General features: G+C 49.8%; 2 protein-coding genes across 4 annotated transcripts; both read left to right on the top strand.

The window, feature by feature from the left end:
• The first annotated feature begins 487 nt into the window (after positions 1-487).
• On the top strand, positions 488-23,163 carry PXT1 (peroxisomal testis enriched protein 1). 2 transcript variants are annotated; one of them, XM_081139521.1, is made up of 3 exons: positions 488-662; positions 15,448-15,578; positions 22,471-23,163. In XM_081139521.1, exons 1-3 carry the CDS (start codon positions 491-493, stop codon positions 22,573-22,575), a joined length of 408 nt encoding a protein of 135 aa, XP_080995647.1. In that variant the 5' UTR covers positions 488-490; the 3' UTR covers positions 22,576-23,163. The 2 variants fall into 2 exon arrangements, 1 of the variants encoding a protein (XP_080995647.1); XR_013998967.1 differs by lacking the exons at positions 488-662; positions 15,448-15,578 and adding an exon at positions 17,403-17,483 and having other exon boundaries at positions 22,471-22,529.
• Positions 23,164-24,605: 1,442 nt separating this feature from the next.
• ETV7 (ETS variant transcription factor 7) lies at positions 24,606-43,978 on the top strand. 2 transcript variants are annotated; one of them, XM_081140840.1, is made up of 8 exons: positions 24,636-24,846; positions 26,593-26,728; positions 37,272-37,436; positions 37,809-37,934; positions 39,617-39,844; positions 41,100-41,242; positions 43,164-43,264; positions 43,375-43,978. In XM_081140840.1, the coding sequence occupies exons 1-8, from the start codon at positions 24,841-24,843 to the stop codon at positions 43,490-43,492; spliced, it is 1,023 nt and encodes a 340-aa protein (XP_080996966.1). In that variant the 5' UTR covers positions 24,636-24,840; the 3' UTR covers positions 43,493-43,978. The 2 variants fall into 2 exon arrangements, with proteins under 2 accessions (XP_080996965.1, XP_080996966.1); XM_081140839.1 differs by lacking the exon at positions 39,617-39,844 and having other exon boundaries at positions 24,606-24,846.
• The last annotated feature ends 16,970 nt before the right edge of the window (positions 43,979-60,948 follow it).

Genomic DNA, 60,948 nt, shown 5'->3' with positions numbered 1-60,948 from the left:
ACCTCTCTTATCCATTCCTTTTCTTTCCAGTAACTGCTTAGATTTAGAAGGTAAAATAGAAAGTCAAACTCTGTGGGGAACCTTTAAGTCAAGAGAATTAAGGGCCCTGGCCAGGTAGCTCAGTTAGTACGAGCATCGTCGGGATACACTAAGATTTTGGGTTCTCTTTTTCTGTGTTTATTAATTTAAACGGTTCTGCTAAGGGCATGTGGCTATTGAAAAGATGAAGAAAAACTGCCGGGAGATGAGAATGTGGGGTGGGGTGGCGTAGCAGATCTAAAGACCAAGTAACACAGAGAGATGTTTATCTAAGCTGAAAAAGACCTCAGAGATCACCCTGTTCCATCTTCCACCCAAATCCATAGCCCTTTTACATATGGAATAATGGCTGCTTGTATTGTTAGAACATCAATACTCATCTAACACATCCAATATATACTGAGAAATGGGGGGAATCCTCTGAAAATATGTTTTTCAACAGGGAAAAAACATGAAGAAGAAAAAAATTAATACCATTGTTTGTGAATCTAAAGAACTCCTGAATCCCTCTCCCAAAGTAACAAATTGTTGCAAATCACTGTGGGTGAAATACAGTTTTCAGAAGGCATACATGACCAGACTTGCCAGCAACCAGCTAGTTTCAGCCATGTCAAGGAACCCAGGTAAGATATTTATATTAAACTAAGAGAAATATTCTACTTAGCATGTATTTTTCTTGGTATTAAGGACACAAATTTGGGCATTAAATAGATCACTTGAACATTAACTGGAAGAAGACAGTGGTAAATCTATTAATCCAAGTGCTATGTGCTAAAAATCTAGAACTACTTTGCTTTTTTCTTCATGGTATTAACTGTCGTCGTTTCTATTAGCCCTGACTCACTGATGTGACAATTAATACATTGTTTGCGGGTAGTTTTTATCGCGCGCTCTACTACCAGTCAACGTAAAACGTATAAATACGTTTCCCGCATACAATGATGGATCCCAAAACAACTTAAATTTATCTTTTTAAGAAAAACTTGTCTTTAAACTTAACCCGATAATGTCTGCATTCGTACGGTAAGAAAGATTCCGTTTAGAACCCTCCTTGATTTTGCCAGTACAGGAAAGAATTGAAGGAAAGATAAACTCGAAATTGCGTTTTGCAAAAATGTATGATTCCTAAATGTCCCAGGCTGGTGGGAAATGAACGTCTCAGGTTTTGAAGGGGATTCAAGAGTGTTGGGGTCAAATTTATGGGTTTTTAGACTTTTAGATGAAAACATGCTAGACACATGAAAGTATGTTATTAGAGCTCATTTCAGCCTGGGCCGGCTTTGCTCAGGGGTTAGAGCGGCGGCCGGCGGACGGAGGGTCCCGGGTTCGATTCCCGCCCGGGGCCCGCACCTCGGTTGCGGGCTCGATCTCCAGCCCCGGTGCGGGTGCCTGCTGGAGGCAACCAGTCGATGGGATGGGTCTTATTACATCGACGTTTCTGGGTTTTTTTTCTCTCTCTCTCCCCCTTCCACTCTCTCTGAAAATCCTCAGGTGAGGATTAAAAAAAAAAAGAAAGAAAAAGAAAACTAATTTCGAACTATCCTCCAGTTTTGAAAGAATCACACGCCCCGAGAAAGTGGGCATTTCGAGCATGGTGACGGTCCCTGGCGCCCGTGTCGAGTACCGTATCCATTTTCCAGAAAGAACGCAATTGACTTAAATACTGAATTTTCAGCTGCGCGGGTGCCAACAGTTCTCAAGGCCTGACACTGTCACCTGCGAATGACAAGTGTCTTTTCAACTGAGCTGTAATTCATACACTGTGAAGCCCAGCCTTCTAAAGCGCAGAATTCAGTAGTTTTCAGGATGTTCAAAGTGGGGCGGTCATTCCGACGCCAGGCCTTGTGTTTCACTGTGAAGCTTTTCCAGGGAGTTCCCACGCTCACTGCGCCGCTCGGCCCGCGGGTTCCCCGTGAAGCCCACGGGTGCCTCCCGAGGGCGGCTGCCACGCTTCCCCCAAATGCTCCCCTAATGAGCGTCGCCTCGAAAGGGAACGGGGTGAAGTAATCACGCCACTACCTTCGGCTGCGCAGCGCCAGCCTGCACCTCAGCCACGCTCTGACCCCGTGCGCCCAGCCTTAGTGGGACCCGCACCCTAGTCCCGCGCGCGCCGCGTCAGAGGTGGGACCCGCGCCGGCCTCCCCTTCCCACGGCCCCGGCCCCGGCCCCGGCGGCAGCGGCTCGCTGAGGAAACGGGGGCTGTGCCGACGGAGAGAGGCGGCGGGAGAGGGACCAGGAGCGCTCATTTCGGCGTAGAGGACACACGGCGGCGGGAAGCCGAGGAGCCCGCGGCGCATTCCGGGCACCGGTCTCCCCGCCCCCCGCTCCCCCTCGGGGTCCCGCAGGGTCTCCCCGACCCCCGCTCCCCTCGGCGTCCCGGGGGGTCTCCCCGCCCCCCGCCCCCCTCGGCGTCCCGCGGGGTCTCCCCGCCCCCCTCGGCGTCCCGGGGGGTCTCCCCGCCCCCCCCCGCTCCCCTCGGCGTCCCGGGGGGTCTCCCCGCCCCCCGCCCCCCTCGGCGTCCCGCGGGGTCTCCCCGCCCCCCGCTCCCTGGAGCCGCCCGCGCGGGAGACCGCCTGCGGCCGTGCGCGCTCCCCATTGGCCACAGCGCGCCCACGTGACCGCCCCGCCCCGAGCGCGGGCTGAGCGCGCGCTTTCCGCACCCGGAGCCGCTCCTGCCGCACTGCGGGGCTGTGGGGCCGCGGGGGCCCAGGGGCAGCTGTCCTGCCGCAGCCTTATGTTAAAAAAGCCGCAACACTGCCCCAAGTAAAGCCCTCGGGGAGGAAGCGGAGCGTCGGGAAGGCCCCCTCTCCGCCCGCGGCTTTGGCGCCGGGCTGCGGTGCGGACGGAAAATGGGAACGAAGCCGGCGTCGGCTGGAAGGGGGCTCGCCGAAGCCGGAGCGCGCCTGTTCCTGTGGGACAGTCCACACGTACGCGCGACTCTTTGTGGGAAAAGGAGACAATTTTCGTATGGGGAACTCAAAGTCACTTTTTCTTAGAAGAGTTGAGGGGGTGGGTAGGACCTTGGGAAGTCCAGAGAAACCATTTAAGGGAAATTAGAAACTCCTGGGAAACCAGAAATGAGTAAAAAAGCAAAGAGAGATCTTGCTCACCGGTAAAAATGTAATAATTATTGGTAGGAAAGGGGAGAATTTCAGAAAATATACCTTTGCATATTTATGTATGTGTATGTATACAGTATAAATGGGAAACGTGATTGTAGAAGTCACTAGAGTCCAGCTTTCTTCCTTCGAGGGCGCTCGGATGCCCATCTTGCCTCTTTTTTTCCTTCTGAGGCTTCCCAACTCTCCCCCTCCTCCAGGAAACATTTCCTTTTTATATTCGTTCAAAAAGGTGCTAGAGCCCGCGCTGTGCCAGGCACTGTGCCAGGCTCTGGGTGACAGCCCCTCCCCCCTGAGCTGCTCTGGAAAGGAGGCGGGCGCCGCTACCCACACCACCAGAGTTGAATATACTGTGAATTCTAGGAAGACGGCCAGAGGCTTTGCCCCAGCAGGGAGGTTAGATAGGGCTCCCCGCAAGACCTAACCCTGGGCCCAGGCCTGCGGGGGTCCGAGGGGGCAGGACTGCAGGCAGAGGGAAGGGCTTGTGCGGAGGAGTGCTGGTAGCCTCTCCCTTTCCAAAGGCCACACTGTACATGCGTTAATCCTGCCTCTTAGCCTCAGGAGACACTCATTCTTCTTTCCTTTCCCAGTTCTTAGGAAGTAACTTGTAACCTGTAATTATCGTTCTAGATAACGTTTATCCAATAGGTGGTATACTCATATACACATCTAATATGCGTCATCATTTAGGTTGTTTTACGTAATAAAGACATGCAACGATTATAGCAAAATGTAGAATACGATTTATCTCAATAGAAGTAAAAGTACTCTAGATATTCAAAGTGCTGAGAGGTCACATTATTTTGGAAGACTCAAAAATAAGCATCTAAGAGACAGGAATTATAATAAAGGAGTTACTAATTCTAAATGGCTTGCAACAGTGGCTGACACATTGTAAGTACTGACTAAGTGTTTGCTTAAAACTACATGTTCCTGCCCTGGCCAGTGTTGCTCAGTCGTTAGAGTGTCTGCCCACGCACGTGGGTTCAATTCCGGTCAAGGGCACAGATCTGGGCTGCAGGTTTCATCTGGCCTGGTCAGGACTCATGCAGGAGTCAACCAATCGATGTATCTCTTTCATATCCATGTTTTTCTCTCTTTCTCCCCCCCCTCTTCTACTCTCTCTAAAAAAATCAACGGAAAAAATATCCTCAGGTAAGGATTAACAACAACAACAAAAATACATTTTCATGGTTGGAAAACTAAAGATTGCGAAAAAGCACATAGTGAAAAGTCTCTCCTGCGTTTTTGTCTCCCATCTGCAGAGTTCCCACTCTCATCACTCCCTACCATAGGCAACCATTGTTCTTAGATCCTTGTGTATCCTTCTAGAGGATTTTTATGCAATTTTGAACAATTGTGAATATAGATTTTTATACTCCCTCTTTTTAGACAAAAGGTAGCATATTAAGTAGACTATTCTTGCTTGCTTTCTCACTTAACAGTATGATTTGGAGATCTTTCTGCATTAATTCTTGTAGAGTTTCCTTGTTCTTTATTTAAAAAATGTTTTTATTGATTTTTAGAGAGAAAGGGAAAGAGAGAGAAAGAGAAACATCAGTGGTTGCCTCCCTTATGTGCCCAGACCCAGGCTCAAACCCAAAACCTAAGTATGTGCCCTGACCAGGAATCGAACCCTAAACCTTCTTGTGTTCGGGACGACACTCCAACCAATCGAGCCACTGTGCCAGGGTTCATTCTTATGTACAGTGGCATGATAATTCATTGTGTGGATACACCATCATTTATTTAAATAGTTTCCTATTGATGTATATTTGGGTTGTTTCCAGTCAACTAATATTGAAACCAATGCTACAACAAATAAGCTTGAATATATTTGCATTTGTAAAATGGGTAAATCAATGCATTGCCCTCTAGAAAGGTTGTACCAATTTACACTCACCACCAATTGTGAGAGAATCTCCAGGCTTTTGATAAGGTTCTATACCAAGAGTGCAGAATATGTAAATGCGCATTACTGTTGCCATTTTACAACTTTCAGTGAAAGCAGAGCTGTCTTCAAAACAAGCTAAAAGCTGGAGCTGTCCTTAGGTAAATTTACAGAGTAGCCAACATTTTCATCTAACTCTTACTTTCTTTTCTATTTCAGTCTCTCCACCCCCTTATGCAACTGCATGTTTACAATCACAATCAACAATATCTGTTGAGCACCTTCTGTGTGTAGGGCACTGAGCTAGTTCCCAGAGTTCTGAAATAGATACATGTCCTCAAGGGTTTCATCATTTAGCTTGTCAGACGTGCACAGACTATAAATAGTTATTATGTTGAGTTCCAGAATGCAAAACACACCAATTGCTTTCTGCACACTCAATCCTTTGTTGCATCCTACCTCCAGGTACTTCCTTCCCTGCCGGCCTTGCAATCCATCTCCCTAATGCAGATAATTGTACTAGGTTTTGTAATTCCCAGGTGACAGTTAATCAGTTAAATAGTTGGCAATCATTATGCGTTTGATTGGCACAGGCAGCTCCGGCCCTAAACTCTTTTGAAGTAGGTGACACTTGTTTGGAGGGTCTCCACACTCGGTTCCCTTTTCTTCTCTCTGGCACCTTCTCTCCTGGGCGAGCTCTCAGCTCTCACTGTTGCCCACATTTTTTCTCAGATAATTGTGAAATAATCCTTGCTGGAGTGTTAACTAATCATTAACATGTCCAGTCAAAATGGCTTGAGGTGAGGTAGTATGTGTCTGTTTCAAGATTCTCTTGAAAACAAGAATAGAAACGAAAATGATAGGCGGTAAGTGAGGTTGCAATTTTGATGAAAGGGCCATATATTTCACCTACTAGTTAAGCCTCCTATTTAGGGGCTTACCCTTGGCTGATATGAATTAATGCATTGAGACTGCCCCTTCCTGCCCCATCCTACCCTCTCCCTCCTACTCTTTACCCTGTTGTAGGGTCCTGGAGCGCTGGCGACCGTTGCCCTCAGAGCTCTCAACTTTCAAGCTCAGCTGGCAGCCCTGGCTCAGCGGCTTTGGTGGTAGGAGAGGGGCTGCTGTGGAGCGGATTGCCCTTACTTGCCCTTTTCTTTGCCTCCTCCCAGTCAGCTGGCAACCTGCCCTGTCCCGCCCCACCTCCCAAGGGAAAGGGGTTTTTTTCCAACTGTATCGCCCTGCATGAGCGGCTGCCCTTTCCACTCAGGTTGCAGTGGTTCTTGCTAGTTGCCCGATGTATTTAAAAGTGTGGATTCAGGTAATGATGATGCTTTTTTGTTGCATTAAAATTTTTTAATCAAAGCAACTTACATGTTCACAGAAACAAATCTAGTTCTGGAGAGCTTATGGGGAAAACGGCCTAAAGCAGTGCTGGACACATAGAAGGCCTTCTATGAATATTTGTTGAGTGAGCGATTGAATAAATACGAAGTCAGTGTTCAGCTTCTCTCTCACCTCTGTCCCCTCCCACTGTCCCATTCCGAGGAGGCAACTCTTTAATTGCCTATGTTTTCCAGTTTTCTAGGCCAGTGGTTCTCAACCCTGGCTGTATGTTAGAAGCACCTGGGGAGCTTTAAAAAAAAAACAAAAAAAAAACACAACAGAATTGTCTTTGTTTTTGTTTTTGTTTTTTAGGTCTCTAAGCTGATAGCCATGTACAGGCCGAGTTGGGAATAACTGTTTAATTCCTCTGTCTCTCTGTTTATTGGTGCCATCCACTGATTCCTTGACATGACAGATGAGGTTTAGCTTATACTACACCCTCTTTTTTCACGTTTGACAGTTAAATTATTGTTTTAATACTTCTGTTTTTTGTCTTTGTAAACTTAAATAATTTAAACTCCTATTTTTTATTTCATGTATTTTCAGCAATATCACATGACTCAGCATTTTATAAGACTAAGATACTAACCTCCCTGCTGTCTTCTCACTCAGCCGTCCAAGGCCTGCTATTTCTCCTGTACCTCTTTTTATTTTCCTGCTATTCCTCCTGTACGTCTTTTTATTTTCTGTGGCTGGAGTTGTTACTATTTACATTCTGACCTCCAGTCACAACCAACTCTTCCATATTTTGTTCAACAGTTGATTCTAAAGCTAAAAACCAATAACCCTGGTTTACATTTTTGTATCTATGTAAGTATTGTCTAAAGCCAAGTCCAGTGGTAGGAGCTAAGACGTATAATGTAGGGCTTTTTGTATAACCAGGCACTTTATGAACACCATTGTTTAAGAGTCATAATAATATTAAATTCCCTTTTAACAAATAGGGAAACCGAGGCACAAAGAAGCTAAGTAACTTGCCTAAAACAGGAAATTAGAAAGTAACTGAGCCAAGACGTGACCCTTCCCCGTGGGAGGATAAGATACAGTTTTGTTTTCTTCAGGTACAAGTTTAGGACCCTTGCCAGAGGGAAAGACAATGCACATCAAGGTGAAACCCATTTTCTCCCCTCTGTTTTGAGGGGTGGATGGTTGTCTTCAGCTCCTGTTGTGTACAACTCCGATTCGATTTCTTTTTTGCATTTCTGTTAATGATTAATTTCAGCCACTCCAGCATCCCCCTCTGCTCCAGGCACAGAATTGATGTCATCATGGGCGAACAGCCGAGTCTCCTTCCCTTTTGCTCCAGACGTCCGTATGTGGGCATCACACCTCGTCTCCTTCTATCCTACCTCAAAGGAGGGTGGTGTCCCCCCCCATCAAGCTCATCCTTCCACTTGTTTTCATTCTTTTCTTTTCTTTTTAAAAATTCTCACCCAAGGATATGTTGATTTGTTGAGAGAGAGGAAGGGAGAGATGTTTGATAGGTAGATAGAGGATAGATATAGATGATAGATAGATGATAGATAGATAGATAGATAGATAGATAGATAGATAGATAGATAGATAGATAGATAGATATAGATAGATGATAGATAGGTAGATAGATAGATGATAGATAATAGGTAGGTAGATAGATATAGATAGATAGATGATAGGTAGATAGATGATAGATAGACAGATGATAGATAGATAGATAGATAGATAGATAGATAGATAGATAGATAGATAGATAGATAGATAGATATAGATAGATGATAGATAGGTAGATAGATAGATAGATAGATAGATAGATAGATAGATAGATAGATAGATAGATAGATAGATAGATAGATAGATATAGATAGACAGACAGACAGACAGACAGATGATAGATAGGTAGATAGAATCATGGATGTAGGAGAGAAACACTGATCTGTTGCCTCCCATACACGCCCCTGCCGGGGATCGAACTGCTATCAGTGATCAGTGGAAGTGGGGTTCTTGGAGTACAGCTGGAATAAGAATTTCTGGGGGTCCCCACAGGAGGAGGAGGTATTGTAGAAAGCTTTATTTCTGTGGAGTTACACCCTGAGTCTCCAAGGTCCCATTTCCCATCGTCCCACCAAGGAAAAAGCCCCATTTTGCCTTGAGCAGGGCTAAGATCAAAGCCAGTGCCCAGAGCGTCCGCTCCATGCCAGGGCGCAGTCCAGTCCCGCATCGGGCTGGCTCGGTTTGTGTCCCCCCCCGCAGCCCATCACCCCATTGCCTGTGGGGTCCGCAGGGCCACATGGCTACGGAGGGAACGCGGGCAGGAGCAAAGCCCAAGGAACCAGAGGGCCAAGAGCGAGAGCGAGCGAGCCGCAGCGCAGGCTCGGGCCCTGACGGGGAATGGAGCCGTGACCTCCTGGTTGGTGGGTCGGCGCTCAGCCCCCGAGCCCTGCCAGCCCGGCGGGCCACATTCGCTTTGCTTCACCTCTGGACCATAAACTTCCTGTATGGCCTCTTACTGTTTTCTGGACTTTCTCATCGCCTTTCCTCCCCTCCCCGACATGCTTTGTGGTTCCCCCAAAATGTCAACCATACGGTCTCTTCTATCAAATTCCCCCGTCCCCTGGGGGCTTCCCATCTGCAGCTGTTCCCCGTTCCAGGCTAGTTACTCTCTCAGCCTGTCGCACCGGTACCGTCCCGGGGCTTCCCTCCCCATGAGTTGGATCCACCTTTTGCTAAACCTCCTGTCTTTTTGCTTGGTTTAGTCATACTCTGTTTACTCTCTTTTACTGGAAGGCTTCCTCAAGAGGCTGCCTACGAAACTGTGTGGGAGAGAAACTTTCAGAGTCCTGGCATATCTGCAAATGCCTTTATTTACGTCTCACATGTTATTGAGAGTTTAGCTAGGCATAGAATTCTAGTTTGAAAATACTTTTTTAGAGGATGTTAATTTACTATCTTCTAGTATCCATTGTTGATGGGAAGTCAGCCGCCCAACTAATCTGTGTTTCTCTTTGGAGATTTTTAGCATCTTCTTATGCTTGGTGTTTCGAAATTTCAGTATGTTCTAGAAATGACGTTTGTTTTTATTTCCCTGTTTGTTGTCCTGAGAATTTGGTGGGGCTTTTTTTTTTTTTTTTTTTGGTGGGACTTTCTGATTTGAAGTTTGGTGTCCTTCAGCTCTGGGAAGCTGTCTTAGACTGTTAGTTCTGATAATTTTCTTTCTTTCTGGACACATTAATCAGATGCTGGTCTTTCCATATTGGCACTCTACATCACTTGTCTTTTCTCTCATGTTTTTCAACTTCTGATGCTTCTTCTGAGTGATTTCTTTGACCTCATTTTTTCAGACCATCAATTGTATTTTTAATTTTGGCAATTATATTTTTAGAATCTGTTTTAGGATTATTCTTTTTCTCGGAGCATCCTCTTTTGTTTCATGGATATGTTTTCTTAAATCTCTCTAAACATATGCATTAGAATTTGCACATGTTCTGTTTCCCAGAATTTTGCTTGTTTATCTGATATCTCTTATTCTGTGGTTCTTCACAATTGCCTGGTGATACTTTGTTGTTTTAAAGAAACATGGGCTGGGTAGCTGTTGTGTGAGTAGGACTGTTTCCCGGGTGGCAGTAGCTAACATTTATATACTGTTTATCCATGTTCCAGGCACTGTCCTGTACAGGCTAAAGATATTAACTCAATCATCCCAACAACCCCTCTATGAGGTAGTTACTATGATATTTCATTAAGTTTAATATCTCATCAATCATAAGGTGTGCCATTATTTGGTTTACTACTAAAAAGTTAAACAATGCTGTTGAAATATGATATACCACAGATTATAAATCACATTTTGATTTGTGAGGCATTAAAAAATCTTAGAATTGATGACATAATACATTACTATTTACATTTTACAGTTGAAATTGAGGCATAGGGAGATTAAATAACTTGCTCCAGGTTACCTAGTTTTGTTTGTAGTGGATTTTACTTATAAACCCAAGTGACCTGGCTTCAGAATTTTACCACCGTGCCTAACTGCCTCTCCAGGCTCCCAGGGGAGCGGGGACTGGAGCACGGGGGGCTCTGAGTTGGGGGAGGGGAGGCTTTGGGGAGGTGAGTTAGGGAGCAAGCTTTCTGGCCCCAGGGTCCTCACGTACCAGAACACAGAGGCATACAACCCGAAGTGCCAGCGTTCATAAAGGAGCTTTAGCCTCTTCTGTAAGATGTGTTCTCTTCCATTGGGGAAGAGTGGTCTGGGTTCGATTGATTGATTGATTGCCTGATATCTGTGCTGGGCGTAGTGGACTGGGATGGCAAGGGCACCAAGTGGTGCAGCTGATCCCCGTCAGACCGCCGGTCAGTGGCGTGTCTCCCTCTCCCAGCCTCGGGGTCTTCGTGGGTAGATGGGCCTCCTGGTGCTTCCTCTGCTTGGATCATTTGTCTCATCTCCCTCTGCCTTTCACAGACATGTACAGGCCTCTCATCTGCTGTTGACCTTGCCTTCCATCCTCTTCATTGCCGTGGTTTTGTTATTTTTTTACTATTTGGTGCGGTTTTGGAGGGGTGTGGAGAAATGGAGAGGCCAATGCTTGTGTTCAGACTTGAACCAGAAGTCCCTGGACCTCTCTTTTTAGTGAGCACAATCGAGAGTATCGAAGGATGCCCATCATATGAGAAATAAAATATTCACTTTATAGCTCTTAAAAAACCTTAAGAGCACCCTGGCTGGTTTGGCTCAGGGTTTAGAGCGTTAGCCCGCAGACCGAAGGGTCCTGGGTTCATTATAGCCAGAAGCACTCTCGATCCCCGGAGGGCAACCAATTGATGTGTCTCTCTCACATCGATGTTTCTCTCTCCTTCTCTCTCCCTTCCACTCTCCCTGAGAAGCAATGGAAAAAATGTCCTCAGTGAGGATTAAACAAACAAACAAGCAAACAAACAAAAAAACACCTTAAGAGCATGTTTGATGAAAGGTTTCTCTAGATGCAAAGGAAGGGACAGCCAGTCAAAGTTAGGATTCTCAATGTACAACAATATTTTTGAAAGTTCCAATGCATTGAGGCTTAATTTACTTTATGAAAGAATTATTCTTACAAAAAGATTAATCATGAGGTTTTTCCAAATTCTCCAGTAGGCCATTTGAACTATGGTTTTATTTTCAGAGCTCTGTATGGATATATACATATTCACACAACTTTTTAGCATAAAACAAGATACTTTTTCCCTCTGGATATTAAAAATTCAATACTTGGAAAATAATACAGAGTTTTGCTTTTTTCATTCATTTTAATGATTTTGTCACAAGACTTCTCACTTCAATATATGATCCCTTTAGAGCTTTGATTTAATGATTTACTTTCCATTATTTTATAATATTTCTTATAAAATGGTGGTATGGCTATTTGATCATATAAATGTCTGTAGGACATACACCAACTCCCTTTAGCCAGCCATCACTGCCATGTATAGGATGAGCACAACTGAGCTCAATCCACTTTGCATTCAGCTTGTATTAGAAATGGATTAATGATCAGAACCAAAAATACAAGACACCACTATCAAGAACTTAATTTTTAAATTTCACTTTCAGAGTTTATCCTGAAGTCGATTTATAGCCAATACAATCTCCTACACAATTTTATGGACATTGGACAGCTCTGGACAATGATAATTAATATAGTATTTATGATTACTTGTCCGGTTGCAGGGAAGAGAAACTTACTCTAGTCATCTCCAGAAAGCTGTGGTTTCTGGTGAGGATTCTTATGAAAAAGAACTGAACTTGGAGGGCTCGGGTTCAGAGGCAGCCGTGGGGGTTAGTCGTTTTTCTGTTTTTGAGTCTTGCTTGGTTTCTTTCTGAGTGTCTGCTCAGTTCTTCTCTTTTGGCCAGTTTCCCCTGCCTCTCTTTTAAATGTTTCCTTCCCCTTCATAATTTTCACTTTCAAACGACTGACTTATTCTGGGCCCAACACAACCCTGCGGCGTTCCTAGTCCCGCTGCCAACTCTTCTCTTACTCTCCCGAGTCGACATTGAACGAGAGGAAGCTGACACTGAACAGAGCGAAGGGACCCCGTTCCCTGTTGGGATACCATCCCCCCTGGGGTGTCCTCCCTCCCGCCGTGCAGACCCTGTTCTTGCTATCGCATGTTGAATTGTAGTGTGTGTTTCTCTCCCACTAGGCTCTTTGAAGACAGGGCTTATTTTCTCCGTACAAACCCTGAGAAATCAAAGTCCTCACATTTTATTAGAACAAAATAAGTTCAATGCAAAGCTTGCTGTGCTTAAGAAGCCGTACTTGTGTCTACTTTAGCCCCAATTTACTTCCTTCCTTGTAGTCCTAAAGAACTTGGGAATTGTTTCATCCCTAACTGGTGTGTTGTGAGAACTTAAGGACAGAAACCTTGTCATTTCATTTTTTATAAGTTCCCCAAAGCACCCAGCACAGTAGTTTACTCATAGTGTTGTTTAAAAACACTCATTGGTTGCTGGGAGCAAATAGAGTTTGGAAGAACTCATTCAAGGATCGTAGGTAAAAAAAAAGGAAAAATCTACTTTAGAAAATTGTGAAGATCCAGACTGATCCCATATGATGACTACTATTCACATTTGGGATTTGAGCACTTGAAATGTAGCCAGTGCAATTAAAGAGCTAAATTTTAAGTTTTATTTAATATTAATTAATTTTAAAAACTAATACTTGACTTAATTGTTGGAAAACTTTCAAGTATGTTTGGAACAACTTGGATTTATGAATCTACTTTTTAAAATGTGAAGTTCATGAAACCTAAATACAGATCTAAGGTTTCCAATGAAAAGTTACCTTCTGCCATACTACCTAAAGCAAGCTATAGATTTAGCACAATCCCTCTCAAAATACCAACAGCATATTTCACAGAACTAGAACAAATACTTCAAAAATTTATATGGAACCAAAAAAGACCCCGAATAGCCACGGCAATCTTGAGAAAGAAGAACAAAGTTGCAGGGATCACAATACCAGCTATCAAGTTATACTACAAAGCCACTGTAATCAAAACAGCCTGGTACTGGCACAAGAACAGACACATAGATCAGTGGAACAGAACAGAGAACCCAGAAATCGACCCACGCCATTATGGTCAATTAATATTTGACAAAGGAGGCAATGGAGTAAAGACAGTCTCTTCAAAAAATGGTGTTGGGAAAATTGGACAGATACATGTGAAAAAATGAAACTAGACCCCTAGCTTACACCATACACAAAAATAAACTCAAAATGGATAAAAGACTTAAATGTAAGACGTGAAACCATAAAAATCCTAGAAGAAAATGTAGGCAGCAAAATCTCAGACTTCTCTCGTAGCAATATGTTTGCTGATACATCTCCTAGGGCAAGAGAAACAAAGGAGGAAATAAACAAATGGGACTGCATCAAACTAAAAAGCTTCTGCCCAGCAAAGGAAACCATCAACAAAATGAAAAGGGAGCTCACTGTATGGGAGAACATATTTGCCAGTGACACATCTGATAAAATATATGAGGAACTCATACAACTTAACAAAAGGGGGACAAGCAATCCAATTAAAAAATGGGCAAAGGACCTGAATAGATACTTCTCCAAAGAAGACATACAGATGGCCAAGAGACATGAAAAAATGCTCAAAGTCACTAGTCATCAGAGATGCAAATTAAAACAACATTGAGCCCAGCCAGCATGGCTCAGCAGCTTATGATCCAGGAGATCTTGGTTCGATTCTTGGTCAGAGCACATGCCCGGGTTGCGGGCTTGATCCCCAGTCGGGGGCGTGCAGGAGGCAGCTGATCGATGACTCTCATCATTGATGTTTCTCTCTCTCTCTCTCTCTTCCTTTCTCTGCAATCAATAAAGACATATTTTTAAAAAATAAAAATAAAATGACATTGAGATATCACCCCACACCCATCAGAATGGCTGCCGTCAACAAATCAACAAACAGCAAGTGCTGGCGAGGTTGAGGAGAAAGGGGACCCCAGTACACTGCTGGTGGGAATGCAGACTGGGGCAGCCACTGTGGAAAACAGTATGGAGGTTCCTCGAAAAATTAAACATAGAACTGCCACTTGACCCAGTGATCCCACTTCTAGGAATATATCCTAAGAAACCTGAAACACCAATCAGAAAGAACTTATGCACCCTTATGTTCATAGCAGCGCAGTTTACAATAGCTAAGGTCTGGAAGCAGCCCCAGTGCCCATCAGGAGATGAGTGGGTAAAAGCCATGGGACATTCCCACCATGAAAGTACCATGCAGCTATGAAAAAGAAGGCTCCCTTACCCTTTGGGACAGCATGGTGGGACCTGGAGAGTATTATGCTAAGCGAAATAAGCCAGTCAGAGAAAGACAAGTGTCACATAATCTCACTCATATGTGGAATCTGAAGAACAGAATAAACTAATGAACAAAATAGACCCAGAGACAGAAGCATGGAACAGACTGAGGGATCTCAGTGGGAAGGCGGGCGCGGGGGGAATGGGGGGGGAGATTAATCAAAGAACTTATATGTTTATATGGACACAGACAATAGTGTGGGGAAGGCCTGGGGGTGGGGCAGATGCAGGGTGGCGGGGATAAAAGAGCGGGGAAAAGGGACATCTGTAATCTTTAGACAATAAAGATTAATTAAAAAAAAAAAGTTAGCTCCTGAATTCAGATGTACTGTGAGAATAAATTAACACTAAATTTCAAAGACTTAGGTATAATAAAAAGAATGCAAAACATATTTATAATTTTATGTTGATTATATGTTGTAGTGATAATACTTTGGATATATTGGCTTAAGTAAAATATATTACTTACTAATTTTATCTGATTTTACTACTAGAAAATTAAAAATTAATACATAGCTTGAATTATATTTCTGGTGAACAGAACTGATCTATTCCAATGCAAGGCTTTGTTTTTTGATAATCAATATGATGATGGGTTTTCATCCCTCTAGTCGTCTAAGATGGATTTTAGTAACTAGTGGTGAGTAATTTCACAGGTAGTTAATGGAGTGTCTCTTTTCTCTTAATGCAGATCACAATTCGCCTTCTCAGCCCAAGGAAAACAGCATTGGCCAGAACCATCACCAGGAGGAAATAATCCGCAAGTTGGCCGTGCAGCTGAAAAACATTGGAGACAGCATTGATCATAGGCTGGTTCAAGAGGTGAGACCTCTGTTTCTCCAGCAAGGGCCCGTGAGCTAGAAGAAGGAGCAGACAGAACAACGGCTGCTAAGTGGCTGGGATGCCCAGGAATTAGCAGAATACATGGGTCAATAATGTCTGAATTACCAGGCATTAGATCTCCAAATTGTAGACTTGACTCAGGGTCAGTATTTGACCTCACACTTGCTGCTCAAACTGTGGTCCATGGACTAGGAGCCTCAGCATCACTTAGCAGCCGGTCAGATGTGCAAAATCCCAGCCCGCACTCTGGAATCACCATCTACCTCTTTACACAGACCCCATGGATTTGTGTGCATGTTAAAGTGTGAGACTTTGCTCCACACCCTTAAACTAGGATGCCTATTGGAATTTCCTGTGGAATTTTAAGAATTTACAGATGCCTGGGCCCCACCTTGAGAGATTCTGATTTAATGGGCCCGAGGTGTGGCCTGGGCATCAGGCATTTTAAAAGCTCCCCAAGTGAGGACAACCTCTGCCTGAGATTGTAGCAATCCTCTTGAACCAACCCAGAGGTACGATCTGAGCCCCACTCCTGCCGATCTCTTAGTTTCTCCTGATTATTATAAGAGATAATAAGGGGAAAAATAGGGAAGAATAATGATTGCTATTTTAAATCTTATTTAAAATAAAATTTGGTGATGAAATCCACAGCCAACTTAGTTTTCCTCAGAACCACCTGTAGTTGGCAGCGGAAAGAGAATGACCACGTGGGCTCCGTGGTGGGAGGGTGGCTGCCCCTCAGGGCCCCACTCCTTGCCCTTCGATTCCCCCCTCCTGTGATGATTCTTGTTCATCACTGCTGCTGCCTCAGGGAGCGCCGTGTCTTCTTTCATGTTCTGGTCCAAATGTGGGCAGTGTGCAGTCTTTCCCTCAATAAAACATTCCCCGAGACAAAACATGAACGGTGGGTTCCAACAACAACGCTGCTAAAAAGCAAGAAGGAAACAAAGGTGAACATTTGATAGACCAATTTCCTTCAAACGAATATTTGTTGAACACCTACTATATGCCAGGCTCGGTTCCAGGCGTCGGCAGCTGGGGCGGAGAGCAGGGCAGAAGGTGAGCTTGCTCTCGTAGATCTCACATCTAGGAGGGGGACAGACAAGGCGGGCGGGCCAGACAGGATGCCACTCGAAGCGGCATTAGAGGACAGTGATGGCGGCTGATTTTGGATGGGCAATCAGGGAAGGCGATGTCCCTGGGGAGGTGATATTTCAGCAGAGACTGGAAGTGAGGGAGTGAGTCAGGGAACACATGGGGGCAAAGTGTCCCAGGCGGAGGGAACAGCGAGGGCAAAGCCCGTGTTACAGGAACAGGCTCGAGGAACAGCAACGCGGCCAGAATGGCTGGAATGGAGTGAGGGCTGGGAGCTGGCCTTGGTCTTGGAGGCGGTGGCAGGTGTTTGGGTTTTATGCTAAATATAAGGGAAGCTCCTGGAAAGGAAGAGCAGGAGAGTGTCCTGAGCTGACTTACATTTAGAATGGAGACTGGCTGAGGTGCAGAGAGTACGCTGTATGCAGGGGCTAGAGAGGCAGAGACCCCCAAGGGCTGGGCCAGCGTGTAGCGATGGAGGTGGTAAGAAATGATCAGATTCAGGGTGAATTTAAACGTAGAGGCAGGAAGGCACTCCCACCTCCGACGAACTGGACGTGCAGGGGGAGAGGAAATGATCACATACTTCAGTGGCTTGGGCCTGAGCCTCCGAATGGGTGGGAGTGCCATTTACTGAGATGGAGGAAGCCGGAGAACAGGTTTTGGGGGAAATACCGAGTTCTGTGGGACATGCGAGTCTGACGTTCCTACTAGACACAGATTGAGACGTTGTGAAGTTGCTCAGGAGTTGTAAGAACCAGCCTGCAGTTAGAGGAGACACTGATGCTCCAGGTAAGAATTTGGATTATAAAGTGCTGCTTTCTCCCTGGGCTCACAGGATCAATAAGCCTTGCTCCCAGCCCAACTCTATTTGGAATATAAACTAAAGTTGTGTAATAATCACTAGTGCTTATTGAGGGCTTGCTGTTTGCCAGGGGCCATGTTAAGGGTTTCCTTGCATTGTTTTATTAAAAAAAATAATAATAATGTTTTTATTGATTTTAGAGAGAGAGGAAGAGAGAGAGAGAAACATTGATTGGCTGCCTCCTGCAGGGCGCATGCCCTCAACCTGGGTGTGTGCCCTGACCTGGAATCAAAGCGGCGGCCTTTCAGTGCATGGGACAGTGCTCAACCAACTGAGCCACACTGGCCAGGGCTGCATTGTTCTGTTTAATTCTTACAACCACCAGTGAAGCTGGGACTATTACTATTCTCACATTTCAAATAAGGAAATTAATGATTTGAGAAGTCCAGTGACTTCTAGATTACATAGCTGGTAAGTTGAGGAATTAGACCCTGAGCCCATGTCCGCTGGCTCTAAAAGATGTGCACCACCTCAATACTATCTCTACCATTTGACCCCCTTTTCTCCCAGGAGTCGCCTGTTTAACACCTGGGCCCGAGAGCCTGGGGCGCAGAGAGAGGTGGGAGCACCTTCCTACCTCTGTAAACTTTCTGTATGGGACCCCTGTCAGAGACGACCTCACCTGACAGCTTACTCTCTGGCCTCAGTGGACAACCGTGTCCCAATACTACACCAGAAACGTAACATTCACGGAAAAGATACTTACACATGGACTCGCTGCTCACTGAATCCTCACCTATGGGGTTAAATGTGCTGCTTTTAGGGCTCCTGCCAGTACTGGATCCAAAGTCTGGCTCACTACTGTTCACTGTGTGACATTGGGCAAGTTACTTAACCTCCCTGGGTCTCATCTGTAACATGGAGCTAGCAACAGTGCCTGCCTTACATGGCTGCTGTGAAAATTAAATGAGAGAATCTATGAAAATCACTTAGAACAGAGCCTGACCACAGAAAATAATCAGTAAATGTTATCTAAACCAAAAAATTAATTTGTTTTTTGTCTTTGCCCTCTCACTATTTGGAGTTGAGTATGTCTTTACTACTATCTCTTCTTACAGCGTACTCAACGATGGTAACATCTCCCTTCTCGGCTACTTTCTTCTGTAGGGAAGATTTCACTGTTTCCTAGGAAATTCCTTCGTCCAACTTTCCTGCTTCTGGATCAGCTAATTCTGAATACTCATGGGTCCTGCTAATATTTTTCTCTGAACAGGAGAGACCAGAGTAGGACAAATGTAACCTTTTCCATTTTGCCTTCTTTTCTTTCCTTCTTTTACCGTTTAAGTTGTATTTTACTCGCAAGTCTTAAAGTTGCCTCTGCAGCTGAATAAATTGAACCCGGACAGCCCCAGCTTTTCTTTCTCATTTATGTTTTATGCTATTTGTAGCGCATGTCAGCGCTTCATTTCTTCGTATCGCTGAATAGTATTCGGTGGTGTGTACACATCACATTTTGTTGATTCACCAGTTGATGGACATTCCGGTTGTGCTCACTTTTTGGTGATTGTGATGAATGGAGCTGTGAGCATCTGTGTACACGTTTTCGTGGAGGATGTGCTTTCAGTTTTTTTTTTTTTTTTTAAATATATCTTTATTGATGTCAGAGAGAGGAAAGGAGAGGGAGAGAGAGAGAGATAGAAACATCAATGATGAGAGTCACTGATCGAGCCCGCAACCCGGGCCTGGGCCCTGACCGGGAATCGAACCCCGATCGCCTGGATCCTAGGTGGATGCTCAACCGCTGGGCCACGCCCGGCCGGGCGCGCTTTCAGTTCTTTCGGGCGCATTCCCAGGCACGGATTTGCTGTGCTGTGCGAGGATTCTGTGTTTAACTTTTGGAGGACTATCCAGACTGTTTTCCACAGTGACTGGCCTACTTTACATTCCCACCAGCTGCGTACACAGGCTCCGGTTTCTCCACATGCTCCTCAACATTTGTTTTTAGGTGTCTTCTTGATTATAATCAGCCTAGTGGGTTTGAAGAGGTTTCTCGAGGTGGTGTGGCTTTCATCGCCCCCCCACACACCCCAAGGCTAATGTTGTATATCTTTTCAAGTGCTTATCGGTCATTTGTGTATCTCTTTGGAGAAATATTTATTCGGATCCTGTGCCCATTTAAAAAATTGGGTTGTCTTTTATTATTGAGTTGTAGGAGTTCTTTATATATTCTAGATGTAAGTTCCTTATAGGAAATATTATTTGCAAATATTTTCTCCCATTCTGCAGGCTGTCTTTTCACTTTCTAGATGGCATTCTTGGAAGCACAAAAAAGTTTTTAACTTTGATGTTTACTCTTTCTTCTGTTTCTAGTGCTTTTGGCATCATATCTAAGAAATCATTGCCTAATCCAAAGTCATGAAGATTTACACCCATGTTTTCTTCTAAGAGATTTGTAGTTTTAGCTCTTAAACTTAGGTCTTTGATCTATTTGGAGTTATTTTTTTATGGGGTGTGAGTTGAAAGTCCAGCTTCAATCTTTTGCATGTGGGTATCCAGTTGTCCCAGCACCTTTTGTTGAAAAGACTATTCTTTCCCTGGCACTCGTGTCGAAAATCAATTGCCTGTAAATGTGAGGATTTATTTCCGGACTCCCAGTTCGATTCCATTGATCTATATGTCTATCCTTCTGCCTGCCCAGCTTTTCTTGTGGCATTTTATAAAGCTGGCTTTGACCTAGACTTTTAAAGATCTCTTGTCCTGTGCCACAAAATTCATTTTAGAACACTTTTAAACAGACCACATCATATTTTAAAAATAATTTTAGAAATTTCTCCTAAGTTTGGCTTTAAAATGCTGAAGGGTTTCGTCTGCTGCTTCAAGGCTTAAATCAGGCAACTTTAACAGAATCTCAAACCTCCCCCGGTTCACTTCTTTTATGTATAGTCGTCATCAATTCACCTTTTGTACCCTGTTCAATCACATGCTCACATTGATGCTCCGGGTCCCTTCCTTCTTTTGATATGTTTAAAGAGACTTTCATGCAGACAGCCCTATCAAGGAGCCCTGCAGGCCATGCTTTGTCTGCTGAGCCAATTGCCCTTGACCTGCCACACATCTGCTTTCTTGCAAGCATTCTGTATTTTCAGGTAGGCCTGGTTCTCAAAATAACATGTTTTGCTATTTAGTTACATAGGATTTTGGTTCAAGGACCTGGTCTTTTTTTTAAAATCCAGGGCATGTCATTTTCTTAGATGTAAAGTGTGTTTTATAATAGTCTTCCCATCACTTTTAGGATCTCAAATGTGTCTCTGAAATTATTCCCTACAGGAAGGACTCTTTCCTTTTGGGTTCTAGAAACTTCCCACCTCCCTGTCCCTATAGGCCTAGGAGTGGCACCAACTCTGAGGTTCCCAGCCCTGGGCACTGCACCACCCTCGGTCATCCCCCCCCCCCCTTTATAGATAGTCTCCTATTTAACCAGCCCTGAATTATCCTAATTTGAGTGTGTCTTCTGTTTTCTCTAACTGATATAGTAACACATAGGGTACTTCTTAGTTTGTTAGAAAGGGGAGGGAAACTGACATTTATTAAACACTTTCTTCCAGGTACTCTTTGAAGACACCCTCAGAGGGCAGAAGGAAAACAGAACATTTCCTTTACTTTAATTCTCCCAGTAACCCTATCAATTAGTGGTACAGATATTTCAGGAGAAGCCGCTGAGGTTCAGAGAGATTTGGTCACCTACCCCAGGTCACTCAGCAGCTAAGTGACAAAACAGGAATTTAAATATTATGAGCACCTGGCTCAGTGCTCATTTTCTTGTTCATCTTACTGGAAGGAAATTCACTCAATTTTCCTAACTGATATCAACCATAAAAGCGGGGAAAAAATCCCTTAGTGATTCCCAGTTACAGACAAGACAGTCTAAATTCCCTAACCTGCTACTAACGATTCATTCAGTCAGCTGATGTGGACTGAGCGCCTGGTGTGGGCCAGGCTCCTTCTCGGGACTGGAGACGCAGCTGAGATGAAAAGAAACAAGCTCCTTGATCTCAGGGAGTTCATATTCTAAGAGGAAGGCGAAAATTAAAGGGAAAATAAATAAAGCATACAGCTTATCAGACAGTGATCGATATTTCGGAGAAAAACAAGGCAAGGAAGGAGATGAGGATTCTGAGGGTTTTCAGTTTGAGTGGAGGAGCTAAGGGGAGGCCTCCCTGAGACCGTGACTTCTGAGCAAACCCTGACACAGCGTTGGAGGGAGTCGGGGACATCTGGGGACAGCGGTGGAGACAGGCAGGTTTGAAGAACAGCGAGGAGGCCAGTGTGGCCGAAGCTGAGTTGGGAGAAGGGAGTAAAAGATACGGTAGGTTAGGTAGGGCCTTCAGGTAGGGACTTGTCTTCTGAGGAACACGGAGCCATTGGAGAGGGTGAGCAGAGGAGCCACAGGTCAAGTCCGCTGAGGCTGCAGAGTTGAGAACAGACGGCAGGAAGAGGGGCAGGGGCAGGGGGAGCTCTGTGTCCCACCCTCAGCCTCCTCCCGATGCTCCCAGGGAAACAGGCCCCACAAACCTGCGGTGCTCTGGCCGCCTCCAACTTTGCCCCTACGCACTCCCCTCTCCACCCATCTAAGTCCCATCCGTTCTCCCGACCCCACAGCCAGCTTCCTTGCTTCTTTGACGGGACAAAGAAAGTGCTCTGGGAAGCCAGAGGAAGCAGTTACCAGCCCTGAAAAGAGGGTCCCCGTTTGCTGACGGCTGAGCTGGGAAACGGCGTCTGGAGGAAAACTCCCTGAGGCTGTGCGGAGGTCCTGGCTGTTACTAAGCACACGAGATACTCCCCTGCAGCCCGCCCAGCATAAAGCAGCCCAAGAAGCTTGTTCCGGGCATTGATTGAACTAATGTTAATACTGAATTTCCAACTTTGGATTTACTCTATCGCCCTTTAAAAAAACCTCTGTCTCTTTTTAAACAGGATCTTCTCCGGGAAGGCAGAGATGCACTGGCTCATTTTGTCTTAGTTTTCTTTGGAGGAGGTCACCTGCTGCTGCGCTTTCTCTGGAACAACCATTTGATGTAAAAGGAATGTAAATGCCAAGTTCGGTTTCCTTCCCCCCTCTGAGAAACATGAGTCCCACGGGCACAGGTGGGAAGAAGACCCTTCTCCGGCTCCCTCTCTTTGTACCTGTCACTGTTGGTTTATGGCTGGTTTGTTGGAGAACTGAGGACTCACTGACCATTTGTCTGTTCAGAGCACTGGCGGTGACGTCTGCGATGGCCTCATGGTAGGGCCCAAGGTGCACCGAGGTGGCGCTGTGGATGGTCCCAGGGCTCCTCGTAAGGAAACCTTGAGCATTTCCTTCCACGAGTGAAACTGAACCTTGTCCTCAAACCAGAGGTCACAGAAATGGACACTTTCTCCTGGGCCCCTCCCTGGGTACCCCCAGCCACCTGTTGGCCCCACTCTGGGTGCCCATGTCCAGATCCTCAGTGCCCCATTTTCCTTTCTGTCTATCTCATATTCCCTCTCTCCTCCATTTTAGAAGTACTACAGGTATTAAGAAAGTTTGTTGTTCTAAGTTCTAAGTTCTACCTATTTATGTTTGAGTTCTTTGTGGGAAAAGTGTTATTTAAAAATGGAATAAATATTGTTATTTTATTGAGCATGAAACATCTGTGCATGTTTGTTTCGTGAGGGAGGGATTCCACTTATTCCTGCTCACATGGCTTCATAATTTCGTAGACTTAAATCATAGGTAGCAGAGCCTCTGTCCCCCAAAGGGAAACATCCCCATCTGTCTAGTCTGCCTCACGCAACGCCGACTTTCCTGCCATCACCTAGGTTTGGGCTTGCTGGCAGGGAACAGATCCCTAAACTTTTTCTTTCTTTTTAAAAATTCTTTGAATAGGTATTGAAGCATTCAATTTTTAATAATTTTTGGTTAAAAAATCAAAACAATATAAAAAAGTTTGCAATGAAAACCCTTCCTCTTATTTTCTGTCTTGGATCTCAGTTATGTTTGTTGGTTACACATCCTTCCAGAGGTGTCTTTGTACAAATGACACACACACACACACACACACACGCGGTAGTGGGTGATGCCACCGCTGGGGGAGTGCCCGGTGAAGGGGAGATGCGTTTGTGACTCTGCTAGATCCTGCCACACTGCCCTCCAAGGGGGCAGGTCACCTGTACATCCAGTGACGTGCCTGCTCCTCTCAGCTTCGCCAACAGATTATGTTATTGAACTTGGATTTTTGTTAAATCAATGGGGTAAAAAAAATGATATCTCAGAATAACTTCAATTTGCACGGCTCCTGTAATGCGTGAGTCTGAGCATCTTTCCTATGTTCAGGGGCCAGGGGCCTGTTGTCTCCCTGGGCTGCTCACTCACATCCTTGGCTCCCTTTGCCCTGTGTGTCTGGACTTCTTCCTGTGGCTTCTAGGACTCAAGCAGCATCAGTGCTGAGGCTTCTTCAAAGCAGCAACTGCACCCTCGGGTTTTTGGAAGGTTATTAGGCGTCTTCCCTCCTTCTCTTCGGTTGGGGATGCTGGTTTGCTTTAGTGCTCACAGCCTCTGTTTCCCCTCAAGACAGCTGGCAGCAGGCCAGGGCAGGGGGGCCTGGGGCAGGGGGCCAGTCGGGATCCGCGGGTCCTGGGTCCAGGTCAGGAGGAGCACCGCACCAGCTCTGCTGGCGGCTCTCGCGCCCAAGGTCTTGGGGCCTCCACCCAACCAAATGGCATGTGGACCAAGGTCACCCACCCCTAAGGGGAGGCACCAGGTCCAGACGGACGGCATGAGAGGGCCCTCTCCTATCCATGTGTGGAGACGCACAAGGGAGACCGAAGTTGGTCTGTCGTGGTCTCAAACGCAGGACCAGGGGTCCCCTTGGCTCCCCAGATCCCGCAGAATCCCACCTTCATCCTCCTGTGAGCCAGGCCAGGCCGTCCACCGGCGGGAGAATGACGGCGGGACCGACGCGCTCCGCCCGAGCGCAGCGCCCCGGGCTCGGCTCCCGCGGGGGCCGGCCCTGCCCCCCCTCCCCCCCCAGCCCCCCCCCCAGCCCGCCGGGGCGGGAGTGGAAGCCGGATCCCGCTCTTTCGTTTTCGTTTCCCGGAAGGATAGCGATTACCGGAGCCCCGCGCGCCTGCTCGCCGGGAACCGAGCGCGCACGACCCGGCGCTTCTCCAGAGGGGTTCCCTCCCCCGAGACCTCGCCGTTTCCCCAGCCCAGCGAGGGGTTTGGGGAGCGAGGGTCTGGGGCGCCCGCCGGGGCCCAGGAGCCGCGCGCGGGCTTCGGCGCGCCCGAGACGGACGGCGGGCGGCCCCGCACCTCCACCTGTAATGCAGGTAAGGGCCTGGCGGCCAGCCGGCGGCGCCCTCGCCGGGCCGCCCGCCCCCACCCGTCTCCACCACCTGACTGTCCGCACCCGTCGTATCAGACCTTTTCCCCCCGGCTGGAATCTCACTTTTCCAGCACATTCCCTGCCCTCTCCCCCCGTGGTCAGGGCGCGCCCTCTCCTCCACCTCGCCCACCGCCAGCCCCTCACCCTCTCCCTCTCCAACTCCCCTGTGGGCTGCTCCTTCTGCCCTCCTCCTGGGCCCTGCATCAGCCAGATGTGCCGCCTCTGGAAGTTTCCGTGCAAGCCAGACCCTCGCAGCTGGCACAGCAACCACCGCGCAGGGCCCTCTCCTGAGCAGTCCCTCTCCATTCGCCCTGTTTCCCTTGGGAGCCTCTGAACGGTGCCCAGAGCTGGGGCCCCCTCCTGCCTCCAAGGCCTTTCTCTGCTCCCCTCTCTCCAAGATCCACGCCCCGGTCTGTGTGTTATCACGCTCCCCCTGGCCGGGTGCGAGCCCAGAGCTCGCAGTCTCAGCAGCTCGCCCCCCCCCCAGGCAGGCAGGCAGGCGCAGGCCCGGAATTCCCCGCTCCTCTTGCTTGGAAGAGGCTGGAGGAGAAGACAAGGGTCTGCCTGGAAGTCCTGGGCCAGTCCTGGGCCTTAAGTGCCCCTTCCAGCTTGTCAAGCCCCCCCCCCCTTCCTCTGAGGCTGGGTTACCTGGGAAACAGCACCAACTGGGGCAGGAGGGGGGCGCCAGAAATGAATTGGGGACTACCCCAAAAGGTGCTGGATCCTGTTCTGCAGTGACCAAGGCTTTTGGAGTTTGCTTTGCTGGTTTCGGGTCCACGGTCTTTTACTGCAGATTGCTCCCCTCAGACACCGAGAGATGAATGTAATGCCCTTGAAGAGCTTAGAGTGAACAGATGATTCTTGCTGGGACTGGTTTCACTTTCACTTTTTAGGGTATGGCAGCCTGCGACGGCTGAGCCCCAAGGGTCGCCCTGTCTCTATAAAACCCTGCCACATTTTTCATCCCCTCACCCTGCTGAATGAGCTACATCACCCCTGGGGGCTAGGCTGATAGAATTGTAAAGATACATACTTCCCTTGGTGGGACTTTGGGGTTCAGAAGTTTATCATGTCTTTTGAAAATAGCATTGAATTATTTGTTTATTTCTTCATATATATATATATATATTTATTTATTTCAGAAGGAGGAAGGAAGAGGGAAAGAGAGATCAAAACATCATTGATGTTTCTGCATGCCTCCTGCATGCCCCCAACTGGGGATCGAGCCCACAACCTAGGCATGTGCCCTGACCGGGAATTGAACCCCGATCTCCTGGATCCTAGGTCCATGCTCAACTGCTGAGGCATGCCCGGCGGGGCCTGTTTGTTTATTTCTGATTTAAGGTCCTTTTATCCTGGCCTCTCAGGTTCTCACTGAGTATCATTAGGCCCTCAGATTTCCAGCTTACAAGTCAAGTCTTGGCAGGGCAGCCTTCTGGGGGGTGGCGGGTGGGGGGTTAGGCACAGGCACGAAAAGCTTGACTAGGAAAGGTGAACTTACCAAGTGCCCACTGTGTACAAGATGTTCATGGTATCAAGCGAAGACATACATGGTTCCTACCTTTACGGAAGACACAGAGGTGCGTCTACCATAAAGACACATTAAAAAAAACCTCTTAATACGTTTAAGGATGGCAGAGCCTACACCAAGGTGCTCACCTCTGACTACCCTGGTGTTTCCTCTCTCTAGGAGGGGGCGTTGGCCGGCTCTCCGGTGAGCCCCGCAGCAGCCGCGCCACCTCCGGGCACCCAGGCCCAAGCCAGGAGTGATGCTCGAGTGGACCTGCTGGGCGAGGGGGGGATCTGCCAGCTGCCAGGAAGACTCCGTGAGTAGAGGGGAGGAGAAAGGGTAATGTTTTTAAAGGACGTAAATGCGCCACACAAACTTTCCTTATTTAAGGATTTAACGTCCCTCCATTTGCTATTTCTTTGCTGGGTTTTCTTTAACTATCCCTTGGTAAGGAAGTCAGAGGAGGTCACTGTGAATTCTCCCTGCAGAGAACACAGCCGACGCGACAAGGGTGAGGGTGCCAGTCTCCTCACTGGTAAGATGGGGGTTGGGATCCGACGGGCAGTTGGGTCCCTTCCAGTCTAAAGACAAAGAGTTGGGGATGTTGCCAGTGAGGAAGCCAGATGGGGCTAAACAGTGAACAGTTGTATGTATGTAGAACCCTCTTGTAAATAATTACGTTTAATTTTTCTTGTTACAAAAGTAGCATGTGCTTAATATTAAAAATTGGGAAATGAGCCCTGGCCGGTTTGGCTCAGTGGTTAGAGCGTCGGCCCGCGGACTGAAGGGTCACGCGATAGATTCCAGTCAAGGGCACACACCTCGGTTGCAGGCTCGATGGGCACGTGGGAGAGGCAGCCAGTAGATGTGTCTCTCACATTGATGTTTCTCTTTCTCTCTGTCTCTCCCCCTCCCTTCCACTCTCTCTAAAAAAATCAATGAAAAAAATAGCCTCTGGTGACGATTAACAAGAAAATAAAGAAATAAAAACTGGGAAATGACAGAGAAGCATAAGAAGAATATATATAAAACAGTCAAACCCACCCAGAAATAACCAAGGGAATGTATTAGCTTCGTCCTTTCATTCCATTCTGTAAGTGGTGCTCTTGCCCGAGGAAACTCGGCCCGTGGAGCAGGCCGCAGGCTAGCATATTTATGCCTGTGTTTCAGATGGCAGAGCTGAGAGGCAGAAAAGCTAAGCGACATGTTGAAGATCACACAGGCTCATGTTAGGGCTAAACTCTGGTCCTGCTGATAATCTTCTAAGAGAGTTTTAAATGCAGTCCCTAAACTGGAAATCATGTGACAGGCAGCCAGCTGAGGCGGGCAGGATCTCTGGTCTGGGTGGGGGTCTGGGGCGGCAGAGGGGGAAGCGGGTCTGAGCTGGGCTGCGAAGCACCCGGCCGCTTCCTGCTCGGCTGGCCCAGCGGCTGGAATACTGCTTTGTTGATTTCACACCCTTCTGATTTCCTGGCCACAAAGTGCTTTCTGAGGCGATGACAGGACTGAGCAGAATGTGGGGGTAGGACTTCACAGGCCCTTGGGAAGACCCTGCTGCCCTCTAAAGCCTCTGCCATCTGCTGCCTGGCATTTTTTAAAAATATGTCTTTATTGATTTCAAAGAGAGGAAGGGAGGGGGAGAGAGAGATAGAAACATCAATGATGAGAGTCATTGATCGGCTGCCTCCAGCACGCCCCCTACTGGGAATCCAGCCCATTACCTGGGCATGTGCCCTCACCAGAAACTGAACCACGACCTCCTGGTTCATAGGTAAACCCTCAACCACTGAGCCACACCAGCCGGGCAGCCTGGCATTTTAAAAATGGGGAACAGAGCCTGTGTTTCCACGAGTAGAGGGAAGGTGGGGACTGAGACCGGGGCGCACAGACAGGAAAGAAGCCCGGAGTGTGGAGGAGGCCTTGGAGCCTCAGAGCAGCGGTGGAGGGAAGAGGTAGTGTGTTTGGGGAGAAGGGAAGGGAGCTTTGTCAGGAGCTGCTGATGTTTCATTTTGTCCAGATACCAACCCTGACTGGTAGCTTGGGGCTCAGGTTTGCTCCAGGGAGATATTTGGCAGCACTTACATATATGGTAGGATCTGAGCTCCATTCTCAGCTCAAGCCATGGTGATGAGGCAGAACAGGACCTGGGGGACAGACCTGAAGACCCTGAGTGTTGCTGCCGAGAAGGACCTTAGAGGTCATCTAATCCATTCCCCTCATGGCAGCTGAGGACACTGAGCCTCAGCGAGGGAGGGGCTTCTATGCAGGTCCCCCAGGGCCCTCTGGATTGTCCCCCATGGCCTCCCCCATATTCAAAGACCACTCCCACAAGCCTCTCACCAAGTCCTAGGATGTCAAAGCTGGTAGCCACCCTAGATGTCACCTCAGGTAACTCCCTCATGTTCCAAATAAGGAAACCGAGGCTCAGGAGATTTGTCCTGCCCAAGGTCAAGTACCCTTCACTCCCTGCCTTCCCTTGGGTGCCTAGCTCAAGGTTACTGGGTGAGAGGGTACAGAAGTGGGGACTTAGAAAGTTTAGTCTCTACCTTAATAAATACAATTAGGCAAGTCTTTTCATTTCTTGAAGCCCCCTCAGTGGGCCCCTCTGAGGTGGTCGTCAGGACTTCCTGCACATTCCTAGTGACAGGGATTTCCTCCCCTCTGGATCGGCTTGTTCCCTGGGGACTCAGCTCAACACACAGGGTCACATGGCCTATCTCGAGCTCCTGAGGCACTAGTCCTATTGCCCTGGGTTAGATTTCTCCAGAAGGAGACCTGAAATACTTCACAGAGGAGAGAAGGGATTCAAAAGAGTGTTCTCTCAGGCCGTAGGCACTGTGGCACCTGGAGCTCACTCAGTCCCAGTGGGGCCCTCTCGGGACAGTGAGAGCACACCCGAGTTACCCCAACCGGGGGGAGGGAAGCTGGGCCTTCCCCCACTCGGTCTCGTCCTGATGGGATGAGGGAACTTCCAGGGGCCTGGACCCCCAGCTCACTGGCTAAGTCAGAGCAGAGGTGAGAACCGAGGCCACAGGCGGGGCACCAACAGCGGCTGCTATATTCTCACCGTGGATTCCATGACTCATTTTTACTTCTGAAAATATTCAGACAGCACAGTCAGGCCTTCGTAAATATCTCGCAGTCTGAAAAGATAGGGCACACGAAATGACTCATTTTCCTGTCAGCAGCATCCCAAACAAGCACACTGCTGACACGTAGTGAGGGTTTGACCTTTCAGATGGCTGGGTGATGTCAGCCGATTCTTACATTTCTGGAAATGGGTTTCCATCGCTGGGCATCTCCGGCACTCACTCGCAGTCCTGTTCCCTCCTCCGCCTCCAGCGCCCATGCTCATCACAGGGCTGATTGGCCGCAGCAGGAAGCTGAGCGAACAGAAGGAGCCTGGCTCGGCCTTGTGAGTCAGCACCACCCGGCACCGGCACCGGCACAGCGGCACACAGGGGCACTGGCACACTGGCACAGGCACACCAGCACAGGCACACTGGCACACTGACACACTGGCACACAAGCACACCAGCACAGGGGCATGGGCACAGGCACACCGGCGCAGGCACACTGGCACTGGCACACTAGCACACAGGGGCACCTGCACAGGCGCACAGGCACACCGGCACACAGGCACACCAGCACAAGGGCACCGACACACTGGCACACCGGCACAGGGGCACCGGCACAGGCGCAGCGGCACACAGCACGCCGGCTGGGCCCGCAGAGCTCACTCTCAGTGGCCCTCTGCCTCACAAAACAAGACAAGACGTGCAGGAGAGCAGTGGGGAGTCCCCCCCCCAGGACAAGGACACTGTGATGTCATGACAGGAGCTGGGCTTCACGGGGCTCTGGCAGAATGACCCCCACTCACAGAAGGAGACTCACTCCTGTGGATTCCTCTGTGCAAGGGGAGAGAGAGGGTTGCCAGCCCTCCCCCTGCGGGTGAGTCCGAGGCTGGGGGAATCAGGAGCTCTGGGGGCAGTGTGGCCCTATGACCACCCACAGGCTCTGGGCTGAGGTCACGGGGGAGCCAGTCTGGGAGGAGGTGATGCCACCTCAAGGGACAGCTCAGGGGAGTTTGAGAGGAGGCAGTGTAGACATGATCCCCAACACAGCCTCACAGGATGACAGAGGAACTGAGACTCCTTGAGAGCAAGTTCTGCCAATGGTCAGATGGAGCCTCAACCCAGGACCCCCAGTTCTTGATCCTGAGCCTCTTATTTCCCAGGAGCTCATTCCTGGAGAAAAGCTCTGTGAACGACCCACTGTGGGATAGAGGGATGGAGACATCCTTGTGTTTTAACAATGACTTTCAAAGCCCCTAGTTGTGGCAAAGCCACAGGAAGAGACACAGCATGACCTCCGATTTTCGGATGTCACAGGCAGAGGGGTGGCATCTCTCTGCAACTCCCTGGCAGGGCAAATGAGGGACAAGGGCCCTAGGGGAGTCCCAACAGTTTTCATGCCCCTGTTGAAGCTCACGTCCTTCGCTCACAGGAGAGTCCAGGCACTAATTTGAATAGATACAGTGCCAACAACCATGGCTTCCTGGTGTCCTGGAGCAGGGTTTGTCACTCTTAAATGTGCTCGTGAACCTCCTGGTTCAGTAGGTCTCAGGAGGGGCCTGGATTCTGCATCTCCAATAAACTCCCAGTGCCACTGCTGCTGGAAGTGCATTTGAGGACCTCATTTACGCAGCTAAATCCTAACTGACTTTCAAAGTGTTGGTCAAGATTCACTAAGGAGGTGAAATCAATCGAGTGGATCAAAAGAAGTATGTTTACAAAGTGAAACAGCATATATGAGAGTCCTTGGTACACGGTGAGGTAGCTGTGACTGCAGGAGCGCGTGTGTTGGCTATTTGTGTGTATACACGCGTGTAGGTGATAGCACAAGACATATTTTCTACTGTGGGTTGAGGTCAGAATGGTTTGGGAAACACCACCCCGAATCACGGCATATTAGAAGCAGTCAGCTAGATGATGCAGGTGTAAAAGGGAAAGGTGGGGTGGAGTGGGGAGATTGGCGACTAGAAGAGAGGGTTCTGGAAGCTGTGAGTATTGACAGTGGTGTCGTCTCCTGACAATGAAAGGGGCAATGGCAAACAGCAAACAGATGGGACTAACGATTCCCAGAACCAACAATCTGAGGACAAAAAGCCTTTCCTTCTAAACTCAGGGCATGGGCCGGGCCCTTTGCATTTTGTGCAAACAAAAAAGACCCCTCCTTTGGGCAGAAGCCAAGCCCAGTCCTGGTTGGGTTTCGCTCCACTCTCCCATTTCTCCCCTCAGATGTGCCCTAGTGTGTAAAACACAGCTGTACGTGTGGCCCCGTCTGGTGACGACCACGAAGCTGTGTGTGGTAACCAAGAAAGCAGTACCAGGCAAACAACCGGGGCAAGCAATGGGGTGACAGATTTGAGGGGCCCCTGGGCAGACAGTGTCATGCCACAAACTAAGGACAATGTTAATACTAAACACAGCCGTCGTGGCAGAGAAACAAGCTGGTCCCTGTTTTCAGGCCGGCTCCCCGGGAGGAGGATAATTGTCATAACAAAGGCCTTTTGTTGAGCTTTTTCTCTTGACCAGGTATTGTGCCCGCCCGGCACATCTGATACTCGGATCAAGTGCACTCAGTAGGCCTGAGAAGTAAGTTCTGTTGTTATCCCTGCCTTCCAGATGTGAAAACTGGCCTTAGAGAGGGACGAATGATCTTGTCCATAGTCACTCACCAGTAAAACGGTGAAGCTGGGATTTGAACCCACGTCTCCCAGACCCCACAGCTGTCGCTCACTCTGATAGCCTCCAGCATTAGATGAAGACAGCTCCCATTTTTAGGGGACCAGCCAAGCACTTTGCATTGTGTCCAGCATTTGTTCTGGGGGCCCTGCCAGGTGGGTAGAAGCCAGCTGTTAGTTCTGATTTGGTTGCTGGAGGTTGGTCCAGCCCTGTTGCTCCTGGAGGTCACACCACCGAGCAATCTGCAGGGTGTGGTGAGGAGTAGCAGGAAATACCTTTGATCAGGTGCAGAGAGGCAGCTGGAGGAGTTCCTGAAAACAGGAGGGGTTTTGACTTGATGGGGTTGGTAGTTGGGAGCCAAATGAGTTTCCTGAGCAAGAGTGTGAAAGGGATGCTGTGGGAAGAGAGAGCTGGGTGGGGGGCTGGGGAGCTGGGGAGGGGTTGGTCAGGATGCCCAGAGGCCTTTTTGGCCTTCCCTGATTTGCTCAGCTCCCTCATTTAGGCAATTTATGTTTATTGAGCATCTACTATGTGGCAGGCATTGCTTCAGGTGCTGGAGCTATGGAAATGACAGAGCCTGACAAAGTCTGTGCCTCACGGAGCTGGTGTTCTAGTGGGGGGTGCAGTGACTACATGAGGAAGCACTAAGCCCCAGGGTGAGGGCAGTGAGGACAATATAGCTGGGGGGGGGGGCTCCCTCATCCAGCCCTGCTCTGCAGGTGGGGGTGGAGCGCTGACTCTTCAGGGAGACACCTGAGCCCTCCCACGGTGTCCTGAACAGGCAGCTCTTTTGGCTGCCCCAGCTAGCGGGGTCTCTGTTCAGATCGGTCCAGAAACCGGGAGCTGGCCAAGCTGGAAATTCCCAAAGAGCAAGTCTTGGGGCAGGAAAGTAAGGTGATAGCTGGCTGGAGTCTTGAGAGACAAAGATGGTTGGTTGAAGGCACTGAGAACACAGTGGATCACTGCTGAGAGGGAGACGCCGGGGCTGGTCTGCAGGCGAAGCCCAGGGGTTCAGTTAGACTGGGAAGGGAGACCCGGTTAGGCACATCCCAGTCAGTAGTCAGGGAGGTTCTGGGGGAGTCCACACCTTAGGGAACGCTCACCAGCACTTGTTGAGCTCAGGTGTGCTGGGCCCCGGGCCAGGCATTTTACACGTGTGACCTCATCTAACATTTAGAGCTCCATTTGTCTCGGAGGACAAACGCCACATGCCCGATGGTGAACTTTAACTGGGTTCTCTCAGAGTCCTTGTGACAGCCCTGTATTGCGGGCACTGTTCTTGCTTTGGTTGCTGAAAGCTGGTCCAGATGAGATCGAGACAGTCACTTAGGTGCCATCGTTGATAGCTGGCCTGGCACTATCATGGGTGCCTTTTGTCGTTGTATGTTTTCACTTTTACTTTTTTTTAAGGTATAACTTACATACAGTCAAGTGTACTAATCGTAAGTGTACAACTCCTTGAATTTTTATGTATCTATACATATGAACCCGTGTAGCCACCATGCACATTAAGATCTAGACCATTTCCGGTGCCCCAGAAAGTTCCCCTGTGCCTCTTCCCAGTCACTCCCCCTCCAGAGGGTGACCGCTCCTCTGTTTCTCTGCCTGGGGGAGCGCTGTCGATTTGTGATCACAGCTGCATGCCTGGCGTCCCTCGCAGTGTAGCATCTGTAAGCTGCATCCGCGTGGGTGAGCAGCATGCGGCTGTACTTTGTGGTTTATTGCCGAGCAGCCCTTATTGCATGAAAATATTGCAGTTGGTCCATTCTCTGGCTGATGGATACATGGATGTTTCGGTTCTTGTCTCTTGTGGTCCGAGCCACGGTGGACATTTGCATTCATGTCTTTCAGTGGGTGCAGTCACCATGTCCCTTAAGTCTTAGGAGTGGAAATGCTGGGCTCCTAACCTCTGCACCACACAGCCCCTCAAACAGCACAACAGCCCAGGGAGGCGGTGCTATTATCCCACTTCACAGAGGGGGAAACGGAGGCTGAGAGGGGTTGAGTGGTGACTTGGCTAGTAAGGGGCTGAGCTGGAATCCAAGCCCTTGGGGATTTGGCCCCAAGCTAGGTGGCTGACCCACTGCCTGGAACCCGGTCTTTTTCTAGGGCGCAAGTCCTATTCGAAAAGCCTTCTGACCTTAGGATTCTTCGAAGACCTGGGGAACAAGAAGGTCCCTGTTCTTTGTCACTGGACCAGAGGTGCCAGCAGCAATGGGATGAAAGGCGAGGGTCGGAGGGAACACGACATGATGAAAGCAAAACCCCATTCCCTCCAGCCAGATGACACGCCTCAAGGTCTCAGGGGCCGCTGTGGACTGTGTGTGACCTCAGGGTCCCTAAGAGACAGCTTGGGAAGTCTGCTGCCCATCTCTGTGGACCCGGGAGCAGAACTACATGTGTGGTTGAGCATGTCTGCAAGTTCAGGGGTTCCCCTCTTAGCGTAGTTGTAGTTTTTCGTGGAGGCTGAGTAGCCAAGGGTTGGGGAGGGGTGGGACCTATCCCCACGCTCTGGCCAAACACAGGAACACGGGCCCCTCTGACTCAGGAATCATAGTTCTGAATTTTCAGACTGCTAACCTCAAACATCATGAAATAGGCAACGTTGCAAAAAATGCATTTGCCGGTTGGCCCCGGAGCCCAGGCAGCCCTGACCAGTTGGGTGGGCCTGGCTGGGACACCTCCTGAGTCCTGCCCCACGAGGCCTCCACGTCCTACCCACGCAGCTTCTTGTGTCTCCCCCTGCACCACCAGGCTGAGCTCCACCAAGGCTCTAAGTCCCATTTCCACCAGCAAGGTGTCTTTTTCCTGCATTCCCGCCAGGCGTAGGTGTTATTAAAATGGCATCTTGTCCTTATGCGATTGCACCCGGCCCTGACTATTGGGGTGACGTGTCTTCCCACATTTTTGGTTGTCACAACTTGGGGCGTTTGTGTGTGTGTGTGTGTGTGTGTGTGCACCACTGACATCTAGAGGGTAGAGGCCAAGGTTGCTGCTAAACATTCTACAAAGCTCTGGACAGCCCACAGCAGGAATTCTCAGGCCAAAGTGTCAATAGAGCTAAGCAATCCCGCTCCACTGGGAACTGAGGTAAGATTCTTTTGCCTTAAAAAAAAATTTAGAGATGCTCTTGACCTATGATAGGCATTCGCCTTTTACCTGTGGTTTGCAAGTATTTCCCTGAAGTCTGCCCTCTGTTAGCTTTGTTTATGTCTTTGCCACACATAGAAAAATTGATGTAGTCAAATGTGTCTTTCACTTTTATTAGAGCCTCTGAGTTTCCTGTCATGGTTGGTCTCCCCTACCCTTGTTTAGTGCATATGGTTCCTTGTTTCTACTTCTATTGAGGTTTTCATCAGGCCTTATTTCATCGGGAATTGATTTTTGTGAATGGTGGGAGATGAGGGTCCAAATATATTTTTTCCACATGGAGAGCCAATTGCGGTTTTACCACCGAATTAAAATCCCGCCTCTGTCGTATTTTAACTTCACACACACACACCCCGTCTCCTCTTCTTTTCCAGTGATTCCTGTTTAATACCAGATCTTCATTACATGACTTTGTAGAATGTGGAACAAAAGTCCCTTGTCACCTCTATTCTTTTTTTCTCCCTTAAATAACTTTTTGGCCCATTTCGGACACATGCTCTTCCTCCTAATTCACTCTGGGTTGCCCAGATAAGGTGAGGAGAGCCTCTCCTTCCTTCCTAGCTGGGTGGCCTTGCCCGCTGTCTGCATTCGCGCTGTGCCACTGACTGGGACTGTTACTAGTCCCTGCTCGCTGGGGTCCCCCTCCTGCAAGCCTGGCTCTGTGCCCTGTCCCCAGCAGTGGCACATGGCAGGTGCTTGTCAGATATCAGCTGAATGAATGAATGAATGAATGAATGAATGAATGAATGAGTAGATGATGCACATTTTTAAAAAAACACATGAAAACTACTTTTATCTCTTATGCTGTTTTGGGAACAAGAGAGCCAGAGGTTGGCTCGGTCTTTGTCACTGCCAGGGTGTGGCGTTGGACAGCTGCTTCTCTCCTCTGCCTCAGTTTCCTTACCCATCACACTGGACCCCGAGAGCCCTGAGTTCCACCACTCTCACACGCTGGGGGTCCTAGTGGGCAAAGAGCTCCTGAGAGGGAAAGCACCGCACAGAGCAAAACACCAGGTCGACTCATCACAGGGCACAGTGCCAGGGCCCTGTACTTTCAGGGGCCCATGAAAAGATCCAGTTTCTTTTGAAATCAGAAAAGAACTTTTCTAGGTAGAAGAAAATGTTTTAATATATAACAGTATACTCACCTTATGCCAATGCAGTCATAAAATACAATTTTGAAATGTTTTTAGTGAGGGAAGGGGCCCCGCGAAACAGTCCGGGTAGGGAGGTGAGTGACTGGCATTAGCAGCAGCCTGGCCCTGGGCTGGAAGTTTCCAGTGGAGATCCCCGGAGCTGAAGGTGGGCGGAGACTCCTCTGTCCCCGGGCTGTTCCCTGAGCAAACCCCCATCCGAGCTGTCACCACCCCGGGGGAAGAGTAGGGCAGCCAGAGAGACCTGGCTCGGACCTGGCTCTACTCACGCTGCTGTTACTGAACCTCCAGGAGCCATGGCTTCCAGATTTGGAAACAGTGACAATAGTCCCTTCCTGGCAGGACTGGGTGGCCAGTGGTGCGGTGGTTCAGCGCATGCTCGTGGAGCACAGACACAGCGCCCCCAGCCCGGGGCCCCCATGGAGCAGCCCCTCCTTAAACTGTTGAATGACTAGCTGGAGAACAGGCTGTGGCAGGCAGGCGGGAGGGGGCACCAGATAGAAGCGAGTGAATGCGCACGGACGGAATGCATCGATAATGATGCCTATACACAGATGCTTCTATCAAATGTAAAGCGCAAATGGAGCAGTCAGGGCGGGCTTCCCTGAGGAGGTGGCATCCAAGCGAGGGCCTGCAGGGGGAGGAGCGGTGGACGGGGCGAGCCCCCGGCCCCAGCCTACAGAATGCATCGATAATGATGCACATACACAGATGCTTCTATCAAATGTAAAGCGCAAATGGAGCAGTCAGGGCGGGCTTCCCCGAGGAGGTGGCGTCCGAGCGCGGCCCCAGCCTGGCCCCGTTGCAGGCATCCAGCCGGCGCTGTGGAGCCGCGAGGACGTGCTGCACTGGCTGCGCTGGGCCGAGCGCGAGTACGCCCTGCGGCGCACCCGGGAGCACGGCTTCCAGATGAACGGCCGGGCGCTCTGCATCCTCACCAAGGACGACTTCCGGCTCCGCGCGCCGGGCTCAGGTCTGCACCCTCGCTGGCTTTCCCTAAACTGAGGGACACCCAGGTAGGCCGGGGGGGGGGGGCGCTGGTGGGAGGCTCATGCTCCCTCCCCATCCTGAGGATGCTCCTCTTGCCACAGTGTTCGCCTGGTGGCTCCCAGCAGAGCTGGCCTGCGGCAGAGGACCCCGTTTGGCTGTTCCCAGCGCAGCAGGGGTCTGTCCAGCCCTCACTTTCCCTCCCATACCCTGTGGCCCTGTCTCCCCTCCACATCACTGCCTCTCATCTCCGTCGGCAGAAGCTCGCACAGGACATGCCCCCCAAGAGGCAGGCGACTGCCGGGGCACGAGGCCTCCCCCCACCCGCCTGCTCAGCAGCCCCCTCCTGCCCCCCCAGGTGACGTCCTGTATGAGCTGCTCCAGTACATCAAGACCCAGCGGCAAGCCCTGGTGTGTGGCCCTTTCTTTGGCGGGGCCTTCAGGCAGAAGATGCCCGGCGGGTACTGCCCCTGCCCCCTGGAAGGTGAGGAGCCCTGAGGCCCTCCCCCAGGCCGGCCTCCTCGGGAGGGCAGGGCTTCCTCCAGGCGGAGTCATGAAAGAGGCAGAGGTGTGGGGAGCTCCCTGCCTCCTCCCTGCCCTGCCCCCCAGCCCTCCCCTCCTAACCTCTGGGACCCTCCTCTCCCCTCCTCTCCAGCAAGGGGTGGTTTGTAGTTCGGTGTCTCTGTTTCTTTTCCTCCTGATCTCTCCATGGAAACCCCTCTTGTCTGGGCCTCCAGGGACCTGAGCTTAGGGACGTCCACTCTGTGACCGCTCACAGCCTCCCACCGGTGGGTTATCCCCTTCCCCCAAACTCTTCCCTTGGTTTCTAGGACACCCCACTGGTCACTCTATCTCAGTCTCCTGGTTTCTTCTCTTCTCCCCTGCTCCTAAATGTTGGGGTACCCCAGGGCTCAGGGGCCTCTTCTCTGTCAACACTCAGGCCTGGGTAATCTCACCGAGTCTCAGGTCTGAAATACCGTCTAGTGCCAATGACTCTCATGTATGCCCAGAACCCTCTCAATTCCAGACTTGAGCACCGCACACTTTGCCCCGCCCCACACTGGGATGTCAACCGGGCATCTCAACTCCAACAGCAGCTCAGCTCCTAAAACAAACACCTGATTCCTGCCTCCCCCAAGTCTTCCTGCCTCCTTCCAATTGCTCTGGCCAAAATGTTGGATGTCGTCCCTGATTGCTTTCTTTCTCTCCCAGTCTTGAAACTCCTCACTGATCCTGTTTCTGCTCCCGACATCCTAGGACCTGTTTGTTCTCAGCAGAGTAGCTGGAGAGAGCCATTAGTCAGGTCATGTGACTTCTCTGCTCAGAATCTTCCGGTGGCTCCCACCTCATTTGGAGTGAAGGCTACGATCCTTACAATAACCTCCCAACCTTCTGCCATCCTCCGCCACCCCTTTCCTCCTTGCTCATCTGCTCCGGCCACACTGGCCGCCTTGTTCATTGAACAAGCCAGAGACACTCCTGCCTCAGGGCCTTTGCATCTGTTCCTTCTGCCGTTCATTCCCTTCTCTAGGTACCACCATAGCCCACTCCTCTACCTCCTTCAGGTGTCTGTTTAAATGTTAGCATGTCAGTGAGGCTTTCCCTGACCAACATGCACCTGTACCTCTCCCAGGATTTCCTACCTGCCTTATGGTGCTTTATTTTCACTCCCCATATTATAGATGTTTCTATTTCCTTTTTTATTTTAATCATTTATCTCCTTCCATCCCCAACTAGGATATAAGCTTCATGAAAGCAGGGGCTTTTTTTGGGTTCAGTGATGTGTCCCCAAGATTGTTAGAACGATGCCTGGCTCATAGAGGGTTCTCAGTAAATATTTATTGGGTGGATGGAGAAGACACTGGACTGAGATACAGGGTGCCTGGGCTCTGGACCTGGCTCTGTCACCCCTTGGCTTTAAGAACAAGTTTACAGATGAGGGACCAGATTTGAGGGATGAAGTTACTTGTGTAGGAGCTGGGGTTAGCTCCGGGGCTGTGTGGCCCTCCCCCTGCCCTCCCCTGCCTCCCTGACCTTCTAACCAGGGGCTAGATGGAGGAAGATCACTAGCAGTGCACCCACCGGGCTCCCAGGCATGTTATTAAGGAGGCCTGGGCTGGGGGAGGCTCTGGTCCCATAGACTCAAAGGTGCTCATTTGCTTGCAGAGGGGACCAGGCCCTCTCAGGTAGCCCCCCAAAGAGGCCTGCAGCAGCCACCAGACCTGGAGCTTACCAACTCCTTGAGCCACCTGGATGCCCCTGGCCTGGCCAGGTGGCCCCTCGGCAGGGAGGAGTCCCTCAACTTATCTCACTGTGCAGAACTCGGCTGTAGGGCTGAGGGAGTCTGCTCCTTCCCCACGACGCCACAGGCCCCCATCGACGGCAGGATCGCAGGTGGGTAGGGGGCTGTGGCCCCTGGCCTGGGGGGAAGTCTCAGGTGACAAGAGAAGGGTGGTTTTGATCTGGGGGATGAGAGGGTCTGTCTGTGCTGGGCAGTAGGGGTGTGGGGTGACTGTCCTGGGTGCTGGCCACAGTCTGGCCACAGTGAGCACTGCTGCCTGGGACTGCCAAGCCCACCTTGTCTCCAGAGCAGACAGTCAAGCCAGTCACAGTCAGACAGGTTAGCAATCAAGACCTTATCTACTTTTAAATAGTTGAGCACTAACTGTGTGCCAGGCGTGGTTCTTTCTTTACCCCACAGCAGCCCTCGAGGTTGGGATTTTATTAGCCCCAGTCACAGGCCAGGAGAGTGAGGCACAGGAAGGCGGGACGGCTTCCCCGTGTTCGCACAGCATGAGTGGCGGAGCTGGGGTGAGAACCCAGGAGTCCGGCTCCAGAGCCTGAGTCTGCAGGTGATACGCTTCCGTATGCACTTGTTAAAGGACTGACTAACAGACAGGCAAGCGGACAGACTGACAGATAAGCACCAAGGGTGTTTTCTAGCCATGTGGGGCCCCTACGCTCGTTCTAAGACACCACAGAGGGAGGAGGCCTGGCTTCTGGATTGGGGATGACTGGGACTCGCTAAAACACAATGACTTGATTTCTGAAATAATAATGCTTAGCATTCTTTGAGCTCTTACCTTGTACCGGGTACCGTGCTAAGGTTTTTGCTTTTGTTCTGTCTGTTGCGTTATTTCATGCTGGCACTCCGGCCCTGGGAGGAAACGGGAGCTCTCGGGGCTCGCGGGCTCCCTCTGGGGCCTGGCCTCTGCGGTGGCACATTTGATTTTCCCGCATCTCCCCTGAGGATGCAGATGGATGTTAGAACCCCATTTAGCAGAGTCCAGGGGGCTGAGCGACTGGGCCAGGGGCAGACAGGGAGCTGGAAGCCGCCTGCCCCCAGCAAAGGGCATGGGCTTTGTGTCTGCAGAGCTGGGTTAGACTCCCTGCTCTGCCTGCCACCTAGGAGCTTGGTGCCTTGGGACACATCTGCACCTCCCTGAGCCCATTGCCTCATCTCTTCCTGGGGATAAAGGTAGCACCCCTTAGAGTTAGGGCGATTGAGTGAGACGAGTAATGGGCCCCCAGTTTCTGTCAATCCCGTCGTGTTCACTATCCTGCTGCTCCAGCCTCGAGGGCCCCAGGCCGCCTTCCTAATGCCCATCTCCCAGCTGCACCCTGTCTAAACCCCTGTGCTCGATTGCAGACTGCCGGCTGCTGTGGGATTACGTGTACCAGCTGCTGTCTGACACCAGGTACGAGTCCTTCATCAGGTGGGAAGACAAGAATGCCAAGATCTTCCGAGTTGTGGATCCTAATGGGCTCGCCAGACTCTGGGGAAACCACAAGGTGAACCTCAGCCAGCAGGCGGGATGGTCTCAACATATCCAGGAGGGGACAGGGCAGGGGGTCAGAGTGGACCCTCAGCACAGGGGACAGTCCTTAACTGATGAGGGCTTCCCCAGCAGCTCCAGAAAGTGTTGGGATCATTTTATTTTGGGAGATCCTGAAGGACAGACAGGTACTTCTTGAGGACGGGGACTGTCCCCGGAACTTGGGAATCTTGCCTTCTAATGGCTTAGTCCCACCTTTGCTCAGCATTGGGGCCTGTCCGAGCCCGTGCACGTGAGTTGCGCATCATGTGCGGTGGGGGGGCCGGGCAGATGAGGAAGGGGGCCCCCTGGGGGAAGCCGGGACAGAAACCCAGGTCTCAGGGCCCGAAGGAGCGTCCGCTGTCAGGGCTGGAAAGGCCTGGGAATGGTTGAGACCAGCGTTCCCAGCGTGAGGGATACCCGCACCTAAATGGGTGTCCTCCAGGGGAGTCTAATAGCTAAGTACTTATTTTAGTAAGAATTAGGATTAAACAATTTAGCTATCATGTCAATCTTATGATTTACAGCGGTGATGTAAAGCAAGTGTCCTTGTCTGTAAATTGATTTTTTTTTGGTTAATCTTCACCTGAGAATATTTTTTCTATTGATTTTTTTTTTTTAAATATATCTTTATTGATTTCAGAGAGAGGAAAGGAGAGGGAGAGAGAGGGATAGAAACATCAATGATGAGAGAGTCATTGATCAGCTGCAGCCCGCAACCTGGGCATGTGCCCTGACCGGGAACCGAACCCCGATCGCCTGGATCCTAGGTCGACGCTCAACCGCTGAGCCATGCCCGGCCGGGCTCTATTGATTTTTAGAGAGTGGACGGGAGGGAGGGAAAGAGAGAGAGGGAGAGAAACATTGATGTGAGGGAGCTACATCGATTGGTTGCCTCCTGCGCGTACCCTGACAGGGCTGGGGGTTGAATCTGAAACCCAGGTATGTGCCGTTGACCGTGAATTGAACCTGAGACTCTTTGGTGCGCAGGCCGATTCTCTAACCACTGAACAACACCGGCCAGGGCATATAAATTAATTCATTCAAGTAAAAAAAAAAAGAGTCTTTTAAAGAAAACTATTAATAATAATGATAACTTGCAATATACGCATTTCTTAAAATGGTATATAGCATTTGATTGGCAGGCACTGCTCTGAGGGCTATTCCTTATTAACTCATTTACTCCTCCCAACAGCCTGGTGAGGGTAGGTCGGTACTATCAGATGGGGAAACTGAGGTATGGATTGGTTTATCAACTCGTCCAAGATTCTGCAGCCAGGAGGTGGCCGAACTCTGCTTTGTTGCCTCGCAGTAGTGCTGGTGGCTGGAAGGGTGCAAATGGCTGAAGTTTGGGCGTGCTTGTCTGGCCCAACCCCCGCAGAGTACAGGGTGGGGGTGAGGGGACCGAGGTTCAGAGAGTAGTAAGTTCATTTAATGAGCACATACTACATGCCAAGCACTGTGCTAAGTGCTCTCATGGATTAGCAATTTAATCCTTACCACAAACCTGTGAGACAGATGTTCTTTTCTTCATTTTATAGCCAGGGACACAGATTCAGAGAGGTAAAGAAACTCGGCCAAGGCCACACAGCTGCCAAATGGTGGAGCTGGGGCTTAAACGGACACCAGGGCCCAGCTGCTCTGCCCCTGCTCTGCACTGTCCACCTGCAGAGAGAGGAAAAAGTCACTTGGCCGAAGTCACTGGGCCCTTGCTCCGCTCACCATGCTGCCTCGATTACGTTTCCAACTAAATATATATTTAATTGTGACATTTGCTGTTTAAAAGCAACATGTGACTCGCTCCTGCCCCACGGCTGCTCCCTTCCAGGCGTGGACGCCGAGGCCAGGCTGGAGCGGGGCGGGGAGTGGAGCGAGACATGGGCTGCTTTGCCTTGCAGAACCGGGTGAACATGACCTACGAGAAGATGTCGCGGGCCCTGCGCCACTACTATAAGCTGAACATCATTAAGAAGGAGCCCGGGCAGAAACTCGTGTTCAGGTGAGCAGCCCCTGGCCCAGGTGCACAGGGAAGCAGGGCTGGGCTGGTGGGCAGGAAGCCCCCCCACAGCTGGGGCAGCTGCTGATTTGCAGCCGGGGCCTGAATTCCAGATTTCTGAAGATACCCGGGAAGATCGCCCAGGACAAGGGAAGCTGCCTGGAGCAGCTGGAGAGTCAGGAGCAGGACAAGATGGATTTCAAGGTGAAGATGCTGGAAGTCTCTCCGTGAAGGGCATGGACTCCGGCACTGGGCACCCAGGGGACAGAGACTGAGCCTCTCCTGGAGGCAGCTAGCCGCATGGCCGCCGCCTCCTCCCAGGGTAGCAGGCATCCCCAGGCGGGTTTTGCACTTTTGGGATCTGTTGTCTGGGACCTCAAAGCTGCCCGAGGACCTGGGCTGGCTGAGAACTGGAGGCTCACATCCAGGACATTGGGGGGCATCATTCTTTGGGGAGGGCAGCCTTGGGCTAAGTGGGGCGCAGGGCATGAACTCTCTCTGCCCAGCTAAGGAGAGGTAGCCCCGCTCTGAGAGCATCCAGCTCAACTCCTTCAGTTTGCAGAAGAAGGGACAGAAGTCCCTCGCTGAGCTTCAGCTTACCTCATCGATCAAAGGGGCATGCTCGTGAAAACCCCCCCTCAGGCGCTGACGTATGAACCTGACAAAAGGATTGTTGCTTTGTCAATCTCTGTGATAAAAATAGTGATGATACCTGACATTTAAGTGCGTGCTGTGTGCAGGCCTGTGCCGAGGGGCCTACCTATATGTTACATCATTCAATTCACACGCCGAGCCTGTGAGGTTGAAAGGTCCAGCAGCGGAGGCGGAGGCTCCAGAGCTGGGATGTCCCCAGAACCCAGCGTGCTGCTTGCTTTCTGCTCGTGACCCTACCTCTGGGCCTCCCGTCTTTGTGGAACAATCCCCCGTCCTCGGGTTTCAGTCCTTCGGTGGCTCTGTGACTGTGACCCAGTGAACCCTGTCACACTCCACCTGTGGCTTCTGTGCTCCCACGCCTGTGCCTGCCAGGTGACTCTGGGCAAGTTGTCCCACCTCTTGGGAGAAGTGGGGACGCTGCCCTGATGACCTCCCGGGACAGCCAGAAAGCGTCAGTAGGGCAGCATTGCGAGTGCTCAGCTCTGCCTGCTCCGTAGGCAGCTTACTCCGCCTGAGCTCAGCTCTGCAAACCGAGGGCTGCTCTGCCGCTTGGGAAGGCCTCTGTCCTATTGGGTCAGCCTCTCCTCTCTGCTCCCCAGCCCCCCAGAACCCCAGTCCCGGCTGGGGCCTCCTGAGGGGGTCGGAGCCTCCATCCCGCACCCTGGAGAGGTTGGGGAGAGCGCGCGGGGAGTGTTTTCACTTGATCGAACACAGAACTCCTTGGGTTTGCATCTTCTCTCTTGCCTCCAGCAGGTCAGGAACCCCCATCTGGCTGAACCTGAGTCACTGTACAGGGGAAGCTGATACGGGTCCTTGGACTTTGGGACTCAAAGCTCACCAGCAGGGAGACTGGCTGAGTCTGTCTGGTGCTCTGACAAGTCCATACCGAGGGCCCAGGCAGGGGTCTTGGCAGACAGGTTCAGCAGGAAAATGCTTGTCCCTCCATCGTCCCCAAGACTGTTCTGTCTGCTCGACTTGGGTCCAGGAGGAACCCACACCCATAGCCTTTCTCACCATCCCCAACCCAGAGCTACAGAACTGGAGTGGAAGGGACCCTGAAATCAAGTTATCCACCATCGCCCTTTATAGATAACACAGCGGAGGCCAGAGACAGGCGTGACTTGCCCAAGGTCACAGAGCCCAGCACCGCCTGCTGGCCCCTAAGGTTGCCTCCTTTCTTCTTGTCTCACATTTTTTTCATGGGTCCAAGATGTAGAGATTTAGACAACAGAGTGGAGTCAGAGCTGACTTCTTCCAGTTACCATACTGGCATTGGCCTGCTGGTTGAAAATACCTGCGTATCCTAGGGGCTGTGCCTATGCCCAGGGCAATGAAGCTCACCCCACACTGGGACTCTCGGGGCCAGGGGTGGGCCGTGGGCTCGGGCAGAGCTCACCACCGCAGATCCAGGTCCTTGGACTCTCCACTGGGCCCTGGGCCAGCTCCGCCCTCTCCCCACCTCCCCGGCCCGTCAGGCTGTGCTCCCGGATGGACACCTGGGGGCCAGGAACAAAGGGACTCTTCAGCCCTTCCTTCCACGAGCATTAATTGAGCACCTGCTATGTACCTGGCATCAGGCCAGGCTCTGGGTTTACCTCCACTTTTTACAAATTAGATTCCCGAAAAGTCGTGGGTCACTGAAAACAACACATGTAGAAGTGGACTTCCTCACGAATGATTTTAGCAATGGAAAACGGTCCCATGGTTTGAAAAGTAGCGAGTCATGCCCTCCCCCCTCCCCCCCAGATTACATTAACATCAACAGTAAATAGTTTATTTAAAAAGTGGTATATTAAGAAGTTCTTGGGTGAAGTGACACAGATCATGGTCTCCACCAGTCAGACCGACCTTTTACCGCATAGCCCAGCGGCGCAGGCTCCCTGAGCCTCTGCTTCTCCTTGACACGGATTCTGTCTTTAATTATTAGTTCTTTTTCATTTTATTTTTCAATCACAGTTTGCATTCAGTGTTATTTCGTATTAGTTCCAGGTGTGCAGCATGGTGGTCAGACAATCATACACGAGACAGAGTATTCCCAGTACCCCCGGCGCCCTCCTTAGTTATTAGGATGTTACTGACCGTACGCCCTGGGCTGCACTTCGCACCCGCGGCTGTTCTGGAACCATCAACTCGGGCCTTCACCTTTTCACCCAGTGCCCAAAGCCCCCTCCCTCTGGCAGCCACCAACCTCTTCTCTTTGTCTGGTTCTTGCTGAGAAAGTCTTTTTCCCTCGGGGAGAAGCTCCCGATCCCGCACCCCGCTTTGTTGGGATATGACTGACAGAACACTGTGGATGGTCAGGGTGTGCGTGTGTAGCTCCCCCTCTGATCCCGGCCGCCCTGCCAGGTCGGGGGCTCTCCTGCGGGGAGCCTGGCTGGGGCTGGGACCCTCTCACTGTCCTTTGTGTGGGATGCTGGTGGTCACAACTTTTCTTGACTTCTCTCTGATCCCTCCCCGATGTGAATCCACATTTTCTACTCGAGTGTTTTCTCACCTGTTTCAGAGATGTGCAGGAAACGCACATTTACGGAGCGAGGGCTTGGTGTCTGCAAAGCGTCCAGTGTCTGGTGGCAAATGCAGAGGGCCAGGTCCCCTCCTCCGCACTGGCTCCCGGCTCCTGGGACCTCTGAGCTAACCTGCCACAGGGCCAGCCCAAGGTTGGGCTGAGGAGTGTAAGTGGCCTGTCCTGGAATCAGAATGTGGGTATTTTAAACATATTTTAATAATAATCTTAATTTGTTAAATTCCCAAATCTTTGTAAGTTAACTGCTCCTATGGGGAGGGGTTGGGGTGGCCTACACAGGAGAGCAGGGCCCTGCCCTTGGCGCTCACGCACCAGGGGGAGGCAGGAGTAGCCGATGGGCAGACCCTGTGAGGTGCACGTCCATGGCTCAGTGGTGACCAAGTGGCACTGGTGAATTCTGCTTGGCAGGTGCCAGGGAAATTGCCCCTGAGGAGGGTCATCCAGGCTTCTGCTCTGCTTTCCCCCTGAGGGTGAGGGGGTCTTCCCATCAGGAGAGGCCAGGGGTCCCTGGAGGGGCTGGCTGCGGAGTCCATCCCTGAAGGGGGCGAGGGGTTCCTGAGGTTGGCGCCTGGGTCGGCCTGGCTCCCTGAGCAGCGCTGAGACCCTCGGGTGAGGAGGGAGCCTTCAGGGAGAGGGGGCTGTCCCGTGTCTGACCCAAGGGGAACAGCAGGAGGAGGCGCCCAGCTGCCCCACCTGCACGTCCCCCACGTCACCCTTACGGGGCACCTGCTCTGTGAGGAAAAACCACACTGTCGACGCCGGTCCCCAGGGAGCCAGTGGTTCACCCGGCAGACGTGGCGGAGAAGCCAGCCCCAGGCCTGCTGGGGCTTCCCTGGGCCTTCCTGGGGCTTGGCTGGCCCCCAACGCCTGGTCTAGGCTCAGGGTGATTAAAATGATGCCCTTTTCTCAGAAAGAAGTGAAATGGAAGGCGAGATGAGGAGAGGAGCAGCTGGCCTGGGACAGGGGCGCGGGGCGGGGCGGGGCGCACGGTCCCCTCAGGCCCCCCGGGTCAGTGTTGCGGGAGGGCCACACTCACCTCGACGGGCTGCACCAGCTGCCGGGCTCTCAAGTGCCTTCGTTTTTGTTCAGATTAAGTGAATTCTGTGAGGAAATGCTAGTGCACAGAGCTCATCATGGCTTCTCCTGGCAGGTGCAAAGGCCTGTGATGGCAGCAAATGATACAGTAAGACACTAAACAAATAATAATGCAGCAAATACAGTGAAATATGCACTGTGCCAGACGAAATCTTTCAGAATCTTATGTCCATGGGGCAAAAACTTAAAGAGGTTTTTTTTTTGGGGGGGGTTCTTGTTTTTGTTTAGTTTTGGGGTTTTTTTTGGTGGTTTCACGGAGGCTCCTACAGAGCTGAACAGAGTTAAAACGTTTACCTCTAGGCAAAGACAATTCGGGGTGGCTCCCCAATACAGAGAAAAGCGGAATGAACAACGAGCCTTCTTCTGCACCCCCATCCCCACCCCACCCCTGGGCAGCTTCCCAGGTTGTCCACCAGGCATCTGCAGTCGAGTTTGGGAAGGATGTGTCCCTTCCAATCCCAAAGCACGTCTCAGCCACCCAAGTCCCGTTAATAATTCCTCCCTGTGACAGCCGCCTCTCGGATGCCCGCTGGTGCCCGGCCCAGGGCCAGGAGGGCTGAGCTCTCCCACCCGCGCCCGTCCTCCTGAAACCCTTAGAGACTCTCTGGCTTCACTGCCCTGGGCTCTGGGGGCCCACGCAGTCCGCTTGGGGCTTCTTTTCATGGAGGGGTCTGCAGCTTAAAACCACGTCCACCAGGTGGCACCAAGCCTCCTGTGTTGGTGTCGGGGACCGCGGGCGGCTGACAGTGCCAGTTCTGTCACGCAGCAGGCCTGCCGACTCCAGGATGTGAGCACCGCTCTCCAGCTCAGGCACACTCCGTAGGTAGACATCCAGCCACTGCTTGAACTCCTCCAGTGACAGGGAGCTCACCACCTCTGAGGGCAGGGTAAATAGCACGAGTAAGGGTGGAACCAAAGGCACCAAAAAGTCACCTGTTCACTGATGTCACCAACCCACAGGTCAGTGGTTTCTGACATTCCTAGATCTTCCCAGTCTCTTTGTTGGTAATAACTTATCTCCTTTTATTTTCACTGTATCTCTGGAGGTGCTTATCTACTGTCTGAGCAGAGGCCCCAATGAGACCTTTTATTTTATTTTATTTTGTATTGAATTTATTGGGGTGACATTGGTTAATAAAATTATATAGGTTTCAGGTGTACAATCCTATAACACATCGTCTGTGTATTGTGTGCTCACCACCCCAAGTAAAATCTCCTCCCGTCACCATTTACCCCCGCTATGCCTCTTCCACCTCCCCCGTCCTCCTGCCCTCTGGTAACCACCATGCCATTGTCTGTGTCTGTGAGTTTGTCTACGAGTTTTTTGCTTAATCCCTGCACTGTTTTTTTTACCCAGCCCCCCAACCCCCCTCCCCTCTGCTGTCAGTCTGTCTGTTCTCTATCTATGGGCCTATTTCTGTTTTGTTTGTTAGTTTATTTTGTTCATTGGATTCCACATATGAGTGAGATCATGTCATGTTTGTCTTTCTCTGCCTGGCTTATTGCATTTAGCGTAATGCTCTCCAGGACCATTTATGCTGTCTCAAAGGTCAGGTTTCCTTCTTTTTTTATGGCCGAATAGTATTCCACTGTGTAAATGCACCACAGCTTTTTTTATCCACTCATCTGCTGATGGGCACTTGGGCGGCTTCCAAATCTTGGTTATTGTAAACAACGCTCCAATGTATTCTTGATTTTTGTCTTAAAAGAGAGAGGAAAGGAGAGAGAGAAACTTCGACTTGTTGTTCCACTTACTTGTGCATTCATTGCTTGATATTTGTATGCGCCCTGACCAGGGATCGAACCTGCAACCTTGGTGTATGGGGGCAACGCTCTAATCAACTGAGCTACCCCGCCAGGGCGCATATATTCTTTTGAATCAGTGTTTTCGGTTTCTTCAGATAAAAATCCAGATACGGAATCGCTGGGTCCGTAAGGCAGTTTCATTTTTCATTTTTTGAGGAACCTCATACTGTTTTCCACAGTGGCTGCGCCAGTCTGCATGCCCACCAGCAGGGTGCTAGGGTTCCCCTTTCTCCACACCCTCGCCAGCACTTGTTTGTTGATGTGTTGATGGAGCCACCCTGGCAGGTGTGAGGTGATGTCTTATTGTGGTTTTAATTTGCATTTCCCAGTGAGACTGGGACACGGGCCAAGGGTGTGAAAAGCCTCTCCAGCCCCGTCCCCCACACGCAGCCCCTGGTTAGGACTCAGAAAGACTGAGGCCCCCTCAGTTCCCTGGTGACTTCAGTGAAGCCAGACTCCTGGGCGCAGCTCCACCCCTGTGAGAGAAATAGCAGCACCCTCTCCAGTGAAATGCTGCCTTCATTTACTTAACAAACACGACTGAGCCTCTGCTACAGGGCGGGGCAAAAGGAGATTTACAGCGGTGAGTACACGAAACAGGTTATCGTATTGTTATTTATTAATTACTGTATCACTTTCCATAGGAACAACTGTAAACCCACTTTTCTCCACCCTGTATGCGCTGGGCATTGTTCTAGAAACTGGGGAATACAGTGGTGTAGCCAAGTTAGAGAAATGAACTGTGAGTGACGGCATACGTGCCAGGAAGAAAAATAAAAGAGAGACCTGTGAAGGGGCCAATGTCAGGTCGAGCTGCCAGAGATGTGAAAAGCATGTGAAAGCAGGAGCAAGTCGCCTTACCGGTCGGTCTCCCCTGTAGCCTGCGTGTCCCTCTTCTCGTTGGCCTGTGGTTCGTGCCCGCAATCGACACTGTTGTTATGTGCAACCAAATGCAATTGTGATGGGTATGAACAGCGTAGCCAGAAGTCCGGAGGGTGACCAGTTTGGCCCGAAGCCATCCCTCTCTACACCTGTCCTTTGCCTGTGGAGGAGCCACAAGCTAAGACCGAGGAGATCATAGTCTCCTGAACAGACCTCAGGGCTCCAGGTCAGGCCCATCTAACGTCCCAGCTCAAGGACACGCCGTGTGTTGTTGAAAGTGCTCAGGCTGGAAAGTCCCAAAGTTCTACATATGACTCTTGAAATCCCAGCAATTCTGATCAGATAGGGATTCCCCGTGGTCATATGATCACACCCCGCAGCCAGTGACATGCTCAGGTTCTCATGCGGTGGGGTGTGTATCAGATTCTCAGGGAGCAGGTGGCCCGGGGACGGGGCTGGACATGCTGCGGGACTCAGCAGAGAGATTCTGGAGCAGCTGCTGAGGCACTTTCCTCCCCACCAGCCCTCATGGGCATCAAGAGCTCGCCCAGCTTTAGGGGTGGGAAACTGAAGCTCAGAGATGTCAAGGGGAGCCTGGGGGTCTGGCCTCCCGGCTTTCAGCCAGACCCCCTTCCAAGCGTTGGAACAGATCCTGCCGACAAAACTCTAGTGGTTTGTAAAACAGAAAAAGTTATGGTTTTCTGGCTGAATGAGGAAAAAATAATTCACCAGCTTGGGTCTCGCTTAGCTACACACACACACGCAAAGGGAGGTCTGAGCTAAAGCCAGCAGCGGAAGGCCCCCAAAGAAGTGTGTCACAGAAACAAAAGCTGTGGCTCAGCAACATCTTTCTTTCGAGCCAGAGGAAGTGCCTTTCTGATAATACAAGTTCTTCAGCCCACTTGGCATGAGGGAGACGTGCCCAGGTGGAAAGCCAGCTCCTCTCCTGAGGAAGCCGGTCCCGACGGCCCCGCTTCTGGGCAGGAGAGACTGTACCGGCATCCGGACATTTGTCACATACACACAGCCCAGGGCCTTCGCGTGACAGACGCCTGTTTCTCAGCCGTGCCGGGTTTGGTTGGTGGGGCGGGGACGAGGTCCCCTCCATGAGGTCACTCGGGGACCCAGGCTGATGGAGGCACTTCTCCCTTCCACGTGGTTTCCGTGTGGGAGGTTGGCCTCCAGCCAACAGGCGGGGCAGGGACAGCAGGGGGATTGGGAAGGTGCTCAAGGGCCAGGCTGAAGGGGGGCCCCCTCATTCCTGCCCACGTTCCCTTGCTGGAACCAGCTGGAATACCAACCATGTTCCTCGCTCCTTCCGAAAGACTTGCTGTCCTTGGTCACACCACACCCCACCCCTCCCGCCCCTGCTCCGTGGCCAGGAGGCTGACCCGCACGGATTCTCCAGTGGGCTCCCTCGTCCTGTGCTTCTAGGTGGCTGTCAAGGAAGCCACTGGCAGGAGATCGGAGGAGAGTGTGACCGAGGCCCCCAGGCCCCCAGGCCCTCCTTGCCGGCATCCGTGGCTTGGCCACCTTCCTCTAGTGAAGGGCCACAGTTTCTGTCACCACCCTCGCCATACAGTCTCTCCCTCCAGTTGTGTCCCAGCTCCCTCCACTTGTCCTTTTAGGCACAGAGGTGACAACTCCCAGTGTTGCTGGCCCAGGAAACCGCACCGTCGTTTGCTGTTTTGCCTGCACCCGGCACTGAGCCTTGTAAACATCTCATTACTAACTGTACACGCGGCTCAGAATGAGTGTGCCATCTGTCTCTCGCTGTGACGGCTGCTGCTCCGGGCACACAGACGGGCAGGGGGCGGAGAAGGGAGTCCCAGGCTGGGCCGACACTCCCCACAGTGTGGAAGGAGCTTTTTAGTGACAGCTAGCTGCCTCTGCCCCATTCACTCTGACCTCTATGCTTCTTGGCCTCTTTGTATAGGCTATTTGTTTGTGTGGCCCTGGGCAATGTCTTTTCTTCCCACCCCCTGTTTTCTCATCTGTAAAATGAGGGGCTGGGCCAGGAAATCTATTTCAACTGGCACTGAGTAGCCCCTCCGGCAGCAAATGGCACCTCAGGTGCCCTGAGATACTTGGCTCCTTACTTGTGAACTCCATGCAACTTTCTCTTCCAGGCTCCAAAGCAGACACAACCTCACAACCCATAGCCTGCCAGGTGTCCCTCCTAACTCTGTCTAATGGACTGAACTGTGTCCCCTCCTAGCACTTCAGAATGTGACTGGATTTGGAGATAAGGCCTTTGAAGAGGTAATTAAGCTAAAATGAGGCCATTAAGTGTGGGCCCTAATCCAATCGGACTAGTGTCTTATAAAGAGAGATTAGGACACAGCGAGGAAAGACCAAGTGAGGAAACAGCAAGAAGGAGCCGCCTGCAAGCTACAAAGAGAGGCCTCAGGAGATGCTAAACACCTTCAACTTGAACTTCCAGCCTCCGGAGCTGGGAGAGTGAATTTCTGGTGGTTAAGCCACCCGGTCTGTGGTACTGTGTTCTGGCGGCCCCAGCAGATGAACACAGGTCCTGTCCTGGGTTCTAGCCCTTCAAGGCTTCTCTGTGCTGTGGCTTAGTACTTTGATAAATTCCATTGTTGTGATGCTTTAGTGGAGGTGATAGAGTCCCTCACATTTCCCTCAATAGCATGTCTATACTTGAAACATCAATCTTCAATGCCCAACCCCTAAGAGATTGGCAATGAGGTAATACAGGTATCAGCCCAGCACCCCTCTTGCCATCCTGCTAATGATTAATTTTGCCTCTGGGTGTGGCTCCTCTCTTGCTCCGTCAGTCTCCTGTCCTTGGCAATGAGGGAGGGACAGGCCACTCAGAGCCCTCCCCTGGGATTTTTCTAACTGGATCTGGCAAGCAAATATCCCCACGCTGGGTGTGGCCATGTCCTCTGCCAGGAGGGATGCCAGAGAAGCAGGAAGGTGGGGTGAGGTCCCAACAGGGTCTGGTCTCCTAGTTCCAATCCTTGGGATTTCTGAGCTGTCCTGATCCCCATGGATCACCCTTCAAATTTTTTTGGCAACCCCAATAACTTTCTAACAAATGTCTTCTCACTTGAGTTGGGGTTTTGTCTTATGCAAATGAGAAAGCTATGACTATGTTTTGAGGAGGAGGCACAATTTTTAGTCAAAGGATTGTTTGGAACCCTTCCAGGTCACTCCCGGGCCCGCCACCTTTCTCTACCCTAGGAAGTGAGTTCCCCATCACTAGAGATTTTCAAGCAGCGAGGGGATGTCCACTGGGAAGAATCAGAGGAGCTCAAGGGATCTAACTGGGCGGCATCAAAGAGCCTCAGTAATAATCACTGGTCCCATTGTGAACAGTTTCCTGCCAGGGATTAGAGGCCTGGCGTTCGAACATGGTTCTGGTTTTCTCACACAGGCCTGGACCAAGAGCTTATGAGCATCGCGCTAATACACCACATTCATAAACAAAAGACAAAGTCCACGTGATCATCGCAGTAGACGCATCTCAATAGAGGCGTTTGACAAAGTTCAAATGCTTTTATGGTGAAAATACTCAACCAAAAAGACTGGAAGAAAATTTCCTCAACCTGATAAACCTTGTTTGCTGAAAAGAAATAAAAGGCATCCAGATTGTTCATTGGTGATGCGATATTGTATATCAAAAGTCCTAAGGAAAACAATCTATTAAACAATCATTCAATCTAATGAATGAATACAGCGAGGTTGCAGGATACAACATTAATCTACAAAAGTCAATTGTATTTATATACACTAACAATGAACACCTGAAAATGAAATTTAAAAACAATTCTATTTATAATAGTATCAAAAATAAAATATTTGGGAATAAACAAACAAAATGCAATGCTGTATGCACTGAAAACTACAAAGCATTGTTGAAAGAAATTAAAAATCTAAATAGATGTGCAGACATCCCATGTTCATGTATCAGAACACTTAATATTGTTAAGACAGCAACACTTTTCAAGTTGATCTACAGATTCGGTGCAATCCCTATAAAATTCCAACTTCTTTTCAGAAATAGAAAAGCTGATCCTAATACGTATAAGGAAGTGCAGGTGATCCTGAAAGGCCAAAACGATCTTGAAAAGAAAAACAAAGTTGGAGGACCAACGTTTCCCAAGATCAAAGCTTACTGCAAAGCTACAGTAATCAAAGCAAGTGGAACTGGCATGGGACAGACATAGAGATTGATAAAGTAAAACTGAGAATTCTGAAATAAAGCAATCAATTTTTTAAAATATATTTTTTATTGATTTCAGAAAGAGGAAGGGAAAGGGACGGAGCGGTAGAAACATCAATGATGAAATAGACTCATTGATCGGTTGCCTCCTGCACGCCCCCTGCTGGGGATCGAGCCCAAAACCGGGGCATGTGCGCCGACTGGGAATCGAACCATGACCTCCTGGTTCATAGCTCGATGCTCAACAGCTGAGTCACTCCCGGCTGGGGTATGGCAATTGATTTTTTATAAGGGTGCATTTTTTCAAAAAATGGTGCTGAGGCAACTGCATATTCACATGCAAAAGAATGAAATTGTACCCTTATCTCACACCATACACAAAATTAACTCAAAATGTATCAAAGACATAAATATAAGAACTAAAACTATAAAACCCTTAGAAGAAAACATAGGAGTACATCTCCATGATCTTGCATTAAGCAACAGCTTCTTAAATATGAGCAAAAGCACAAGAAACAAAAGAGAAAAATAGGCAAATTGACTTTATTAAATTTAAAAGAAACTGAAAAGACAACATAAAAATTGGAGAAAATATCTCCAGAACATATATCTGACCAGGGACTTGTATCCAGGATATATAAAGAACTCTCAGAACTCAGTAATAAAAAGACAAATAACCCAATTTAAAAATGGACAAATAGACACATCTCAAAAGAAGACCCACAAGTGGCCAATAAGCACATGAAAAGATGCTCAACATCATTAATCATTAGATAAATGCAGATCAAATCACAATGAGATACCACTTCATCTCTACTAGGGTGGTTATAATGAAAAGATGTACAATAACCAGTGTTGGAGAAGATGTGGAGAAACTGTGATCTTCATACACTGCTGGTACGAATATAAAGTGGTGCAGCTACCGTGGAAAACAGGTTAGCAGTTTCTCAACAAGTGAATGTAGCTTTACCGCATGATCCAGCACCCCCATTCTTAAGGATGTAACCAGGAAAATTGAAAATATGCGTCCACACAAAAATTTATAAACAGATGTTCACAGTAGCATTATTCATAATAGCCAAAGGTAAAAACAACCAAAGGTCCATCAACCGATGAATGGGTAAACAAAGATGGCATAGCTTATACAATGGAATATTATTTGGTTATAAAAAAGGAATAAACTTGTGATAAATGCTATAATGTGGATGAATTGTGAAAATGTTATGCTAAATGAAAGAAGCCAAATACAAAAAGCCACATATCGCATGATTCCATCTATATGAAATGTACAGAATAGGTAAATTCATAGAGACAGACAGTAGACTAGTGGCTGCAGGGGGGCTGGAAGGAAGAGGGACCGGGGAGTGACTGCTAATAGGTTTGGGATAGCTTCACAGTGACGAAAATGTCCTGAAATTAGATAGTGGCGATTGACACACAGCTCTGTGACTGTACTAAAAACCACTGACCTGTGAACTTTAAAAGGGTGAACTTTATGGCATGTCTCATTTTGAATTAGGTCTCAATAAAGATGTTATTAAAGAGAAAATGAGTCTATGAACAAACAGAGCCTCTGCAGAGTGTCAGCTTCTCCCAAGAGAGCAGTCGGTCAAGGGCACTGTCCTAGGACTGTGAGAGTGAGATGTCTATGTAGCATAAGGGTTAAAAACCAGGCTTCGAATCCTGGTGGTCCTGAGTTCGAATCCTGCCTGCTTTCACCTCTTATGAATTCTGGAAGGTTAGGACTCTGAGCTTCTCCTCTAAAGTAAAAATAATTCCTACCTTATAGGGTTCTTATGAAAATGAACTCTTTGGTGGCTTAAAGTAGTCAATAAATGACAGTTATTATAATTATTATTTTCTCTTGGACACAGAGGAAAGAAGTCTCTGGAAGGAAACTTTGGCCTTGGACCACGGGCTGGGATAGGGCCCAGCAGTCTCACGTTAGATGTTCAGTGTTTGCACCACAGCAGCCCAGGTCTCCTTGGCCGGGCTGCTTTCAACAGCCGCAGCTGGCCAGTTAGGACCAACATCTCAGAGAGGCTGAGTGTTTTCCTCTCATCAATATTTGATTCTTGGGTAATAACAGATGATTTTTTTAAAATTTATTTCTGCCTTTCTTGTACTTTGCAAGTTTTCTACAGGGACGAGGTATCTGATTAAAGTGTTATGGGAAGCATGATTCATTGCCCTTTGTCTAGATTTCTCTTTCTTATATCTTGAATGGCTGCATCAAGATAAGTATTTATAAACTGTACCAGAGTGGGTTCAGTTGGAGGAAACAGAAACCTCATCAGCTAATTTTAGCAGAAAAGGAATGAAGTCACTGGAAGGGTTGGAGTGGATTCCAAGCGAGACCTCAAGGAATGTTCTGGAACACCGCTGCCAGGCAGCAGGGGGCCACCCTTGCTCCCTGAAGGGGTGCCCACATGCTGGAATGCTGCTGAAAAGTACACAACTTCTCTTGACCTTGCTTGTCTCAGCAGCAGCTGGATCCACGGGAAGATGACCCCACCTCACTTGCTGCTCCACATCTTGGGCAGGGACATCTAATTGTCAGATCCAAATTCTTGTCTGAAACTCTAGCTGCAAAGGAGTCGAGGAAGTTCTCTTTTCATCTTCCCAGCTCTTCTCTCCCCTCCCCTCCCCAACCCCCTGGAATCAATCCATCAAGACTGGCCTCCTTATATCCAGATTTCAACATTGAATTCGGTTGAATACTTACTTGAACGAAACAACTGGTTATCCTTTGTCTGTATAACATTTATGTTTGCAGTGTGAAATGACTATTTCCATTTTGTGGAGCCTAGAAGTTTACCTCTGAAGCCCTGTGGTCCCAGCCCTAGGAACCCGGAGAAGGCGTTTCCTTTGAGGAATCCTTGCCCTGGACTCGGGGCACTTCCTAGTTGACTGACACCTAAATGAATAGCACTTTCTCTACAGGGACTGAGAAGCTCCACATGGTGTAGGAAGCAAGGACTTCCATGTATTCTCTTAAGCCTAATGAGCACTTCCCAGAGGAAACAATATACTTGATAAGTTGAATATTTTCTCAGTAAAGAGCCAGCTGCTCAAGAACAAACTCAGAGGCCAGGAAGCATTTGAGAAGATGCTGACCTTCACTGATAACAAAGACAGGCAAATTAAAACGAGCGGCTCACCCGATCCTCGACGAGAGACAGGCTCAGTCGTGTTCACCGTGGGGCCCACAGTCCACAGATGGAGGTGCAGAGGGGTGAACTTTTGAAGGGAACTTAAATGTCTCCCCGGCAACACAGCCACTGGATTTCTAAGAACACACCTTTCAGAACTGTCCTCATGTGCACACAAAAATGTATGTATACAGATACTTTCTGAAGCCCTGGAAGATAAATGACCAGCAGTGGGGTTTGGATGAATAAATACCACAGAGGGCTCCGCAGCAATGTAACAAGAGGTAGATCTGCCAGGCCCGATGTGGAAGGGACAGGGGGACCCTCTTGAGGTGCAGGGCTGGGGGCTCTATGGCCCTTTGCCAAATGGTGATGCCACCCTGTCTGTGAACACTTGGAATTGGTAAAACTGTGATTCAGAGAACACGGCACAGCAAGGCTTAGGTTGATTTTGTTCTGTAAGATAATTTAAATAAATTATATCAAGGAATTAGATTAAAGGTATGGGATAGTCTCTGGTCTTCGTGTCTTCCATTAAGTTATGAGAATTTTACCTCTCAGTGCCCCCAGTGAGAAAAGGAAAACTGAACCTGGACATCCTAATTGTCAACCACCTTGGGTGTAAAAGAGGTGACCCAGCTGTGGACAAGCTGATTGTGGTCCAACGCCCCGTCCCCTCCCTCACTCCTGCCTAAGTGGAGGTCGGGCGGGAGGGGCTGCAAGTTCCACTCCGATGTTTGAAAGGTCATCAGCAGAAGGCTGAGAAGCCAGGGTCCTTAAAAATGCAATTTTCTTAATGTCACCTTGCATGGGAAATACAGGATGTGGCTGAACATCCCTCCCGAGTATAGACTGTCTCTTGGAGTTCGAAGCCCTTCACTAAATAGTTAAAAAAAGAAACTATTTAGGGCTTGGAAGAGAGGAGGCAGTGTCCCTTGCTCTTTGGTTAAAGGCTCCCTTAAGACAGTGTTTACTGAGGAACCAACACAAGAACATAAACAAAAAGAAAAAAGGAAGTGTGAGCTGTGGAACAGAATATACTGAATGCTCCCGTCTGTGGAAAAGGGGGTGATGATGATGATAATAAATGATGCTGTGCTGTTTTCTATAAAAAGGATCCCAGGAGAGCTTATTCAAAACAGTGACCATCTCCCAGGTGTGGGGTGCAGCGGGGCCTCTGGCATTTTAAATTAGGACAGACATGTCCTATTCCTGTGGTGCAGCCGAAGCGACCCAACGGGCTCGCCTGTCTGTCAGCAGGCTCTTGTTTTGATAGGACAAGACCTTCTGTCTCATTTTCTGGTTCCCTGGCTGGAGTGGAGTGACCTTACTTGCCACCCGGGAGGACAGTCACTTGCTAATGCTAAGGCCTCCCTGTTCCCGAAACGGGCTCCTTCCTGCCATCTGAGCACATTCCTGGGAGCTCCAGGGTGATGGGAAGGGCCTGCCTCTCACTGTCACCTCTGGACAATCTCTGCGGGTGGAAACCTCGTCCTACCCGGGACTTGGCAGCCGAGCTAAGAAAGAATGACAGTCACTAAGGGCAGAAACGCTGAGCAACCTGGGCTTTGCTTTCCTCGATATTGGCTTCACATTTTTCATTGCAAGATTAATTCGTTTCTCTTTTATTTCATTTAATTTATCTTTTTAGGGCCATGCAGGGAGCCCTGGACCATCCGTGGGCGGTGGGGGCGTGCTCCTGAGGGCTCCCTCCAGCGGGGGGTATCCCCGTGGCTCCCGGACTCGGAGGATGGTCAGCCCACGCGCGAGCCTGGAGCGCTCCAGGCCGGGCACACACAGTGCTGAACGGCTGTGTATTAGGTTCCTGTCCTGTAACAAGTGGCCACAAATGTGGGGGCTTAAAGCAACAGAAATGTATTTTTTTGCAGGCGGCCAGAGGTTCGAACTGAAAGCTTTGGCAGGGCGGTGGCCTGCAGAGGCTCTGGGGGAGCCCCCCTCCGCGCCCTTCTCCTGGCCGGTCACGGTTGCGACGGCCTTGGCCCTCCCGGGTGTGTAGAGGCTTCATTCCAGCTAGGCCCGTGTCCACGCGGCCACCCCTCCTCTGCCTGTCCCTGGCAGTCTCAGTCCCCTGCCTTCCTCTTACAGGGACACCTGCCATTGGACTTAGGGCCCATTTTTAAATCCAGATGATCTTATCTTGAGGCCCTGAACTTAATTATATCTGCAAAGACTTTTCCCAAACAAAGTCCCATTTACAGATTCTGGGGGTTAGGATTTGGCCACCGTGTTCTGGGGGGGTCGTTATTCAACCCACTGCAGAGGGACCAAGGGGAGGGAGGACCGTCGCTGCTCTAATTAGCCATGCATGTTGCAAATCTCTCTTGGCCTGATGACTTGCTTAAGCCATATTTGCGACAGAGGTCCCAGCGGACGCAATTGCACCCTGCCCCCAGGGGAGACCTGGCTAGCTGATGGGCGTAACGAAACCCACATTTGCAGAAGAAAGTGATGCTCTATGGAAGGAGGAATACGTGGGCACTTTGGGGCAGGTGGTCAGGCCCCCAGGAACAAGAGTCCCCTCTCTTCCCCTCAGCTTGTTGTCACTCCCAGGCCTTGTGTTGGTGGGGACTCCCCCACACCCAGATTTGGGTTTGTTCAGTGTCTCGAGAGCTGGAGCCACTGCTTGGCATTCCCTTTGGGAGGGGTTGTGGCAGAGAAGGCCGGCCTGCAGCTCCTCTGTGCAACTGAGACCCAGGGCGACCTGGTTGAGGCCCCGGGCGGACAGGAAGGAAGCTTTCCACGGGGTGCAGCAACCTGCAAGCTGCCACTGGGGGAGATGCTCCCGGAATCCTCTTTTCAAACCCCCCTTGCCAAAAAAGGACTGGCCATTTCTAGAATTCACCTGGTGGGGGGCCAACCAGGGTAATAACATTAACTAATTTTCAAAAATGGAATGTATAGCCCTGGCTGGTGTGGCTCAGTGGTTGATGGTCAACCCAGGAATCAAGAGGTCGGGGTTCAGTTCCCAGTCAGGGCACATGCCCGGGTTGCAGGCTCCATCCCCAGTAGGGGGCGTGCAGGAGGCAGCTTACGGATGATGTTTCTCTCTCATCAATGTTTCTGTCTCTCTCTCCCTCTCCCTTCCTCTCTCTCTAAAAAAAAAAATCCATAAAATCATATTAAAAAAATATTTAGGTGATTATACTTCTATTTTTAAAAACACATATATATGATTTAATTTAATATAATTTGGATTGTTCTTTATATGCAATTTTATACCCTGATGCTTCTACTTAATGCTGTGTCACAACATATACACGGAAGTAAACTGTGTCCTCGGGGTGTAGTTACACATTAACAATAGTCATTTATTGTGTGTTTATTGATTACTTTGCAATTTGTTTTTATGTTTGCATCTTTTATA

Source organism: Miniopterus schreibersii (assembly GCF_964146895.1).
Source record: "Miniopterus schreibersii genome assembly, chromosome: 6".
In the NCBI taxonomy this organism is placed as follows: Eukaryota; Metazoa; Chordata; class Mammalia; order Chiroptera; family Miniopteridae; genus Miniopterus; species Miniopterus schreibersii.
Note: the sequence above shows the minus strand (reverse complement) of the source record. Positions and strands in the feature narration are given on the sequence as shown.

Excerpts from the sequence above, each read along its gene's own strand:
- PXT1 (XM_081139521.1), top strand. The coding sequence starts at position 491 with ATGAAGAAGAAAAAAATTAATACCATTGTTTGTGAATCTAAAGAACTC. Across the intron at positions 663-15,447 it reads AGCCATGTCAAGGAACCCAG|ATCACAATTCGCCTTCTCAG; the intron begins GTAAGATATTTA and ends CTCTTAATGCAG. Across the intron at positions 15,579-22,470 it reads ATCATAGGCTGGTTCAAGAG|GATCTTCTCCGGGAAGGCAG; the intron begins GTGAGACCTCTG and ends CTTTTTAAACAG.
- ETV7 (XM_081140840.1), top strand. Across the intron at positions 26,729-37,271 it reads CCAGCTGCCAGGAAGACTCC|GCATCCAGCCGGCGCTGTGG; the intron begins GTGAGTAGAGGG and ends GCCCCGTTGCAG. Across the intron at positions 41,243-43,163 it reads GACTCTGGGGAAACCACAAG|AACCGGGTGAACATGACCTA; the intron begins GTGAACCTCAGC and ends TTTGCCTTGCAG.